This window comes from Humulus lupulus, chromosome 1, assembly GCF_963169125.1.
Source record: "Humulus lupulus chromosome 1, drHumLupu1.1, whole genome shotgun sequence".
NCBI lineage: Eukaryota > Viridiplantae > Streptophyta > Magnoliopsida > Rosales > Cannabaceae > Humulus > Humulus lupulus.
Genome location: NC_084793.1, coordinates 220,197,981 through 220,270,069, shown reverse-complemented (window position 1 = coordinate 220,270,069; position 72,089 = coordinate 220,197,981). Strand labels below are relative to the sequence as shown.

General features: G+C 36.2%; 1 protein-coding gene and 1 long non-coding RNA gene across 6 annotated transcripts; both read right to left on the bottom strand.

The window, feature by feature from the left end:
* Positions 1 to 1,910: 1,910 nt before the first annotated feature.
* On the bottom strand, positions 1,911 to 9,861 carry LOC133803544 (uncharacterized). Of its 5 annotated transcripts, XR_009878033.1 has the most exons (8): positions 9,729 to 9,861; positions 7,834 to 7,881; positions 7,643 to 7,696; positions 7,142 to 7,456; positions 6,970 to 7,064; positions 6,703 to 6,809; positions 6,546 to 6,599; positions 1,911 to 2,141 (listed from the first exon to the last, which is right to left on the bottom strand). It is a non-coding gene; the product is annotated as an uncharacterized LOC133803544 (long non-coding RNA). The 5 variants fall into 5 exon arrangements; XR_009878011.1 differs by having other exon boundaries at positions 7,142 to 7,696; XR_009878044.1 differs by having other exon boundaries at positions 7,163 to 7,696.
* Positions 9,862 to 37,373: 27,512 nt separating this feature from the next.
* LOC133829681 (uncharacterized) lies at positions 37,374 to 38,205 on the bottom strand. The gene is made up of 2 exons (XM_062259445.1): positions 37,899 to 38,205; positions 37,374 to 37,816 (listed from the first exon to the last, which is right to left on the bottom strand). Exons 1-2 carry the CDS (start codon positions 38,203 to 38,205, stop codon positions 37,374 to 37,376), a joined length of 750 nt encoding a protein of 249 aa, XP_062115429.1.
* Between the last annotated feature and the right edge of the window lie 33,884 nt (positions 38,206 to 72,089).

Genomic DNA, 72,089 nt, shown 5'->3' with positions numbered 1-72,089 from the left:
CTTAATTCGTTGTAAAACTCAACTTTTGTCTTAAAAATTACATAAAATCATTCATGCCTAAAATCTCATTATGCTCTTATAATATGCATGATTCTAATATCACTAACATATTCACATGAATCCTTTTAAAAACCATTTGTTGCAATTCCATGAAAACCAACAAAACACTATCAATGAAATAACATATAGTAATTTATAAGCACCATATTCACATATGCCTTATATTAACCTAACATGTTTCTATCATTATTTTCATGCATCTTATAATTTAATCATTCAAAATATAACATGCATCTAACAAAATTTCATGATCAACATATCAAGATTACCACTTATTCTCTTACCCATATATCATAGGTCCTAAAACATGGATCAAATATATTGTAAATCACACAACATATCAAGAACACCCTTGGGTGTACCTAGGCCGAAATCACCATACAAGTATTCATAGATTATTACAATTTTTTTTATGCATAGCAAAATCAACATCACAACCCTTAAACACAAATCATACTCTCACAAAATCCAAATCCTATACATCAATCCTACCAAAATCAACCATTAGCACCATTAGCAAAACCTCATATACAACCCACCAAAAACAATATAAGGCTAAGGAAAAGACCATTACCTCTCTTGATTGTAAAAATCAAGAACACAAAAGATCAATACCCCAAACTCCACACCCTTGTTCAAGCCTAGGGTTTTTATGGGAAAGCCACCATGAGGAGGAGGAAGAACCCAAACACACACAAGAAAATAACACAAATCAAAATCATATTATCAAAAAAAGATTATGCAAAGAGAAAAACAAGAAGACATACTCTAGGGGGTTCCTCTTCACTTTCTCCTTCCTTCTTCCTTTCTTTCTTTCTTCCTCTCGCTCTCTCTCTCTAGGTCACGGCAGCCACACACACACACAAGAGCAATGGCTCTTCTCTCCTTTCATAGCCCCTTTATCACAAATCCCCCCATAAAGTCTCCCCAAAGACAATAAGGTAAGTTTCCATTTCTCTTTTATTTTTCTTAATTTCTCTTTATTTCAAAAAGATACAAAGGAATAAAATGTGATCATGCCTATCCCCAAATGATCATGGTCTTCAATTTTTGATTTTTACCATCTTAAGGAAAGTATTCCTTTCCCACTACGTCACACGCCCAACTCCTTGTTTCCCTCTTCTTTTCTTTTTTTTTTTATAAATAAATTACCCAAATAAATCTAAAATAAGGAAACATAAAATGTGTAGAAAATCTACACATGTGCACCATGCTACCATGCACTAGCACACACTAAATCACTAGGGTGCATTACTATCTATCATGCACCTTAGTGCATTCCACCATAGCTCACATAATTACCTCATTTGCCACACTTAAATAAAATGTAACACTAATAGTAAAATAACATGTTACACAATTATTCACTTATTAAATTAATTAACCAAAACATTTCTAACAATTAAATAAAATAACAAACAATCAAATAAAACAAATAAACAATTAAATAAAATAACAACACTTAAATAAAACAATTCATCACACTTAACATTTAAATCAAATAAAGCACAAAATTTTAAATAATCTAAAAAAAAAAATTTTGGTGCACTACAGTACTTTACATAACACTTTATCAGTGTTATGCAGATGTGTTGTTATACTGTCAACAACAACACACTTTTTGTGTTATTTTAATATATAGATAAGTGTTTAATTATGTTATTTATAGTCGATTATATAACACATTTCAATACTTATAAATTTGTGTTATACTACACTTTAGTATAACACTTTTTTTATGTTATACTACACTTTAGTATAACACGTGTTATATTAGCTTAGAGAAACATAATCTTTTTTTACTTACACAAAACTAGGAAAACAAATATGAAAGTTGAAGCCAAATAAGGTAACATAAATATATTTTTATTAATTACTCAAATGTAATTACAATATTTAGTCTACTAGTCTAGGCTTAAGAAATCATATTACAACATAATTTATGCCTAATTCAGATTCCTTTATCACTAAATACAAAATAAGAAATGTATACAAAAATTAGTGAAATACATTCTTCCATTCTAAAGGCCTCAACTACAAATGTTGTCAAGAATTGCTCCAAAGAAATCATCTCAATATACCTGCACATTGTAAAAAAAAGTCCTTTTATTATTAAGAACATAAGACTTAAGCTAGTTTCCACCTGTAAGCATATAAAGTTTAAATTTAATTTGTAATAACTCCAAAACTTGACAAAACAGCAGGGTATAGCAAGATGTACTACCATGCAAAACAACGACTGAAGCAACAAAACATGCAACTTAAAACAAGGCTTGTGAAATGTATCAAGATAACAAATATATCTATAAGAGCAACACAGACAAACATCAACATTTAGAAATGGTCAGAGAGAGAGAGAGAATGAAATAAAGGACCTATAACAACTGTTATGCTTGCAGTGATCACTACTAAGATACAAAAATGAATTAAAAAAAATCTGAAGCTTAAGAAGATGAGATTTTCAGATAACCAATACTAGACTAGTTAGAATCTCACATCCATTACTGGAGGAAGAAACCTAAATAATTAAATAATTAACAAGAAACTAAGATATACCATAAACAACATGACACAGGCATTATTTGAAGAAAAAATTGCTCATGAAACATTACCCATGGCTGGCTAAAGCATAAACAGGTTAAAAAGCAAGGCAAAAACATATATATTAGCATTGCTTCACTATACAAAAAGCATGGGATTTCCATAAACAATGAAAGTAAGAGATCTCAATTCCCAACTAGAAAATCAAAGCAGAAATATACCAACTAGAATGGGAAGCAAGGAGGATTTTTTTAAAGATGTTTAGGTAGGAACACAAGTCCTTGGAAACCTAGTAAGATATGAAAGTGTGTATGCATATGTATAGATAATTTTTATAAGATATGAAAGTTCATGAAGTAAATTGACAGGGAAATTTACACATAATCACACCAAGCCAACACACTTTTATCTTAACTATTTTAACAGACTTCAAATGTAACATTAAAAAAAAAACAGCAACTGCATCAGATGAGGTCTGGACTTAACAGAGCAGCAATCTGTACTACTAGGAAGGATGAAGCAATGTGTTAAAGAAAATACAAGTCATTCAGGAATTTAATCAAACAGATTCTATGCACACATTATCACATCAAGAGAAACAGAAAAAACTTCATAGATTATTATGCAAACATGTGTTTATGAAAAAACACACATAAATTTGTATAAAAATATGCAGTAAATTCAAAATAAATTTGGTTTCCTGTCTTCTGATGTTTCTGAGCCATGTATACTCTCACATGGGCTCCAAAGATAAAGCTTAGATATGTACATAAGTGGTAAGAGTGTTAAATGCAAACTAAAAATGGTGGTCTAGACTCTAGTATTGTGAATATGACACTTACTCTGAAACTCAAACCCAACTTGATGGGCTCCAAATACAAGAGCATGTGCAATATTCATATTTCTTAAATATATATACACATCTAAATCCCAGACCAAGCATATTCTATAACAACAGAAGAAAAAGAAATCCCAGACTAGATGCAATATTCATATATTTCATAAAATTATGCATAAAACAATATGAATCTACTTTCTCTAGTATAAGTATAGCTGGAATATCACAAAGATATCTTTCAAGAATAGTTGTAACGAATGACTCTGTACATGAATATTAATGCTTTCTTTAGTTTCTTCTTCTTTAGACTATAATTATCTAACTTTAAAATATTTCTATATCTTGGTTCCCATAGGTATCATGTCCAGCTAGTAGAGAGAAATGTTTGCTCTTCTAATGAGTTAGCCATTTACTTAAAGATTATCTAAGTTAATTCTGTTTGATCATCCATAAATAGTCTTGTACATTTTTGTGACAGTAGAGTATAAATGTTTTTTTGTTTTATTCAACCTTTTTCAATTTGTTTAATGAGAAAGGACAATAGTTATTATTACAGCTTCTGGATAGTTAAAAGCCTCATGATCTCTAGTACTAGTCAAGCACAAAATAATGACAGAGTAAAGAAATTTTTGAACTTTTCTATCCTAAAGTTTACAGTATATGAACTAGTTTAGTCCCTTCACTTTATCTTTTTTATTCTCTCTTTTCAATCTGAATATGATTCAAACCACTTGTAAAAAAATGTTCCGAACTAAAACTAGACAACAATCTTGGGTACAAATCGAAAAATTGAAATGAAAAGTGAAAAACTGAAGATTCCAACAGCCAGAATGTGACTCAAAACAAATTAACAAAACAAACTAATAGTAGTACGACCATAGTTAATAGAAATCACAAATATTAATAGCAATGTGAGAATGGTTAGAAATTAAGAAGTACACAAAAATGTGATCAAAGCAAAATGGGTAATGAAATCGATTATTTAAAGAATGTAACTTGATTGTCAGTAGTTTGAAGTGTTGCTATATACATACTATACTGTACTGTACTATTCTATACTATGTATCACTACATGTACACCATAATCAATAGATGAAAAGGCATGACAAATAAGAAGATATTCAAGCACCTTACTATTTCTGGGCTATGGAACATCAACAACTTCTTCTCCTATATTGATAAATAACAGAAACCCACTCTTATATTTGATTACACATATTCTTCTCTCCACAGCCCACCCCACACTCTTTGCCCAAAATAATTAAGCTCGTAATACAAGTTACTCTTCTTGTCCACAATACCCAAACATATAACACAGAAAAAGACCCAAAATTAGCCCACAACAAAAGATTCAATTTCAAGTACTCAACTACATGCCCAAAGTTTATTTGCTTAGTTTATATAAACTCACACAAAAAGCATATATATAATTCAAATATTCAGCAAATAAATTAACAAAAATAAGACAAAGAGTACTTATGATTAGCTTAATCCACTACAAGCACAAAGAGTACTTATAATATTATAGATGTTATGATAGTGTTGACCAAGACTTAAAAAGTTCCAACAAAATGAGGCAATGAAAATAACTAAATCTAAAAGCTTGTCTACATATGATACTGTATATTTACAAGCATTTTTTGTATGTGTGTGTAGTTTATTCAGTTTTTATGTTATATATAGAAATTTTGTTAGGCTAGTTGGCTCACTCTCTCAGCATTCTCTCTCTATGAATCAAGATGTATGTATATATCTATATGTATATATTTATGTTTTTTTGTTGTATTAGTTCTATTCTCTATTTTTTTGTATGAAAGGGGGAAGTTTTTGGCATTATTCTGTTGATGTTAAAGTGGTCAAGCATAATAACCAGATTGAGTTAAGTTACAGTTAATCCTAACCCGAATCAAACTAATTGTCAACCACTTACAGGTTTTACTGAAAATAGAAAGATATAAATTCAAATAACACAAAAAAAAATAGGGGATTGACCTTTTACTCACAACCTTAATCTGCTTCCCATTGATTTCTAAGGTTGAATCATCTACAACCTTAATGCTTCCTTTGAATAATCCATGAGTAGAGTCATATTTAAACATGTAGGCCTGGATAAAGAATAGAAAATATCATAACCATTTTCACATAATGGGATGACCTTAGAAGACAATGAAGAGTAACTGTTACTTAAGTTGAACTATTAGCAAAGGACATCAACTTAATAAAATACTCATTTCATTCAGATACATATAATTTCATGTAATATAAAGGTCATTCAAGGTAGCATCATAAGCCTATTAATGACCATGGTTCATCACTACAGCCACTACTCACCTTAGACCATAATCCAAAAAATGTGAGAAATTTTAAAGTGCCAAGTTAACAAGCTGCCATACTCTCAACTTGACATAAAAATAAGCTCACAAAAAATCACAATAAAATCCAAACTGCAAGCATTGCACACAACAAGCATAAGCATGATTCAAGTTAAATCTGAAAGAATAGAATCATTTTTTGATCAATAGATAATTGAGATAATTACATGCACCTAAATACTTGGTAACATTTATAGAGGGTTTAAGGTGATAATAATAATTTCAAAGCAATTAATGATCCGGATTTAAGACATCTCTCACATTTAATAGCAGTGAGAATATAAATTATTTAGTCAAAACTATGAAGAGAAGATAGCGTAAAAGTGAATTACAAGTCCAAGAGACTAGATGATTTCTTAAGAGAACAAACAATGAGCACCTCCATTCCTATGAGGTGTTTATCAAAATTAATAGTTACTGAAATAAAATGCAATTTCACATAACAGTTCCAGAAGCAATATGATACAACTCATTATTACAGGTAAGATCATTCTTTACCTCATTATAACTTTGTCGGTGAGCCAAGCAGTAACACTTCCAACAATATCTTCGATACTAATTATCCCTAAAAAAATGCAATAAGAAAACAAAACTCACATGTTATATTCTTAACCAATAAGCATAATGGTTGGTTGCTATGTAAAAAAAAATCAGCAGCATTACAGCTATTTTTCAATAAATCCTAAATTATCAAATTTGAAAAGTGAAAAGGTAAAAAAAAAAAAAAAGCTTACGTCTTCTGGCTTTGCTATATAATTCGAACTCAACTCACTAACATGGCAAAGTCCCTGAAAGAGAAGAATGAGAGAGCATTATCACTTCCCAAATTCACATCCCATCCATAGGAATTGAAGAGTAAATATATTGGCTAAAAAGAGGAACGAAATGTACCTCCCGTCCAGGTGCTATCTCTACAAAAGCTCCATAATTTGTTATTGACTTGATCTCACAGTTCTTGAGTGAGAGTTCAAAGGACAGAAACTCTAACCACTTAACAACTTCATAATCAACAAAGTCAAGAAGTCCACAAACAAAATCCTATTTTAGATAAACAAGATTTGTACAAACATTTAGGATGCTTCCCTGATCTACATCGTATAAAAACATAGAAAATAAACAATAATAAAAATAAATAAATCAAAGGACATAATCATATACCTATATATATCGCCTACACTTGGAACCATTGTCATATTACTTATAATTGCTCTAGCTTTTTCCAAGCTTAACAAATCCCTTGAGGTGATTTTCACCTGAAAATGCAATGAATTTGTTATAATTAGCTAGCAGTGATGAAAATGATATCCGGAATTAAAAAACAATTGCATACAAGGCTTTCTTCTGATCTTACAGTCCCGTCCTCTTCTGTGTCAATAGCATCTACTACTGTCTCTTCTATAATGCTCTTTACCTTCTTCCCACCACTACCAATGATTACATGTATATCTTCTCAGGTCTGACCTGTAGTCGAACAAGATCATGTAAACAAGAATCACAATACTGTTGCAAACCATCAATTCCAAGCATTGAAGCAATATATATATATTATATGGCTCCAAGCGTTAACAGGCCTTCATGACATGAATCAGGGGGGCATGCTTTGAAAGCGCTTTGGACGGAGGAGGTGAGCACTTCAACATTTCAGCTGCATTAATTCATGTAGACACACTCAATCATATAACAACAGGAAAAAAGAAAAAAAATGTTCAAATATTAAAGGCCCATACATGGAAATTTGGTGCAACAATATTAAAAATTGTAGTCAGAAATACTGCAAGAAGAAATTTGGGAAAATTTCATCACTATTTAGTATGCATCTTTGTAAAATTACCAAGGATATGCTTCCGACCATCCTTTGTTTGGTAGGGAAAGTAATTCCAGCCACCTAGAAAAATATGGTCAAGTGTTACTTCTTGTTATTACTACAGATGACCAATGTGAGAATACATCAAAATTGCATATTTTAGGCTTTTATGTTGAGAGAATTATTGGAATAGAACAATAGGATGAATATTGACTAACCTTAATGTCCATTTGAAAAGTAGTTACACCATCTTCATTTCCTGCGACCTGTAATCGTTGAATTATTTGTTACATTCCACTTGTAAAGTTTGGATCCTACTAACAGTCACATGCTTTATAAACTTATATTTATTAGAACATTTCTGTATTGATTTAAATTCATATTCCTCTTCTCTCTTCTCTCTTTTCCTCTTAGTTTTGACTTTATTATATTCTTTCTCTACCTGGAAAGGAAATTCTTTTCTTTTTGCATTTTAATATTGTTATTTTTTTGTCGTGGCTGTATAATCTTAATGACAACTTGGATACAGGGCTTTCTAATCTGAATTTTCAAGAAGAGGAGCTGAGATTTTCTGCCATGGAAGATTCCTCAAATGGGAAAGTGGAGGAGACACTTGAGGTAATACAATCTTCTCAAGATGAGTATAAAGAGGTTGTTGTTGGGGATGTGAAAAATGTGGAGATTCATGATGAAGATGATGATTACGAGCCTGCAAACAAGAGGGAAATTTCCATTTTTGAGCCCGAAGAGAAGAGACCTCAAGTGGAGGAAAGTTCTGAGAATAAAGATGATTTGAAACAAGTTGAGGAAGAAGAGGTGGCTGAGGAGAACGCTTTAACTTCTTTGGTTGAGGCTGAAGAGATTCCTCAAGTATTGGAAGATTTGGTGTCAAAGATTGAGGCTGTGACTTCTATTGTTTCAGGGGGGGAGTGAAGAGCCTGAATTGCCTTTATCAGATCAGAAGAATGAGACTAATAATGATAATAGTTCAGCCATGGCAGAACAAGTTATTGATGACCTCATTACTATATGTACCAAACACTGTACATAACAATAGACTTCGAAAAAGGCTGCAAAAGAACCCAAACACTCAACACAGTTGAATATGTATTGTACAGAATATTGATGACTAATTTTACTACTATATTAAACATGAGACATATTAACTCCACAAATTAATCAAATCATGAAAGAATATGATTATGTATATATATATATATATTATTGGATCCTTTTCTAACTGTATTATAAGGAACAATATAGTGTCCCATGTATTATATATTAGGATATATGTTTATATTTATATATTAAAGATTTGATATATAGAAAAACTATAACCTACATATCATGAAAGATTTGATGTATAAAGATATTCAGTGACTGAAATTACAACTAAAGTGCAGAAAACATGACCACTTCATTGGTGTGATAATCCTGTTTTCCACTCAAGATAGCTCATAAGAACCAAGCAGAGAATTGGTATATATATATATATATTTATTCCAACAATTGAAAAAGTAGGAGACTTATGCACCAAATATTATTAAGCCAAATATTTGTATACATACTAGAACCTTGTAAGTGTGCTCATATGGCCAATATCCAAGTTCAATTGAAAGGTCAGCCGCCAAGTCCATTCAACATAGCTCAATTTCCATACAAAAAGTTGATTAAAAAAAGCTATAATAATAACTCATTTTACTCATATATCTCACTGAAGCATTCCATCAAACATTTATTATGCATAGGTTTAGCAAAGCTTATTTTTATATAACAAGACCAATTTAAGCAGTCAAACTAAACAAAATTTACAAATAAATTGACACAAACATCAAATAACACAAATGCACTCTATACATACAAGTTTAGCCTACATACAAACATTCATTTATATTCCAAAACACACCATATTTAAACATAGAAATAAAGATCATTATTATCATGGTTGCAATAATAAAATTAACAAAGAGAACATTAATGATGAATCATTGATCAGTCATGAAAAAACAGAAAGAGAAATTGAAAGAAAAATGGTACTTAAAGTGAGGATTAGGGTTATAGTTGTAGAAATAGATGAGTGAAGATGGATAAATAAAGATGAATAAGTACATACCCATGCCGATGAGAGCTTGAAATTGAGATAGTGATTGCCAGAAATTGAGGAGCAATGGGAGAAATGTGAGAGAGAGATGGAGATGTCAAGAAATGGGAGAGAGAGACTAAACGTAAGATTCTCTTTTCATACTAAAAGTTTTCTCTTACTCTTTCTCTTTTCTCTTCTTCTTTCTCAACAACCCTAAATAACCAAATACCTTCTGGCTTTATGTGCCTCTTGGAAACTGGCACAAGCCACCGCTACTAGTCCTCAAACCAGTCCTCATCCCCCATCATCAAGTCCCGTAACCTCAAAACCCCTTCCGGGGACCCAAAAGAGTCCAGCTTGGCTTGCTCTGTGGGTAACCGGAACCGACAAATGGGCCAGGAGTTATGGTGAGTGAGCCAGGGCAGAATGCAGTCGGGATGGTAAAGATGCTTAAAGGAAGATTTCAAGCGGGGAGAGGCACAGATGGGTGTGAAGAAGAAAACGGGAGAGTTATAGGCGGGCTAGGAAAAAAGGGGAAAAAAATATAACAAGTTATAGGCGGGCACCAAAATAAATTAGCGCCATTTTTTTATTTTACCACATATATGTATATAATAATACTTTTTCAGGAGTATTATATTCTTGTGTTATGCTAAGGGATATTTGGTGTAGTGTCTCTAAATCCAAGGTAGCAAGGTCGGCTTGTAACTGCGGCGAAATTTCTTTCACTGTCATCACATAAGCACCTGGTTGTCGACTCAATGCATCTACCACCTTGTTTGCTTTTCCCGGGTGGTACAGAATGTCGCAGTCATAGTTGTTAAATAGTTCCAACCATCGACATTGTCTCATATTCAATTCCTTCTGAGTGAAGAAATACTTCAGGCTTTTGTGATCAATGTAGATGTCGCAGTGTATCCCGTATAGGTAGTGCCTCCATATTTTTAGAGCAAAAACCACTGCTGCAAGCTCCAGGTCATGAGTGGGATAGTTCTTCTTGTAATTCTTTAGCTGTCGAGAAGCATAAGAAATTACTTTTCTGTGCTGCATCAGCACTGCTCCCAACCCTCGGCCTGAGGCGTCGCTATAAATAGTATATCCCTCTGTGCCATTAGGGAATGTCAGCACTAGGGCAGTCGTCAATCTTGTTTTCAGCTCCTGAAAACTATTCTCACACTTGTTAGTCCATTCATATTTGATGTTTTTGCGAGTAAGGGCAGTCATTGGTGCGGCTATTTTGGAAAATCCTTCCACAAATCGCTGATAGTATCCAGCTAACCCAAGAAAACTTCTAACCTCATGCGCATTTTTCGGAGGTTTCCACTGCTTAACAGCTTCTATTTTGGTGGGATCTACTGAAATTCTGTCTCTTGACACTATGTGCCCTAGAAAACTTACTTTCTCTAGCCAGAATTCACACTTAGATAACTTAGCGTAAAGCTTTTCGTCACACAGCACTGGAGGACCAGTTCCAGATGTGTTGCATGCTCTTCCTAGCTTTTTGAGTATATTAGAATATCATCAATGAACACGACGACAAACTTATCCAAATACTCGCGAAATACTCGATTCATGAGATCCATGAATGCTGCAGGCGCATTGGTTAGTCCAAAGGACATCACTAAGAACTCGTAGTGACCGTAGCGCGTTCTGAAGGTCTTCTTTGGTATATCCGTCTCCTTAACCTTGAGCTGATGATAGCCTGATCGCAGGTCTATTTTGGAAAATACTGACGCTCCTTGTAGTTGATCGAAAAGATCGTCGATCCTCGGTAATGGATATCGGTTCTTGATCGTCACTTTGTTCAACTCCCGATAGTCAATGCACATTCTCATCGTACCGTCTTTCTTCTTAATGAATAAGATCGGGGCTCCCCACGGAGAATGGCTTGGCCTTATGAACTTCTTGTCCAGTAACTCTTGCAGTTGTGACTACAACTCCTTGAGTTCAGCTGGTGCCATTCTGTAAGGAGTCTTTGAGATCGGCGCAGTTCCCGGAATCAACTCTATTTCAAACACAATCTCTCGGTCTGGTGGAATCCCTAGGAGATCTTCAGGAAATACATCAGAAACCTTGCACACAACCGGTACGTCCGATGGTTGTTGACTCGTTTCTTTATCCTTATCCACTATGTTTGCTAGAAAACCGATGCACCCATCACTCAACATTTTTCTCGCCTTCGTTGCAGAAATCATGGGACACTTCTTTTCTCTTGACGTACCCTTGAACTCGAATGGTTCTTCTCCTGCTGGGGTGAAGACCACTTTTCTGCGCTTGCAATTGATAGCAGCTCCATATTTGGTTAACCAATCCATCCCAAATATGACATTGTATTCATGTAGGTCCAAGACTAACAGATCTACCATCAGCTCATGATTTTCAACCCAAACTGGTACGGCTCTAACCCATGTCCGCACCAGCATATCCTCTCCCGAAGGCAAGGATACCCCACAAATAACAAGCATAGGCTCGGGACTTCTATTTAATTTTTCCACAAAGGATGCAGATACGAAAGAATGTGATGCACTAGTATCCATTAATGCATATGCTGAGGTTTGGGCGATAGAAATCTGACCTGACACCATATTAGATGGGCCAACTCCTTTGTCGCTCTGTGTAAGTGCATAAACTCGAGGCAGAGCTCCAATTTGTTTATGTTGGTCGTTTCCATTGCCCTTGGCTGGCATTCGACAATCCTTAGCAAAGTGCCATGGCTTTCCACAGTTAAAACAGACCCCGCACTCACCCCGATGGCGTCGGTTACACTTGTTGCACAATGGCCATTGTTCAAACTCATGTCTCGGTTGTTTGTTGTGACTAGCCATTGCCTGATTGGGAGTTCCCCCTTTTCTTTTGTTATTTCCCCCAAAAATCGGTCTTGTGCCTCTTGGATTGTTTGTTCACCCCGAGTTCTGGCCGAACCTCGAGTTGAACCTTCCCCTTGGGCCATTCTGATTGGCCTGAAACTGTCCGGGGTTGTTGGGAGTGTACCTCCTGTCTTCGTTCTTCTGTGGATCTGGCTTGTCTGACACGGCCCAAGACTCTTGGCGAAGAGCCCGTTCCACAGCTTCAGCATACGTCTCTAGGCCAGTTCTACTAGTGTTTACACACCTGGCAATGTCTCTGCGTAGGCCCTTCATAAAACTCCAGGTCTTATTCTCTTCAGTGCTCACCTGGTTCTTCGCAAACCTAGACAGTTGGTCAAATTTTCGAACGTAGTCCTACACGCTCGATGTTGCCTGCTTCAAATTATTGAACTCATTCACTTTGTGCTCAATCACTGCCTTACTAAAGTACTTGCCATTGAACAAGGTCAAGAACTCTAGCCATTCCATCTCGGCAACGTTATGCCCTTTCTTGGCTACGTCCCACCAGATGCGTGCATCTTTTCTCAGCATATAGGTCACACAGACTAACCTTCTCTCTCTTCGTAGTTCCAATGAAGTCGAAGATTCTTTCCAAAATACTAATCCATTCCTGCCATTGAAGGGTCACTGCTCCCCTCGAATATAGATGGATTTTGGTTGCCGAACCTTTCTGGTATAGGTTTTGCTCGGGCAGCTCTTGGTGCTTCTACTGGCTGTACAGGTTGCTCAATGATAACCTGCGGGCCAAGGTTTTGTTCTTCATTGTTTGCAGGTGGTACTTCGTAGATCTGAGAATTGTTGGATGGCATTGGGAGTCGTCCCAAAAAGGTGTTAAATCTTTCAGCTTGGAGGGCATCAGCGTCCTCCTGTCTCTTTTGCCCTCTTTCTATTTGGGCTCCCTGCGTCTCCACTAGCCTTTGCAGATTGTTCATCTGCTCGGCTATCTCACGAACTCTATCAGCTTGGTTCAGAGTTCTAGCGGCAGGCGCGTTCTGAGCTCTATCAGCAGGTGCGGCCTGGCCTCGGCCAGCAACACCCCTTCCTCTTTGAGCTCTTGTCCTTGCCATTTGTTTGCTTTCAAAACAAAAGATCCTAAGTACATAAGGAAGAGAAGTTAATATTGACACAAATAGTTAATCAACCTAATTAAACACGCCAAGCATATCAAGCACAATAAGAAATCAACACTTTTTAACGAAAGTTAGCAACTTCATTTCATAACCTATACCATATACAACAACGTTTCAAGTTTGGGTCGGCCAGTCTAAGGGATTTACAAAATTAGCCCTAAAAAAAAATACTTGTATCCCTGCTAGACCCGTTACTAATTTCCTTAATCATATACAAGGTAGGTACATATTTCAAAAGTAGGTGGGTTTCTAACACCCATGCAGCTCCTAACACCTAGTCGGTGTCGCTGTCAGCGGCCATATCAAAACCATCCTCAGGATCCTCCTCGGGATCTTCCTCAGGATCCTCCTCGGGATCTTCCTCAGGATCTTCCTCAGGATCCACCTTGGAATCTTCTACGGGATCTTCCTCAGGGTCCTCCTCGGGATCTTCCTCATCTTGTTCCATCGGCTCCTCATAAGAAATTTCCCTGTCGTCGAGTTCGTCATTAGCCACTTCCTCCGCTGGCAGGTTCTCAGCTACCATGGGGTTTACTGCCGCTTGTCGTTGTGCTGCCTCTATCGCATGCGCACGGGCATTCTGCGCAGCAAAGAGCTCATGGAGGTCTATATGCCACCTTGACATCCTACCTCGAGGTCCAAAGGTCATCTCTATGGATGCCCTAAAGGTATTCCAGTATGGGGTGGCTGGCTTCATGTGCCTCTCCTGGTACCACAGAAAAGCTGAGCCTCTGAGGTATAAACTTGCCAATCCTACCCTGAACCTATAGGGGGTACCGATGTTCTCAAAAATGGTGTCCAACGAGTAAGTCCATGCCCAGACTTCGTTGGAATGGACCTCTCCGTTGAACACAGCACGCGCTATGCTGGTGAAGGCACGGTAAATTTGGACTCTCTGCCACTTGTCATACACCATAGGGGGGTCGATTACAATGGGATCCATCGCTTCTGGTTCGCCAGCCATTTTCTTACTAACCTACAATTTATAAAATTTAGGTAAATAAAAAGAAAACAACACAATAAAGGATGAAATAGTACTTACAGTGAGTGCCGGTTTATCATTGCGACATGTACATGTGGGTTGTCTACAAAACCGGCTCAACTCGAGCTCTGATACCAACTGTAATGACCTGGATTTTCAAGACTCGATAATGCGAAAATATAAATGTTTTCATTTAACAAAATGTCTCAAAAACCCATAAATTTTTTTTTTAAAAATTCGTATGGCCATACTTAACATTTAGTTACAAACATGTTTTATAAAGAGTAGAGTGAGCCTAGTTTAGGAAAATTACACAACATTTCCAAAAATAAAACGACTTCCCAAAAGGTCGATCCACATGTACATTTGCAAGGAAGACTCCAGCGCTCACTGCTCTACCTTGCCCTTGCTCTTACCTACAACATGAAACAGCTAGGTAAGCAAGAACGCTTAGTAAGATCAACTTTCAAACAAAGCATGTAGAGAATTAGGGTTCCGGACCCTACAAAATAAATTTCAAGAACACTAAAGCGTCCTCGCAAACTTATGGTCATGCCTGATAACCAATGATAAATTAATTCATAACTAGATAAAATCCTGCACTCAGAAAATCCAAGAACAAGCAGATATATTATATCACAACTATATCTTATCAACAATTATATCCCTGCACTCAGAAAATCCCAGAGCAAGCAGATATATTATATCACAATATAATTCGAGACCAAGGCTCTACAATTTCCATCAATTCAGGTGTAACGCGCCCTCCAACATAATTGCTAATCTGTAAAAGAGAATCGAGTCTCCACACTAAGATCTAGCCAATAAATATCCTCAACAATGGTAACTATCGTATTACCTAGGGCATCGCTACTTATCCAAGAGTGTAATCCAATTTACTCGGTTTTACGGAGACTTCTATGTTAATCAGTGGTGCTGGTGAGCAGTTGCCCCTAGGGTGTTCAGCCTCACTCAATCTTAGCAACCCCTAGTATCTCTAGGCACTCTCACTGAATGGCCAATATTCACGGCTGCTATCCGGGAATAACTTATCAGAGCACTTTCTCGGATTCTAACCGTCCAATGATTAAGTAAGCATGAGGGCCCCTAGGTCCCATTTATTTTGGTGCCCCTAGGTTTAACCAGCTTATCCTCATCTCATGGCCACTCATCGCGGTAATGAACCGGACTTAAATAAAATCAAGCAGTGTGACGGGGATCAGCCGTCTAGGGTATGACGGACATCTACCGTTCATATTTTCTAACTCATCACCCACTAGACTAACATCTCTAAGCAACTTCCTACGACAAGGTATATATGTGCATGTATCCCTATACTAACATACAATACAATAATTGTTTCATGTTGCAGCCATACAATATAAGTTGACTTACTTGGAGTCCTTAGCGCTCAACAGGTTTTCACCCTCCAGCGTTCAGTCCAGTTACGCTTAGGCAATACTGTAGTTATCCATACAGTATACTCGGATTAATTATGGCACTCATAATTCATTATTATTATTTTGGGCAGTTTGGTCATTTTAATAAAAGTCATTTGTAAGGATTTATAATCCTTATTTGGTTTTAAACCTATTAAGGAAAGTCATACAAAATATTCGAGACTAAACCCTAAGTCTCGGGGAGACCTATCCTAAGGTCTCGATACCTAGGCTCGGGTATCACAATGGTATTTTCCCACAATCCGCTAAAAATCTTATTCTTTCAAGATATCGCTATTAACCCGCACTTTCGACTAGTCGGTTAAAATATGTAAGATTTTAGCCGGTATTATATCCAAAAAATACTAATAAATTCCTTAATTATTTTTAAAGAAAATAAACTCGTAAATTTTCCTTTTATTTTTCTTAAGGTTTTAATATCTAAAAACCGTTTTAAGAAAATTGCCTAATTTGTCTTAATTACGAAAACCGTTAAAAATTTCCCATCTTGACTAATTAATTTTCCAAAATCAAGTAATCAATTTTACTTACTAGAAAAATAATTCATGATTATTATTTTCTCAAAATATAAGGTTTTAAACCCTCTTTTAATTTATTAACTATTAATAAATTAAATCTCTTATTTTTAAAAAGAATAAAAACTCTTTAATAAAAATAATTCATTTAAACTCAAAGGGGTAATTTTAGTGAAAATATGTTTTCAAGACTTACCAATTTATATCTTGAAATAAGCAAAATTTTACTTTTTACCTTATGTTCCAAAATCTCATTTTTACAATAAGTGTGAAAAGCCTATTTTTCACATTTTTAACTACATACTTCGTTAGTTCATAACTTGAAATTTACTTATCCAATTGTTACCAAAATTTCCCAATTCCATTTTTGTTATGCCATTTAGGTCTTTGTAAAATCTTAGGTCAAACCAGCATTTTTGATTGGTGAAATCATTTTCCAACAATGAGGTAAAAATGACCTTATTTTTTCCAAACTTTGACAGTTAATAACTTTCAAACCGTTCAATATTTTCTTACCAAATTTTACAGTGGAATACTAGGTTACGCCAACAATATGTCCAAAAATTTTAGAAAAACCTGGGTTCATTTACCCTATACAGTGGCTTTCCAACCTTTGTTCCGAAAATAAGAATACGAAAAAATAGTTTTTTACCTAAACTTTTTAATAGCATAACTTACTCATTTATAAACATTTTTTTGTGTTTCAAAAGCTCAATTTTATGTACTCAATCTCAACAACATCACAGTACAATTTAATTTTACAAAACCAATATACAGTGGCTGCTTGACCCCTTGGAAGTCACAGCTCAAAACATGTTTTGTTTTAGGGTATCCTACAAAACCCTTGGGGGTTTTGGTTCCCATTTTCAAAAATCAATACACAAGCATCATAAAAATTATTAAACAACTACCATAACCTTATTACATCACCAACAAGAAACTTTAAGCATTAAATATACAAAAGAATTCTTAAAACTAAAAACCCTACAACAAAATCATCAAAAGTAAACTTTTTACCTTTTTGGTGTTCTTGCTTAAGGTTTGGACCTTCCTATTAGCTTTGACTCCTTCAAAACCTTTCAAAAACCCTAACCAACTTCCCCCAAAAACATAGTTAATTAGCTATTTGAAACTCTATGCTTACAACTTTACAAAAGTCTAGATTAATGAAACTTTACCTTAGGGAAAACCCTTCCTAGACCAAGACTTAGCCACCAAGTTTCCTTGGTGTTCTTGAGGTTGAATATTGAGAGACAACTTGAGAGAGTTTAAAAAAAAAGAAGATTGTGAGAGAGTGAAAGTGAGTGGTCGGTTCTTAGGGGGAGGTTAGAAGAGTTTATACTACTCTAATTTATCCTAAAAACACTCAAGTGTTTTACCCACTTGCTTTTATCCCAAACCTGTAAATAAATGGGATTTATACTCAATTAGTTAATAAATGGGATTTCCAAACATCACATGGCCGGCCACCCATTGTTATATATGTGATCATTTCATTTTTTTTATAAAGGTTAATAATTATTTCCTAAGAAGAACAGTCCAAACTGACTTTCTATACCTTTTTTCACTCTTTTTAAGTTTTAAAAACAAAACTTAACACTAAATAATTAAATTAAATGTCTCTCACATTTGATTTAATTAATCACATAATAAAATTTAACCTAAGGTCTATTCATGGAATAAAATTCCCCACTTCGGTAAAATTAGGCATTTAACACAAAATGCCCTAAAATTTCCATTTTCTTTTAGGTTTATTATTTTTGACCAAACTTTAAATTTTATGAATGTATTTTATGCCCAAAATATAATTGCCAAAATTTTTCATTTTATTTTCCGAGATTTTTATCCGATCAGGGTTTTTGTGTCGGTCCAGGACCGAAAGTCTTATCTTGACTTTTAAAATCACAAAATTCATATTTTGGCTAGCAATAACTCATTGAATACTTCCAAAACAAATATAATATTATTTAAAATAATATTCTTAACCCAGGGGAAAAAATCTCGACCCGAGTTGTTTAAAGGTACCCGAAAACGGAGGACGTTACACGTTTTACTGCCAACTGAAATGTACTTCCCCTGCCACCTTCGCCGGTTGACAACACTGCAAAAATTGCCAGGCTATAACAACATGTTGAGGAGTTACTGCAGCAACAGCGATAGCAGGCTCAACCTTAGCCTCCGCCTCCACCGCAACCACAGCCCCAGCAAATGGCTTCAGCACCCCAACAAGTTGGTCCTTATAGGGGATGGCCAATGGCAAACTACGTGCCATACCCAGCTCAACATGTGGAGCCTATCTATGAGTGGTTTCGTAAGCAACATGCTCCGAACTTTGAAGGGACAATATACCCCTTCGAGGCGGAAGAATTGCTCAGAAATGTGGAGTCGATCCTGATACACATGAACCTCGGTAACGCAGACCGCATATCCTGCATTTCGTCTCTTAAAGAAAGATGCTAGAATATGGTGGGATTTAGTTCAGCAGACTCACGATGTCGCCACCATGACTTGGACCAGATTTGTGGTGCTGTTCCATAAAAAGTACTATAATCCGGCAGTCATCGCTTCAAGAGTTGAGGAGTTCGCTAGTCTGAAGCAGGGCAACTTGACGGTAGTAGAATATGCTCGGAAGTTCGACAGATTAGCCAAGTTTGCACCAGAGTTGGTTCCAACTGACTTTCTGAGGGTGACCAAGTTCTTTAGAGGACTTCGACCAAAGATTGAATTAGGGGTTAAGCTAGCCAACCCAGGAAATACTACTTGTGCTGATATTATAGAAACGACAATAGAAGTAGAAAGGCTTCAGGGGAACGTTAGTAAAGAAGAGGCCAGTAAGCCTATGCCTAAACATCAGAGTTAGCCTCAGAATGGTCGAAACAACAACAAAAACAATCAGTCCAGCAACAATAGTAATGGTCAGAAGAGACAGCATCCTAACAATAAGTAGTTTGATAACGATAAAAGAGCACGAACAAACAATGGAGGTAATAGGTCGGGTTATGTAGAATACCTGCAATATGCTAAATGCCAAAAGAAACATCCTAGTGAGTGTCGCGCAAACACCAAGGGATGCTGCAACTGTGGTCAGGAAGGACACCGGAAGAGGGACTGTCCCCAGCTCTAGCCAGAGGGGAAAAAGGAAGACAAGATGGTTCCTGCCAGGGTATTTGCCTTAACCCAAGGAGAAGCTGACACTAGCAATAAAGTAGTTAATGGTCAGGTTTCTATCCTCCATAATATATGTTTTGTATTATTTGATTTGGGAGCCACTCATTCGTATATCTCGTTAGAAATGATAGAGAAATTAGACAAACCTTGTGAAAAATTTAGAACTAGGTTTGTAACCGAGTTGCCTTCGGGCGAAGTAGTCCTATCATCACGGATAGTGCGAGGCGTACCGATCAAGATAGAGGACGTAGAACTAGAAGGAGACCTGATAGAACTGGAGATTAAAGACTTCGACATGATACTTGGAATGGATTGGCTAGCAAGGTATGGCACAACCATCGACTGCAAACATAAACAAGTGATGTTCGAAACTCCTGACGGTCAGAGACTATGCTTTATGGGAAAGGCTTCAGGTCTATGCACACCACTTATTTCGTCACTTAAAGCTTAGAGGATGATAGAAAAAGGATGTCAAGCATTTTTAGCTAACGTCACGGATGTGGTCAAGGAAACACTGCTAAAGGTTGGAGACGTTCATATTGTAAAGGAATTTCTAGAAGTATTTCCTGACGACTTACCAGGGTTGCGCCGACTCAGAAAATTGACTTCATAATCGAATTAGTACCGGGCACCGAGCCTTTCTCCAAGGCACCATATCGGATGGCACCTACCGAACTCAAGGAGTTAAAGATGCAGCTACAAGAACTCTTAGACTTGGGATTCATTAGACCGAGCCATTCGCCATGGGGAGCACCGGTTCTATTTGTGAGGAAGAAGGACGGGAGTATGTGCATGTGCATAGATTACCGCGAGCTGAATAAGGTGACGATTAAGAACAAGTATCCACTACCCCGGATTGATGACTTGTTTGATCAATTCCAAGGAGCGACCATGTTCTCAAAGATTGATTTACAGTCTGGGTTTCATTAGCTTAAGGTACGGGAAGAAGACATTCCTAAGACAGCTTTTAGAACTCGTTATGGGCATTACGAGTTTCTAGTCATGTCTTTGGGGTCTTACCAACGCTCCAGCCGCATTTATGGACCTAATGAATAGGGTCTTTAAGGACTACTTAGATAAATTTGTCGTGGTATTCATTGACGATATCTTTGTGTACTCAAAGGATAAAGTCGAACATGAGGAACATTTAAGATTGATCTTGTTACGACTAAAGGAACATAAAATTTACGCCAAGTTCAAGAAGTGGGAATTTTGGCTTTCACAGGTAGCATTTCTCGGTCACATAGTATCCAAGGACGGAATTTCTGTAGACCCCTCTAAAGTGGAAGTTGTGAAGGATTGGCCAAGACCAAAGAATGCATCTGAAGTAAGAAGTTTTCTGGGACTAGCAGACTATTATTGGAGGTTCGTAGAAGGCTTTTCTAAGATAGCCACTCCACTCACCAACCTGACTCGGAAGCAGCAGAGGTTCAACTGGAATGACAAGTGTGAAGAGAGTTTCCAGTTGCTAAAGGATAAGCTATGCTCAGCACCAGTACTTTGTGTACCGACACCCAATGACAAGTTTTGTAGTCTACTGTGATGCATCGAAGCAAGGTTTGGGTTGTGTGCTGATGAAGAATGACAAGGTGATAGCCTATGCCTCAAGGAAGCTAAAGGAATATGAGCAACACAGGATATGGAGTTAGCAGTAGTGGTCTTTGCGTTGAAAATCTGGCATCACTATCTTCATGGAGAACGGTGTGAGATTTATACGGACAACAAAAGCTTAAAGTATTTCTTCACATAAAAGGAGCTCAACATGAGGCAGCGCAGGTGGTTAGAACTAGTGAAGGATTATGACTGTGAAATCTTATACCACCCGGGAAAGGCAAACGTAGTTACTAATGCGCTAAGTAGGAAGAATTATGGAAGTCTAGCATTATTAGCAGGAATAGAAAAGCCACTACAGCAGGAGCTGATCAATGCTGGAATAGAAGTAGTCATTGGTAAATTGGCTAACTTGTCTATCCAGTCAAGTCTGTTAGAAGAAATACGAATTGGGCAAGGGCATGATGACACGTTACTAGCACATATGATGCAGTTAGAGAAGGGAAGGCCACATATTTCTCAATATTAAGTCAAGGTTTATTGTATATAAGGATCGGGTATGCATGCCGAATGATCAAGGGATTAAGATGAAGATTCTAGAAGAAGCGCACAGCACCCCATACTCAGTTCACCCAGGGTCGACCAAGATGACTCACAATCTTAAAGCACTGTATTGGTGGCCAGGAATGAAGAAGGATATAGCAGAGTATGTGTCTAAATGCTTAATATGCCAGCAAGTAAAAGAAGAGCATCAACGGCCTGCAGGCTTATTACAACCACTTAGCATTCCATAATGGAAATGGGACGACATAGCAATGGATTTCGTGACGGGTTTGCCACAAATGAATAAGCAGCACGACTCAGCTTGGGTAGTAGTAGATAGGCTAACCAAGTCAGTCATTTTCTGCCTGTCAAGACGCCCTATACAGCAGAACAATACGCATACATTTATGTTCAAGAAATAGTAAGACTACATGGAATCCCTAAGACAATATTGTCCGATAGAGGATCAGTATTTACATCGAGATTTTGGGGAAGTTTGCAGCATGCCATGGGTACCAAGTTAAGTCTTAGTACAACATTTCGTCCACAGACCGATGGTCAGTCCGAGCGTACCATACAAAGTTTAGAAGATATGTTGCGTACTTGTGTACTTGATTTCGGAGGATCATGGAGTAAGTACTTGCCACTGATAGAATTCTCCTACAACAATAGCCATCAGCCAACGATCAGGATGGCACCTTACGAGCTACTTTATGGAAGGAGATGTCGATCGCCGATACATTGGGATGAAGTAGGAGAAAGACAACTACTTGGACCCGAAGCTGTTAGAGAGGCTTAGGATGTAGTTGCGCTAATTAGAAAGCGTATGCTTGCTACTCAGAGTCATCAGAAAAGTTATGAGGATCCCAAGCGGCGTGATGTGGAATTCAAAGTCGGAGATCAAGTCTTCTTAAGGATATCTCCTATGAAAGGTGTGAAGTGGCTCGGGAAGAAAAGCAAGCTTAGTCCCAGGTTTATAGGTCTTTTTGAGATATTGGACAAAGTGGGAGCAGTTGCATATAGATTAGCCTTACTGCCAGCATTAGCCGATAGTCACAATGTGTTCCACATCTCGATGTTGCATAGATATGTGTCAGATCCATCTCACGTCCTCAAGTATGAGACGATAGCACTCCAGAAAGACTTGAGTTACGAGGAACAGCCAGTTAGCATCCTAGGTAGAGGGATGAAGGAATTACGGTCTAAGAGTATTCCGATAGTCAAAGTCCTATGGAGAAATAGTTCTGAACGAGAGGCAACGTGGGAGTTGGAAGAGGACATGCAAGCTCAGTATCCAGAATTGTTTGGTAAGTAAATTTTGGGGACGAAATTCTTTGTAGTAGGGGAGAATTGTAGAGTCCTAGAATGTTTACTTAGTTAGCTAGTTAGTGGAAGTTGTAGTATTTTAGATTTCGTGGATTTTGGTTCAAATCAAGACATAGTTGGAAACTCCTAGCAATAGTTGTGGATTTTATAAATTTAACCTATAGTTTAAGAATATTAATTATAACATAAGGTTTGATTAATATTGCTGGTCATAATATGATATTTATTATAACCTAAGGTTTAGATAGAGCCAATAGGATTATGACACTTGTCATAAGCATGATTATTAAGGAATTAAGTATTTTAATGATAAAATAAGGAAATATAAGCTTTAGTATTCACCAGAAACTGTTAGGGTCATAGTTGACTCAGTCAAAGTAGTTATCCCATTCAAATTATGCTAAAAAAAGGCAATTACGTGTTTAAAATATTCACGTATGCCGATATATCGTTGCTGGGAGCCGATATATCACCTGACGAAGGATACGAAAAACACGTTGACGTTGCATGAACGGACGAATGAGGACTCGGAATTAGGGAAGAACTGATATATCGCCACATAGGGGCGATATATCGCCCTTAGCAACATTTGTTTTTGTTTTTAATTTTAAAAACAAGCCTTAACTACTTAAACCTACCTCTGCACGTTTTGACCGAGTCTTCAGCCTCTGATTGACGAAAATTCAATTCCTTTTCATTTTGAAATCATTATTTTATTCAAATCAAAATGGGGTTAGTTTCATTCCTTACCTATATAAATAGGACTTAGTACCCAGCCCTTCCACTCACTCTTCAAGCTGTGATCAGAGACTCCAAGGTGCTAGTAATTCCATAGAGTGATAAACACTTGGGTTGGGAAAAAGCTTTGCCATTCTTAAGCTTTATAAAATACTTAGGAAGGGAGGATTAGTGTATTTCGGTATTGAAGTTAGACCAATCCTTAAGGTCAACTAAGGTATTTCTATTCTCTAAGTCTAATTCTTTAAACTACTTTAGTTTTGCTTTAGTTCCTTTTATTCAGATCCTAACTTTTGATATTGGTTTTTGACTAGGCTTATGAAACTTAAGGATCTTTCTTGGTAAGTTCCTTTTGAAGGTTTAGTTCCCACATTTATTCTTTACTCTTTTGAAATTCTCACCATTCTTATTGTTGGTTTTAGGAGTGTTCCAAGTCCCACATTTGTTCTCAAAAATCCCGGTTTCGGTAAGGAAAATAGGATAGATCTTGTATGTTTGTATGATATGTTATGTTATATGTTATGTCATCTTATGTTGTATGTAAACATTATGTATAGTATGTTTATAGACCTTGGGAATATGACTTGTCTAGCTAGCAAGCCCCAATAATTTATGGGCATATGACTTGCTTAGCTAGCAAGCCCCAGAAATCTATTGGGCATATGACTTGCCTAGTTAACAAGCCCCAAGTAGTATAATGGCCATTATAGTATTATATGACATATGTTTATAGTATATGTGGTTATGATATAATTTATGTATATGTTTTATGTTGTTAGTAGGTTTCCTTGTTGGGCATTAGGCTCACTCCTTTACTTTTAGTTTGATGCAGGAAAATAGATGCAAAGGCGGAAGGATTCTTGGAAGCTTGGCACGTGTGTTGAGGTGAATGGAGTGGATGGGCTGCGTGTCGATGTGAGGACGACGTTATTTTCTTTAGTCTCTTAAAATTACGTTTTTATGTATTTTCCGCATTTAGCTTTGTAAACAATTTCATTTAAAGTTATGTTTTATTTTAAAACAATGAGATCATTTATGTATTACAAATATTCTATTAAAGTTTTCAATAAAGTTATGAATTTTTCTCATGTATGTTCTCTTCAAAAGTAGTAGTTATGTCTAGTACGTTTAATGATCTAAGTCTTAGAAATAGTTGGGTCATTACACTTTTCTCCATACAGATAATGCCTCAAAATCTTTAGAGTGAAAATCACCGCCGCTAATTCCAAGTCATGGGCTGACTACCGCTGCTTGTACTCCTTTAGTTGTCTTGAGGCATATGCGACCACTTTTCCATCTTGAACCAAAACGCATCCAAGTCCCTGCTTCGACGTGTCACAATATACTACAAACTTGTCCTTATCATTTGGGACGCATAGAACTGGAGTTGATATGAGCTTGTCCTTTAATTTTTGAAAGCTTTCTTCACACTTCTCCACCCATGTGAACTTCTGCTGCTTACTTGTTATATTTGTTAAGGGTGTATCTATTTTGGAGAATCCTTCAACAAATCGTCTATAATATCCTGCCAAGCCCAAAATACTCCTCACCTGAGTGGCACTCTTGGGTTTGGGCCAGTCCTTCACTTCTTCTATCTTGATTGGATCTACTTCTACGACATTTTTAGACACAATGTGTCCTAGAAATGCCACATTCTCTAGTCATAATTTTCATTTCTTAAACTTAGCGTATATTTGATGATTTTTGAGTCATTCCAACGTCATTTGCAGGTGCTCTTCATGTTTGACTTTCGTCTTTGAGTAGATCAATATGCCGTCTATGAACACCACAATGAACTTATCCAAGTAGTCCTTAAATACTCGGTTCATAAGGTCCATGAACATGGCTGGTGCGTTCGTTAAGAAATAAGACATTCCTAAAAACTCGTAGTGTCCATATCTGGTCCAAAAAACCGTCTATGGGATATCTTCTTCTCGTACTCTTGGCTGGTGATACATTGACCAAAAATCTATCTTCGAGAACAACGTAGATCCTTGTAGTTGATCAAAAAGATTGTCTATTTTGGGCAAAGGGTATTTGTTTTTTTTATCATCACTTTATTTAGTTCTCGATTGTCGATGCACATCCTCATGCTTCAAACCTTCTTCTTGACAAAAAACACTGGTGCACCCCAAGGCAAATAGCATGGTCGGATGAAGCATTTGTCTAATAGCTCCTGCAATTGTATCTTTAACTCCTTTAGCTCAGTAGGCGCCATTCTATAGGGAGCTTTCAAGATTGGTGTCGCTTCTGGTGCTAATTCTATTTCGAACTCGATTTCCCTACTCGAAGGTAATCCGGTAGATCTTCTGAAAACACCTCGGGAAATTCGCATACAATATGTATGTCTTTTGGTTCGAGATGCGTCTCTCATGACTTATCCACCACGTTAGCTAGAAATTTTAGGCAACTACTACTAATTAACTATTGAGCATTGAGAGCTGAGACTATCGGTATACGAGTTTGAGAAATTTCTCCTTTGTAGGTGAACTGTTCTCCTCCTTCTATTTAAAAGTTGATTGTCTTACCCTTACAGTCTATCATTGCCCCAAGTTTTTCTAACCAGTCCATGCCTAATATTACATCATAATCCTTAAGTTCTAACTCGATCAAATCTACTGGTAACTCTCTTCTTTCGATTCTAACTACAACGCTACACACCCATCTACTAGATAACATTCTTTCCCCCGAGGGTAGTTCCATAACAAACTTATCTCTAAAATGTTTGCATGGTTTATGTAAGCTATCAATCATATACATAGAGACAAAGGAATTTGTAGCACTTGAATCAAATAAAACATTGAATGGTTTTCCAGAGAAAGTGATCTGATTTGATACCACTATATTGCTAGTTTCGTCCTCATCTTTTGTAAGAGGAAAAACTCTGGCTGGTACTATCCAATCATATTTCTTTTGGTCCCTCAATTTTGCACAATACTTCTTGAGATGACTCTCTTTTCCACAATTGAAGCATCCCTTGGTCTTATTTCGACATGCTCCTGAATGCTTTCTCTTACAAATTTGGCATTGGGGATATTCTACGTAAGGCCTTTTATTTATGTTGCCTTTTGACGTAGTTTTTCCTTCCTTGTCAGCCTTCTGGTTTTGACCACCATCATGTTTCCTCTTGTGGTCGTTTTGTTCATTGTTGTTCTTTTTAGCGTCCCTCTTGGCCATGCTTTCTTTCCAAATTCTATCCTCTGACTATTCGGCATCCAAGGCTATTTCCAATGTTTCTGCATATGTGGTTACTCCCCGAACTAGCTTCACGTCTTGGGCTATCATTGGCTTCAGTCCCTTTACGAATCTTTGAACTCTTAGCATGTCAGTGGTTACCGTGTCTGCTGCGAACTTGGCTAATCAATCGAATTTTCTGGCGTACTTTGTCACAATCGAATTCCCTTGAGTAAGCGTAATGAATTCGTCCACCCTTGTGGCTAGAATTGTAGGACTATAGTACTTTTTGTTGAACACTTGGACAAACTCGTCCCATATCACGACGTTCACATCTCGGGTCTGCTTCACTATATCCCACCAGATGCATGCGTCTTTCTTGATTAAACTCAAGGGGCACGAGACTCGATCCTCATTCCCCAATCGCATATGTTCTATGATAGATTCTACCGATTGAAGCCATTCTTCTGCTTCTATTGGGTCTGATCCACCATCGATGTTCAGTGGTTGTTGCTTCCTAAAGCGTTCATATACTGTCTCGCAGTGAGGCTCTGCCAACTGTAATAATTGTGCTAGAGGAATGACTGGTTGTGCCACTTGTTGTTGTTGTCCTTGGTTTATTTGGAATTCTTCTTCTCTCATCCTTAGCTCCGCCCTAAGATGGGCATTATCTATTTCCAACTTTTCTCGAGTGATAGCAGCTGTCAGTTCTTCTGCTACATTAGGTGCTTCTGGCACTCCCGGGGCTGCTTGCATGTTTGGAAATTCTTCATATATGGGGGTGGCAACTATTCCTCTTCCTCGGCCTCTTCCCCTTCCTCAGCCTCTTCCCTGTCTTTCTTGGCCAATTAGCCTTTTGGATCTTCTTGGTTCTTGCTCCATATTTCTTTCTATTTCCCCAAAAGAGAAAATTGTAAAAGCTAACACAAACAAAACAAGCAAAGGTTATAACTTAGCCTATTTCACTACTATCGATTAGGTCCATCTATCTACTAAAAACTACCGTATTAAAATTAAGTCCAACTTGGGTAAATGGGCCTTAACAATTGAATCTTCCATGGAGGATGATTGGGTTCTGATATGTCGTACCCGCTACTAAGGCCCCTAACTTCCACTTGAACCGAAAAGACAGGAATTTGAACCCTTAATTTATTAATTGTTATTCATTTTAATTAGGTCCAATCTAATAATGCAAAGCAAATGGGCCTTTACAAATGGGCTAACCCATAAGAGAGAAATTTAAACTTTACACTTTCAATTGAATCCAAAATTCTTAACATTTACTAAACAATGAAAATAAAAGAAAATAACATGTTTTATTAAAATAAGAAATTATTTATAAATTAGTGAAAAATTGCCTAAAATAAAACTTAACGATGTGTTTTTATATTCATCTAATCTTCCTCATTGGATCCTTCTTCTAGCATGTCCTGAGTGAATTCCTCATAATCCTCTTGGGTGTAGATAAGTCTTGAAGTGAAAGGAACATGACTAAGAGAGCCTTCCCTAAGATTGTCTGCTAACTGATGAACTTTTTCTCCTATTTCTCCATCTGGTAATATAACATCATCGAATATTCTAAAATTTTGTGCAAACCTATCCGTAAATATGTCATATTTATCTTCAATAGGTACATCATGTTCAAATAAAACTTTGTTCCATGCTATCTTTAAACTCGGTTCTGCTAATGGTAATTTGGTTGAGTGCATGAGAACTATGAACTTCTCATGTAATTTTAATAGGGTTATATGACTACAAATAACCTTTTCTATCTCCATGTGAATTCTGTTAATTCTAAGAAACACTTTTTCAAACTCATTCTCACCATCGGGGTCGGGTATTCTTCTTATCGCCTTAAATTTTCTAACAACACTTGGGTCCATTGAGCTAAATTATGAAAATAACATAAAAGAAACATTACAAAGATATTTCGAAAATTAGTATACTTGCTTAGTAGCGAGTTGGTCCTTTGTAGCTGTCGTGTGTATTTCGTGAGAATGTTCAGGACCAATTTAGCTGTGGCTCTGATACCACTTGTAATGCCCTAATTTCTCATATTATTTTCAAGAACACAACGTTGGATCATAAACATAAATATTGTTCCTTTATTTAAGAAAGTCATAATAAGCAAAGGGATCCCATGTCTTTACAAAAATAAAATAATGTTTTTAACAAAATGAACCGAGTAACATTTGAATAAAAGAAAATGCTTTGCAAATAAAATCATAGGCCCGTTGATCATTCCTCGACTATATGGTCCCCATGAATACATCACTAAGCTTTTAGGTCTCACTCGCCATCAGCCTTTCTATTCTCAATTGTCTGCACAACAACATCATAAGGAGTGAGCTTCTAAGCCCAGTAAGGAAAATACAAACAAAAGCCATATAACAAGTAATCATAATAGACATCATAAATCATACAAAAGTTCATAACAACGCTAACTTATACTAATCATACAAGATCATAATATATTATAGGTCATAACATAGATCATAATCATAGGTCATAATTACAGGTCATAATAAGTCATTATAACAAGACAAGTATAAGAAAAAGATAAGTGCTTATATATGGGTGGCAATTAAGCCCCAGAAATAGTCTGTCATACCATTTTGGCAACCAAGCCTACCATACATCAACTTAGGTCTGTCATACATTTCTAAACACTTTAGGTTCAGCCACAATTATATATGACATAAAATATTTAAGATTAGAGACTTGTAATAAAACTAAACTTCCAAAATCTCTAAACTTTATAAAATCATACCTTCACCTTAAAACTAAAAGATCAAAATCTCGAGCCTTCACAATATTGCCTATCTCCAACAATGATATTACAAGCTTAAATACTTAGGGTATTTTTGGCTATATAATGTTTTTGAGAAGCTTTTTAATTTGATTATATATAGGCTATAATGGCTAGAGTGTTTGAGGTTGTTTAAGAAAATAGAAGAAGAAAGAAATCTCGAGAACTATAAAGGTTATAGTGATTTCGGCTATGGTGTGTTTATGGTGCAAGAAGATGAGAGCTTTTTTAGAGAGTGATTTTCGAAAATGAAGAGCACTTGAAGGCTTAGATTTGTGTGAAAAATGAATGGTGAAAGGCTCTATTTATATGTAATGACCCAACTACTCTAGACTTTGGACCATTAACGATAACTATACATAGACATTAATCATTAATAAAACTTACAAGGGAAATAAATATTACTTCATTAAAAACATGTAAAAACCAAATGTTAAAGTATATAAAACTTTAAGTAGGATATGGGATCCCATTGTTTTAAAAGAAAAACATAACATATTTGATTACATAGTAAAATGCGGAAAAATACATATAAACCATAAGTAAAGAAACTTCATCCTCGAATCGAACTCTCGGCCCTTCGATTCCATTCCGCCTCAATACACATGCCCAAACTACCAAGAACCTTTCCTGCCACCAAAGCTATTTTCCTGCACATATAAACATAAAAGGAGTGAGCCTAATCCCCAGCAAGGAAAATCTAACACATAAACCATATACATAAAATTCATAATGTAACATAAAACATATCATAAACATATGTCACATACATACTATAATGGCCATTATTACTTGGGGTCCCATAAACAAACAAGTCATATGCCCATTAGATTTGTGGGGCTTGCTAGCTAAGCAAGTCATATGCCCATAAATTTATTGGGGCTTGTTAGTTATACAGGTCATATGCCCAAGTCTACAAACAAACATAACATCACATAAATCATAGGTTAGTCATAACACATATATTATAAGATAACATATAACATAACATATAGAATCCTATCCTATTTTTCCTTACCAAAAATACCGGGATATGAGAACAGAGTTGGGACTTTGGAACACTCCTAAAAACCATAAATGAAAGGGGAGTATACTAAAGAGAATGAGATGAAAAAGAATGGACGAACTATACCATCAAGAATATACTTACCAAAAACCTTATGTTCAAGAACTTAGATTTCCTATCCAAGAATAAAGAATAAGGTTAGGATGTTGAGTAGAAACTATAAGAACTTAAAGAAAAATAATACCAAATGAACTAGAGTGTGGAATACCTTGAATGCTTCTATAGCCAATCTAAACCTTGAACCGAAATGTGCTATAAACCTTACTTCCCCAAGTGTTTGGTAAGCTTATAATGATCAAGCTTATAATTCCCAACCCAAGTGTTTACACTCTCACAATAACCTAGCAACTTGCAGCCTCTGAATTTAGCTTGATGAATGAATAAATGGCTGGGTACTAGGTCCTATTTATAGAGTTCAAGAATGAAAAGATCTTCATTTAACTTGAATAAAAATAATGGCTTTTTAAGTGAAAAATATTTGAATTATCGTTCAGCAGAGGCTGAAGACTCGTTCAGAAAGATGCTAGACTTATCAAGAGGTTAAAGATTTAAAATGAGAACGTTTTCAAAAACTTTGAAAATGCACTGAAGGGGCCGATATATCGCCCCCTGTAGGCGATATATCGCCTAGGCTAGCATGTCCGAGGCTCGTCGAGGTGCTCGTACGAAGTTACATGTTTTTCGTATCCCTGTACTGCGATATATCGCCCCCTATAGCTGTGATATATCGGCATACGCTGAATATTTAAACACAAAATTACACAATTTTAGCTTAATTTGAATTGAGGAAACAGCCTTGACTAAGTCCTCTAACGTTTTCAAAGCTGCTGACAGACCCTAGGATATTCAAATATTACTCTTAATAAACTTATTCCTCAAAAATACTTAATTATCATTAAGCATACACATGACAAGTGTTACTTTCTTATTGGGTCTATCTAAACCTTATAATATAATGAATATTACCATCAATATCAGTCATATTAATCAAACCTTAGGTTAAAATTATTATTCTTAAACTATAGGTTAAACTTAGAAAATCTACAAGTGTTACTATAAGTGTCCAAATAAATCCCGGTCTGAACCAAAGTCCACAATCATAAAAATACTACTACTATTACTATTATACTACTATCTAACTAGCTAAGTAAAGTTCTTGGACTCTACATTATAGGCTCACCAATTCAAAATGCTACAAATCCTCATTTGATACCACCTACACTCTTATGAAACAAAATGTAGTCAAAGTCTCCATTGGTTTCCTTCTTAGTCTCCCACACATACACCTAAGCTTTTTCATATTCAAACTAGTTAAAAATGCTCCAACAAGCTTCAACTATCACCTATATTCTGTATATAGTTGTTGACTCCACAACTTGATTTTCTAGTCTCCATTTAACTAGCTTTGGTTGACTCGTAGTCACTTAATTCAAAATAGTCCAACCTTGCCTAATCTTATGCTTCCCACTCCATCTAGTGTACTCTTCAAGACTTTTTTTTTTTTTCAAAATAACTATAATACTTAATAAATAAATTCACATAAATTCTACCTAATAGGGAAATTCGACCATATACTTATATTTAGATAATTGATATTAAATTTAATGTCACATGTATACTTCTTAGACCACCAAATAATATGTGCATTATCCTTTAATAAAACTATATTCTAATTTAATAAAAAAAACTTAAAACTATATACTGAAATAAACACCCCATAAATTACTAGCTATAATAATTATAATTTATCTAAATTATAAGTATTTCTAAATCATAAGATCATACCTTAAAATAAATAATTTAAACTTAAATATTTACACCACTCAAACTAAACATAAACTATAATAAAAACTAACATATAGTCATATTTAAGGAGAAAATAATAACCTTGGTTATTACATATGTATTTTTCGGTAAATTTTGTGTTACATTTGATTTGATTATCATGTTTTTAGTTTTAATATTTTATTATTTGCAGGACTGCATAAATTTTGCAAGCAAGGCCACTATTGAAGAAAGAGAACATGATAATAAAAGGAGCATAGAGGGCAAGCAACCCACACACGTTTCTAAAATTTTAGACAAAAAAAAAAACCTTTTACACAAAAGGGTTTGCACAAATTCATAAGTGATTTATCAACTAGCGAGATCGTTCTTAGATGTCCAGAATGCATTCCTCCATCTCCATCTATTATAAAAAGCGTCCCACAAGTATAAAGTTTAAATATGATTATTCTTGTGTAAACTTTTATTACTTTTTTATTTTAATTATAGTTGCTGATTTTTTTCATATGTAGGTTGTCAATGAACAATACTATAAAAGGCAAGAAAAAATTTCAAAGAACATGATAGGAACAGAAGAACAAAAAAAAGAAAAAGAAGTTAAACAAATGGAAAGTGATCGTGATGATTCAAATGCAAACATGGCTTCCCCACCATATATGACAACACTTGTTGAACCAAGTCAATTGCTTTATTCTTCAGTGAACTCTACAAAGGTAAAGAATTATTTTCATTTCTTAGGTCAATTTTCATTGAGAGCGAATATGAAGGTATGCTTGATTCAGAAGTGACTTCATTCTTCTTGGAGTGGTACACTTATGGAATGAATAACAAAAGGTAAATAATTTACATTTGTTTTTTTTATATAATTATTTTCTTTATATCTTATTATTAATGTTTGTTGTTTTTGTAGGAATAGATTCTCTCCATATGCTGCATTTCATACCAAATTAAAATCAACTTTATTTTTGGGTGGAATAGAAATTGTGAATAAGAAGTGATTTTTTTATTTGTGTGATGATAAAGGTCTCATCAATAATGATGTAAGATTTTATATTCTCTAGCATTTAGTATTATGTTGTGCAACTTAAAATTGTTTACATTTTAATATTCTCATCTTATATTTGTATTTAATAATTTATGCTTTTTTGTCTATTTTCTTTTTGCAGCATATCGATATATCTTTTCACTATTTGCAAAAGAAGGCGTTGTCTCATACTTGTTATCCTTCATTTCGGAAGTGTACTACAACAAGTTGTATTTTTTACCACTACATGACCCTAATTAGTTGTGATGAAGCTCCTTTAAGAATGATGATTTCAGATAACAAAAATATGATCAACATAAAAGGATAAAGCATCAGTGTCCCCAAATGAAGACTATTATTGATTTCATTCTAGGAAAAATATTGAAATTTGGAAAGTCATAGCTTGAAGTTGATTTTTTTTTCATGTCATTTCTTATTCCACAAGGAAGGGGGATTTATTTAGATAACCAGTGCTTAGGTGTTTTACATAGAGATAAAATATTATCTATATCTATGACTCATTGAATAGTCCCAATAATGAAGATGTAGAAAGACATGCGAAGAAATATTGCAGAACTCTTCCTTTCATTTTGGATTATTTGGGCTTTCATGTAAAATGCAAACATTATGTTGCTGGATGTGAAGATTTTAGGTTCTCATGGGTTGAAACTCCTTTTAAAAAAAAACACGTGAGTTTGTTAAGATACAATTTCGTTGTATGCTGGCTATTTATTTTTTTCCCCAATTCATTGAAAGTTTTTTCAGTTGATTTTTGTATTATATATTGCATGTTTGTTTGTGGAATTTACGTCATAAATATGGTTGAGTTGCTAATGATGGAGATGTCTCCTTTAAAAATTTGGCCAAACAATGTTGTTGATATGAGAAAAAAGATGGCCATAGAACTTTGGGAACATGGTTACAAGAGAAATGACGATCATGAAACTCCACCAGAAAACTTGTGTCATGTGTGATTACAAGATCAAAATAGGAAACTCAATAGTTTTGTCTAAAGAACGTTTTTCTTTGAAACAATGTTAATGAAAACATTTTATTTTATTTGTTTGTCATGAATAGTTTAATCTTGTAAATGACAATAGATTTGAAGTTTTAAGCATTATTTTTTTCTACAGTCTTTAAATGCAAACCAAACCACATCTATTTTTAAATTGTAAACAAAAGAGCTTAAAATATAAACTATGGCTTAAACTACTAGACTTTAACTCTAAAGCAGAACCTTTTAAAATTTAAACCACAATGCTTAAAATTTAAACTACATGGCTTGAAATTTAAACTACTACGCTTAAAATTTAAACTACAAGACTTAAAATTTAATTCAAAATTCATTAAAACTTAAACTACGAGGCTAGAATTTTAAACCACCAATTTTAAATGTTAAACCATTAGGTTTAAAATTTTAATAACAAGCCTTAAATGGCTTAAACTTTATACCACTAGTTTTAAAATTTAAACCATTAAGATTAAAATTTAAACTACTAGACTTAAAATTTAAACCACAAGACTTTAATGTCTTAAAATATACCACAAGGTTCTAATGTGTTAAAATTTAAACCTCTAGGTTTAAAAGTTAATCCTCTAGCTTTAATATTTAAACTAATATGCTTGAAATTTAAAATTATAACACTTCAACTATATTGTTTAAAATTTAAATCACGTCTATTTAAAACTTAAAATACAAGGTTTGAAATTTAAACCACAAGTTTTAAATTTGAGACTACTAGCCTCAAAATTTAAACCTCAAGGCTTAAATGACTTAAAATGTTAACCATTATGCTTAAAATTTAAACTACTAGCCTTAGCACAAGGTTTTAATGTCTTAAATTTAAACTTCTAGATTTTACTATTTTAAAATTTAAACATCTAGGTTTAAAAGTTAGTCCACTAGCTTTAATATTTAAACCACTATCCTTAAAATTTTAAACTATAACACTTAAATTATAATATTTAAATTTTGAACCACGACTCTTTAAAACTTAAACTACAATGCTAGAAATTTAAACCACAACTTTTAAATTTTAAACTACAATCCTTAAAATTGATACCTCAATGCTTAAATGGCTTAAAATTTAAACCATTATGCTTAAAATTTAAACTACTAATCTTAAAAGTTAAACCACAAGGTTTTAATGTCTTAAGATTTAAATCTCTAGGTTTGAAAAAGTTAATCCATTAGCCTTAATATTTAAACCAGTATGCTTAAAATTGAAAACTATAATGTTTAAAATTTAAATTATGGCTCTTTAAAACTTAAACTACAAGGCTAGAAATTTAAAGCACAAGTTTTAAATTTTAAACTACTACCTTTAAAATTTAAACTACCAGCGCTTAAAATTTCATCCACAAGATTTAAAAGTTAAACCACTAGCCTTAATATTTAAACCCCTATGCTTAGAATTTAAACTAGAACAATTAACTTGTAACATCTAAAATATAAACCAAAACACATAAATATTTTAAACACAAGGCTTAAACTTTAAACAACTAGGTGTTAATCTCTTGACAACATCTAAAATCTAAACCGAAATTCTTAAAAGTTAAACCTTTATGCTTATAATTTAAACCACTAGCCTTAAAATTTAAACAACTAGACTTAAAATTTAAACCAGAATTATTTAGTGGTTAAAAATTTAAACCACAATATTTAATTGGCATAACATAAATTATGGATAAATATTTTCCTACGCACTGTGGCACATCTCTTTGAGATCCGCGGTACTCAAGTAAGGAGATTATGGTCATTGTGCCTATGCACTGCGGCGCTAAAGCAACATCAAGTTGCCCTAGTTCCTGTGCGTCGTGGCGGGGAGTAATGAGTGTCATGGGGCAACATTACACCATATTAGTGGTTTCAAAATATCATTTGTACCCGATTTGTAAATCTTCTTTTATTTTTATATTGCATTTTTCAATTTAATCTATGTAGTGTAACGTTTAAAATCATAAGTAACACTATCGAAATTTAAACCACAAGACTTAAAATTTAAACATTACTCTTTAAAATTTAAACAACAAATATTTAAAATTTAAACCATGTTTCTTTAAACTATAAAGTTAGACAATAAAGCATAACATTTAAAGTCTAAATGAAAACTTTTCAAAATTCAAACGACTACGCTTAAAACCTAAAGCACGTTTTTTTTAAATGATAAATGTAAAGTATAAATTTTTACTTTTAAAATCTAAACCATGATACTTTAAAATGTAATCTTGAAGGATTAAAATCTAAACCACTATTTTTAAAATATAAACAATGACTCTTCAAAATTTAGAGCACTTGTTTTAAAATTTCATGTATAGGCATCTAAATAGTTTGGTTAATAAATGTCATTCATTTATTAAGATGTAAATCACATATCATAAAATGTAAACTACTATTCATAAAGTGTAATTCATAATACTTAAAATGTAAACACGTGAAAGTCAAAATATTGAAATTTTTTTATAAAGCATTAAAGTTTTTACAATTTTTTAAAATGAAAAAATTAGTTGAAGTTTTATGTTCGCATATTTGATGTTTTATCCTTCTTTTAGAATTGGTGGGTTACTACAATTCTTTCTATTATGCCCCAATATTCCACAATTTCCACACTTCACTATTCGAGCACGCTTGGAAAATTTTCCTGTTGATGGAATTCTCTTTTTCTTACGACGTCCTAGTTTTACTTTGAATTTTGGAGCCATCATGTTATCTTTTTTAATTTCATCTAGGACACTCCAATCAAGTTTATCCAGAGCATGATTAATTGAACCTGCATATGTCCCTTTCAAACCAGAAATACTATACCAATTTGAGCAAAAATTATACTTCTCCACGTACTTGCTTTCAATTGTTGCGATAGCATGTGCACATCGAATTCCCTCTAGTTGAAATTTATTACATGTGCACATATTATGTTCAAAGTCAACAACAAACACTCGATCACCATATGTAACTTGAAATTTCATTGCATCAATTGCATCTTCCTGTGAAACAATTTAATTATTAAGCAATGGTTTTAAGAGCCAAACAATACATGAAAAAATGTAACTTCAATAGCGTACCTTCATTTTCCATATCAAATTTTAGCTCCATTTCATCATTTGTCCATTTTGTCACTTCAATAAATTGGTCGATTGCCACTTGTTTTCTTGTTGAAAACCATATTTGAAGCATCTCTCTCACAGCTTCTATTAATGAGGATATAAGCAATTCTCTCGCATGCACAATTGCTGCATTTGTAGACTTAACAATGTTACTTGTAAGAATGTTATACCTTTTCGTTGGAAAGAATGGTCGAGCCCATCTTTCTGGTTTTTCTTGCAAAAGATAAGTGATCATTTTAGAGTTAATTTTCTGCAACTCAGCCATGGCAGAATGATATTCTTGAGCTAAGTAAGCTCTTGAAGCAGTTTCGAATATGGCATGCACATGTAATCCCCTAATGTTTTTCCTTAGATTTTTCATCAAATAATAAAGACAAACTTCATGGTATAGACAATGATAGACTTGTTTCATTCTTGATGTTTTTGTGCCTATCAGATACTATGCACAAGTCTTCTCGATCTCCTATTACTTCTTTTAGTCTCCAAAAAACCATATCCATGCATTATTATTTTCTGAATCCCCAATTCCAAAGGCAAGCCGAAAAAATTGATTGTTTCTAAAAGAGAAGATAAATTGAGAGAAAATGGTTGTATCAAATATATTGCTCATAACTATTTACAATTACAAGGGAGAGCTTTATACTCAATGCAGGGTACAACCAGAGTAGGATAGTTTTAAAACTAGGTAATATTTAACTAAACAGAATTATGTACATTAATAAGTAATTAGTGAATACTACTTATCATCCCCTCGCAAACTCATAGTGTGAGGAAGCACTGTGAGTCTGGAACGTAACTAGAGAAAATAGGTTGCGGGTAGATCACTGTGAGTTTAGTTAAGCAATCAGATAACTAATCTTCAAGGGAAGTATACTAAACCACAAGTTGTTTTGAAGTAGCACGCTCACGTATAAATTGAAAATCAATCTCAACGTGTTTTGTGCGAGTGTGAAGAACTTGATTTGAAGTGCGATAAGTGGTACTAATGTTGTCACAAGGCATCAAGGGACTAGAAAGTTGATGCATACAGAGATCACAAAGAAGAAATTGAAGCCATGACAATTCAACGACACCATCTGCAAGAGTTCGAAACTCAGATTCTGTACTGGAGCAGGAGACAACTTTTTGCTTTAACGAGGACCATGAAACAAGGTTAGCACCCAAGAATACACAATAAGCACTGGTACTGCAATGATCATCGGGACATGAAGCCCAATCAACATCAATATAGCATAACAAATTGTAATCAGAAGGTTCGAGGGAAAGACCATGATGAGTTGTGCCTTTTAAGAAACGAAGAATTCGCTTAATGGGCTGCCAATGAATATCAGTAGGCAAATGCATATATTGACAGACACGATTAACAACGAAAGAGATATCAGGGCGAGTCATTGTGCAATATTGTAAGGCCCCAACTATACTGCGATATTGAGTGCCATCTGGGAGGAGAGTACCAGCTTTAGCAAATAAAACAGATGTCGTGGACATAGAGGTAGTGAATATTTTGGAGTCAAGCATTTTAGCCCGATGAAGAAGATCATATATATACTTATGCTAACTGAGATGAAGGCTAGATGAGGAGAGTGTGACCTAAATGCCCAGGAATATTTTTGCAGTTGACCCAAGTCTTTGATAGCAAATTGGTGACTAAGAGTCGTGAGAAGAGCAGCAATAAGAGAGGAGTTGCTGCCTATCAAAATGATGTCATTGACATACATGAGAACAACAAGAAATGCACCAGACTTGCACCAAGTGAACAGAGATGAATCATCAGTACAATTGACAAAACCCTAAGAGATAAGAAATGAGTTGAGATTGTTATACCAGGCACGAGGGGATTGTTTTAAGCCATAAAGCACTTTGTCCAAACAACATACATAGTCAGGGTACGCAGGGTCTTGAAACCCCTCGGGTTGAGACATAATTTTTTTTTTTACTGAGCTCACCATGAAGGAAAACATTTTGGACATTGAGTTGCCGAATAGACCAACCTTCAGAGATAGCCAAAGTTAAGACAGTGCGAACCATAGCTGGCTTGATAACCAGGCTAAAGGTCTCAAAATAGTAAAGGCCCTCAGTTTGATTATATCCCTTCGCCACAAGACATGCTTTATAACATTCTATTTTATCATCTGCAGTAAGTTTAACACAGAAAACCCATTTATATCCGGCGAATTTACCATGTGCAGGAGTAGGGACAAGATGCCAAGTCTTGTTGTGTTTAAGTGCATTACACTTAGTAAGCATGGCCTGCTGCCAGTGATCAAACTTAGCTGCCTATTTAAAAGTGATAAGTTCATAATAAGCATCAGTCAGTGTACTAATAAACAGTTTTGGTTTATGAACCCCAGCCTTGGCACGTGTGATCATAGGATGAACATTACAGGTTGGAACACTGGCTTTCTCACAGAGGTCAGGAGGCTCGGCCACAGGGGGACAGAAGGAGGGGAAGAAGAAGTAGAGGAAGGAGAAGAAGAAGGAGAGGGAGAAAAAGAAGACGAAGGAGAATCAGAGAGTGAGGAAGGAGAAGATGGGAACGAAGAATGAGGGGAAGACAGAGAGGAAGAAGGAGCAGAAGACAAGTGGCAAGGAGAAGGAAAAGAAGCAATGGCTGGAGAGAGAAGGTAAACAGATGGAGAGGAAGAGGGGAACACAGAAGAAGAAGAAAATGGGAAAGAATATTCGTTAAAGACAACATGGCGGGAGACATAAATTCTACCTGTGGGCTGATATAAACACTCCCTTGTGCTGAGAAACATAACCTAGGAAGACACATTCTTGAGAGCAAAACTAAAGTTTATATGTTATAAGGCTGAATATAGGGAAAGCATGAACACCCAAGTGAAATAGGGACTGGCACATCAAGAACAGGAGATGGGAGACAAGAAGAGACAATCCAACTTGAGACTGAGCAAGAAGAGACAATCCAACCTCTACAATATGTCGATTCTTACGCTCAACACGACCATTTTGTTCAGAGGTGTAATGACAAGAAAGCTGATGAACATTACTAAGGGAATCAAAATGACGTTTGAATGTGCAAAATTCACCACCCCAATCACTTTCTAGCTTTTAAATTTTAGTGTTAAATTTCCTTTCAACCATCTTTTGGAATTTTAAGAAAGTAGAGAAAACTTCACCCTTAGAATGCAAAAGATAAAACAAAGTAAAAAGGCTATATTTATCAATGAATATAACAAAATAACGAACACTTGTGATTGAATGGTCAGGGGCAGGACCCCATAAGTCACTATGAATTAGTTAAAAAGGAGTCGTGGTTCAAGATACAAATAAAGGAAATGGCAAGCAATGAGACTTGGCCAATTGACAAGCATTACAAAACTCAAAATGAAAAGTAGTATGTTTCGGAGAATTACAATCATAATTTTTTTTTGGAAATAACTAAAGAAGATGGATGACCGAGGTAGTTATGACAAAGTAAAAAATCACGGTCATGAGGGAGGTGAGCACAGTAAGAAGGAAAAGAAGCAGAGGAGGGCAGAGGAGAGGATGGACTAAGTTTGTAGAGACCACGGTCAATCACCCCCGTGAGAAGTATTCTCTTGGTGACCGGATCCTTGATAAAAAATATTGTGGAATAAAATTCAATGAGAGCATTGTTATCTTCACAAATCTTGGAAACACTAATGAGGTTATTTGTAAGAGCAAGAGTATGGTAGACATGATTGAGGGAGATAGGAACAAGTTTAGAAGGTAAAGTAACATGAGCGATGTGAGAAATTTGTAAAAACTTACCATCACCAACCTGCACCTGTTCAGATCCATGATAAAGAGTAGCATGATCCATAAACATGCACCTGGAGTGAAATGGTGGGTAGCCCCAGAGTCCATAAACCAATTCGTAGGAGAGGGAGGAGAAGAGACCTCAGAGCCAGAGAAACCAGAGAAAGGAACATGGGAATGTTGGAATGGATAAATTATAATATTAAAGTTATGAGGAGGTTGAGGAATGTAGGACAAATTAGTGTGATGGTAACATATATTGGCAGTGTGACCCAGTTTGCTAAAGATCTGGCAAGTGGGACGAGCAAGAGATTGTTTGTGAGGTTGAGTCAATGAGTGGGGATTGGAAAAAGGGTTATCAGAATAGGGAGGTCGAGAGCCAAGGAGAACAGAGGTAGAGGCAGAATGGGAAAAGACTGAGAAGAATATTGAGATGAGGTGAAGGGTTGGGTATATAGTGGAGGTTGGGAAGAAGAGTGGGAAAAGACCGATTATAGCACCCTTTTAATCGTCGAATGTATTGTTGTGTAGTATGTCATGCTTTCCAGATGGTTTGAAGCTTACCAAGAATTTCAGTAATCCAAGCCATGGAAGACGACAAGTAGATTTCTTCGAGGGCCTCCATGATCTTGCAAGCAGTTTTGAAGTTTACAACCTCTCCGAGCATGGATTCTGTTAGAGAATAGTAGAACCATGACATTATCAGCCGATTGTATCGGTTCCAATTGGTATAGGCTGGATCTACATTCATGAGTTGATCGGCAAGAAATTTGGTCAGACATGGATAAGTACTGTCCAAGTAATCATCAAGCCCGTGAGCCATAATCACATTCAGCAACTGATTTTTCCAAATGAGGTAGTTATTTTCATTAAGTTTAACAGAAAAAGTTTGATTCATAGAAGAGAAAGTGAGGGTGTTTTAAGTGTTTTGGGTTGGAGCAGCATCGGGCATTGCCAAGGTTAGATTTCTGGTTGAAGAAACTTGTGATAATTCTTGTTCTTGAACCATAGCTCTGATACCATGAAAGAGAAGATAAATTGAGAGAAAATGGTTGTATTGAATATATTGCTCAAAACTATTTACAATTATAGGGGAGAGCTTTATACTCAATGCACGGTACAACCAGAGTAGGACAGTTGTACAACTAGGTAATATTTAACTAAACAGGATTATGTACATTAATAAGTAATTAGTGAGTGCTACTTATTAGCTTCCATCTTTAACACAAGCTACATATAGTGTGCCTCCACATTTTGTCTATAAAAATGTACCATCTACCACTGTAACTAGTCTACAGTGTTTCCAGCCATCCAATGAAGCACCAAAAGCAAGAAAGATATATTTGAACCTATAAAATTAAAAAAAAAAAAAAGAGTTAATTTCTAGAAATGTAAGGTATGGATTGTGAAAAGTAAAGCACTGAATATAGGAATGCAAAGCATAAATATTATTCATACATGTTCTCCTCGTCTTTCTCTATTCTTGTGATAGTTCCTGGGTTGGCCAATTTTAGCATTTGCAAGTATGAAGGTAACAATGCATAACTTTCCTCATTTAAGCCTCTAACATCATCAACTCCAAGTTGTTTTGCTCTCCATGCATTATAGTATGTGTTGTACCCAAATTTTAGCCCGAGTTCATTCACTTAGCTCGAGTACAGCTGGCTAATAAATATACGGAGAAATAACCAAGGGAATAATATCTGCTTTATCCACGTAGAAAACTCTAGTTTCATGTGGACACGTGTGGTATTAGGCATCCTGGGTTTAACCCGAGCTACAGACACGAAGGTTGTGAAGCACGAGCTCATAATATTCAAACGACAATCAAAGTACGAGCTTGGAGGAGATATTTAGCTCATGGTAATTAAAATATATTGCACATCCGTGGATCCCCAAAGACTTGGGTTCTCTTATACGTTTATTTATGACCAGGCTGTCATATTTAATATCCCAGATATTAGGAGAACATTTACTATATGATCAAATCATATTCCATTATAAATGGGAAATATATGTATTAAATTTAATAAATATGTATATGAGTGATTGACTCATGCGGTTACCCAAACCTGTCTATGGAATTCCCTTATAAATATTGGGAATGTAGGATAGGGAAGGGGACCATTATTCTTTAATACTGAAACTCTGCCAAAATAGAGAGAAAAACAGCAATAATATAGACTCGTGGACTAGGTGGATTTTAACCACTGAACCACGTAAAAGATTTGTGTTCTTGTGAATTCATTTCATTTTTCATTACGGTTTATTACTAAGCACTAATCTATCTTTTTATTTCTTAATACATTGTTAGCGAAAAACTACGTCAACAGTATGTTACACCTACCCCATAATCATCTCACATGTCTCGTATTATTTGCCTTGGTCGGTAGGTTGAACTTGGGTCACGAAACTTCTCTTTGAAGTAATTACTAATGACTTTTGCACTCTCTTGTCTATTCTCGAATTTTCTATGATTTAAGGAGCATGTGTGTTATTTATAGTACTTGATAACTCTAAAGTAGTCTAAAAGTTTTGTGCTTGTCGCACGTATATACCACCCACAATTATCATCTACGCATTTTGCCCAAAATGCCTTTAAACATGATTTTTCAATCCTATACTAAAAGTGTTTCTTGATGGCGATTTTCGCAAGTGTAGATTTTAGATCAATCTTGTTCTTGAAAACATAATTGACTCTTATGTCTTCAATATCCATATTTGGCAACACATGTAGAGGTGATTGAGCTTCTTGCCCATCTTCTGTAATTTTATGAGATTCCTGTGATGATGTTCTTTTAATCTTACTAGTGATTGCAGTAATCATATTTGTTTTTCTCATAGTCAAAGTGTGATTTGTTGCATTGCTTGCTGAAGCAGTTGGAATGCTAGCTTATCTTGGCAAAGAAAAGGATGGTTTCTCTGTTGTACTTCAATGATGAGAGGACAATTTTTCAACTCTTCCATAGTCTTGTTCAAGTTTAAATAGACTTGTAAATTGTCATTGCTTTCTATCTTCATTCCTCTATTTGTATCCATTTTTGTATCAAAATATATATTTTTTGAAATAAACTTTTGATTCAAACTGCGCTCTTTCTACTAATTCCAAGTACTTAATATCTTTTTCTACCATAAAAAATTTGACTTCATGATCAACATATTTGTTGTTTCCATTCATCTTCCATTAAAAACTACAAACAAGATTATTTTGTCCATTTCCTTCCATAAAATATAACACAATTTGATTATTACTACTTTATTCATTTAAATCATACATTTGCCTTTCATAAATTTTATTACAAAAATTTAATTTACTAAAATAACTCTTTAGCTTTAATTGTATAAAATAATAATCTCACTTATTATTTATTAACAATTAGAAGAATGTGACAAAATTTTGTATTTACTTATATAATAATTAATTTGGCATGATTAATTTATTTCACAAAAATCCTTTTTATCTTGGCAAATAAAATAAATAATAAGACGTGACATATTTTAACCTTTGTTAAAAATAAGACCATTTAGGTCACAAAATTTTCTATTAATTCATTATTATCTAAAATTTGGAAAAATGGCTCATTATACTCACATTTTATTAATTAAATTCTTTATTCATTTAAGTAAAATAAGTTTCCTTCATTATTTTTTCAATAAAAAGTGCATATATATATTTTTAAAAGAAATACATTTTCAACTCTTCCATAGTCTTGTTCAAGTTTAAATAGACTTGTAAATTGTCATTGCTTTCTATCTTCATTCCTCTGCTTGTATCCATTTTTGTATCAAAATATATATATTTGTTGAAATCAACTTTTTATTCAAACTGCGCTCTTTCTACTAATTCCAAGTACTTAATATCTTTTTCTACCATAAAAAATTTGACTTCATGATCAACATATTTGTTATTTCCATTCCATCTTCCATTAAAAACTACAAACAAGATTATTTTGTCCATTTCCTTCCATAAAATATAACACAATTTGATTATTACTACTTTATTCATTTAAATCATACATTTTCCTTTCATTAATTTTATTACAAAAATTTAATTTACTAAAATAACTCTTTAGCTTTAATTGTATAAAATAATAATCTCACTTATTATTTATTAACAATTAGAAGAATGTGACAAAATTTTGTATTTACTTATATAATAATTAATTTGGCATGATTAATTCATTTCACAAAAGTCCTTTTTATCTTGGAAAATAAAATAAATAATAAGACGTGACATATTTTAACCTTTGTTAAAAATAAGACCATCTAGGTCACAAAATTTTCTATTAATTCATTATTATCTAAAATTTGGAAAAATGGCTCATTATACTCACATTTTATTAATTAAATTCTTTATTCATTTAAGTAAAATAATTTTCCTTAATTATTTTTTCAATAAAAAGTGCATATATATATTTTTAAAAGAAATACATTTTTAAAGTATGAAAAAATCATATTTATCACATATAAATATTAAGGCATAAATTTTTAAGACATATATTTGATATCCTATAAATAAAAGAGATTTCCCATGAATCTAAATAAAAAAATCAGCAAGCATGTCATCACATAATATTTTTAAAAATATACCCATTATTCTTTTAACGATTTCCACAAGTTAACCTAACATGTTTCAATGCTTGAACCAAATTTAAGAACACATTTTAAAACATGTAAGACTAACACAATTCACAACAAGCCTAACTCACAATGCATGATCATGGTCAATTCTACACAACCTCATAACATGGCATATCTCAAAATAAAAATATGCTCATAACTCAATGTTTAAGAGTAAATCATGAAACCAAAGACACCACTCACAACTTCCTTAAAATACCCTAGGCTGAAACCCCTTAACATGTTTTTAACACTCAAAATGCATCCTTATAACAAGATATCACCATTTATCTAGAACATCCGTAAGCCAAAATAACTCATAGTTCTTAAAAGATTTTGGAACCCTACAATACACAACATTACAATATAAGCAACATTAAACTCATTATAATTTATTAATATATCAATGGAAATTCTATCATGCTTGTAACATCACAACAAACTCTAATCAAGAAAACATGTTAATCATAAATCAAAAGAAATCAAAATGGACTATAAAGATCAATAATATTGACTCATGGACTAGGCAGATTTTAACTGCTGAACCACGTAAAAGCTCTTGTGTTCTTCTATCTTTTTGAAATATTGTTTAGTGCTCTTCAAAATTAAGTTGACGAAAAACAACGTCAACAGTTTGGTGCTTTCGTTGAGAGCATTAAGTAAATCCTCGTATTGTTTAATCAGAAACCTCCTGCATAGCATCAATGGCCGCCATGAACAATTCAGGAACTGGTGGACGACCATTGCTCCAATTTCCCGAGGAACGAACTCCTCATGCTAAGAACTACCCGCGAAGGCCTGGGAAGCAACCCATGATGGACCACAGGCCTGATGAGGGGAATGCATCATCTGAATCCATGGGGGCACCTACTCCAACCCCTAGGCCCGAAGATGACCTCTATTATAATCTTAAGAGGTACATGCCCATTGTGGAACTAGAGAATCACCAACTACGCCTATAGTTGGCCAGAGCCACACGGCGTAATGAAGAATTGGCAAGGCAGGCCGCCAAGGCCCAGGCACCTACTCGAAGGGCCAGAGGGCATCCCCACAGGAGTACGGCTGCCAGAATGGCCAAACAACAGGTCCAACAGACCCAGCCAAGGCCCAGGGAAAACATCGGCAACGATCGCCCTGGGAGGAACACTCAAACTACTGTTGGTAATCATATGGTGAGTGTAACTGCGGGAATGGGGAATAATTGAGCTCCCTCGGTAGCTCGGAACACTAACCCCGACCCCTCAGGAATAACCCAGAGCCAGTCCGTGCTAATTCTGGACCTTCTAAGCCCAACAATGGAAGGTCCCAACCCTTGCCTATAAGGCATCCTCCAATAAGCCACCCATCTCTGGCTTGAGAGGCACCCCCAACTACCTCTTAATAGGAACCAGGCAGGGGAGCGAGCACCCCAAAGACCTTCTCGGAGTGGCAGCTGAGACAGGAACCGTAGAGCTTGACACAGACACAGTGGCGAGCGAGAGGCAACCTGAGGACATAGGGCATCCTAGATAGCAGGAAGTCACATATCGAGGTCACAAAAAACTGAAGCGAGGGGGCCAGTGGAAGTCCACCTCGCAACCATCGAGCCTCTCAACCAGAAAGAAATGTTAGTTTCATGAGTGGAAGTTTGGACCTTAGTAGGTCGATGAGTGTATATAATACCGAACCCAGGAATACTATGAATTATGAGAATAATCATGTTCTTCAAGATTATCTGAATCAAAACGGGGGCAGGCTAACCCCTCGAACCCTGATTTGCGACTACATCTAAACAGCCGAAAAGATCCCATGCATCCAGTTTATGCGAACCAGTATAACCATGTACTGGGGAAATGAGCTGGAATTTTCACAAACAATAACCAGCTACCCCTAGCACAAGCTCAACCACTGGTGGACTTAGTCCAGGAAAGAATTAACCAGCCCAAAAGAGCATTCAGACTCCTTCAGGATAAAAGGAATAAGGACAAGACCGAAATGGATTCAAGATACCTCATGTAGCTCTTTTTCACAGGAACTCAGACCCGTACAACCATCTAAGCACGTTTAACACAATCATGTGTGCCAGCAACATTGGTTACGAGCTCAGATGCATGTTATTTCCAACAACTCTGACGAGACAAGCAAAAAATTGGTTAGACAAGTTCTGAAGGCATTCGATCTCATCTTGGGAACAATTAGCAAACGATTTTAAGAAACAATTCAAGGCCATGGTAGGCGTAAGGCCCGAAGCCTCGCCCTTGAAAAATGTCAGATTGTAGCGGGAAGAGTCGTTAAAGAGTTACCTGGAAAGGTTTAACATTGAGGTGGCACGACCCCGTAATGTCGATGACAGTGGTCACCTTATGGCATTACAAGATGGAATATTTCCAGGAAGTCCCCTCTTGGATGATATACAAAGGAAACTCATAAGAACAATAACCAAGTTCAACAAAAGGGCTCAGAGATTCGTCAATGTAGACGAGGCGAGGTCAACATTACAACTGACCCCTCAGGCTGTTATAACTACAATGACGATGTAGAGTCCAAAGAACTTTACTTAGCTAAGTTAGATAGTAGTATAATAGAAATAATAGTATTATCTTTATAACTATGGATTATTGGTTCAGACAGGGATTTATTTGGACACTCATAGTAACACTTGTAGATTTTCTAAGTTTAACCTATAGTCTAGGAATATTAATTTTAACCTAAGGTTTGATTAATATGACTGATATTGAGGATAATATTTATTATACTATAAGGTTTAGATAAGACCCAATAAGATAATAGCACATGTCATGTATAGGTTTAATAATGATTAAGTATTTTGAGGAATAAATTTATTAAGGTTAAAATTTGAATACCCTAGAGTCAGTCAGCAGCTTTGAAAACGTTAGAGGGCTTAGTCAAGGCTGTTTACTCAATTCAAATTAAGCTAAAAATGTGTAATTTCGTGTTTAAATATTCAGCGTATGTCGGTATATCGCAGCTATAGGGGGCGATATATCGTAGTACGAAGATACAAAAAACACAAAACGTTGAACGATTGCCTCGGGAATAATGGCCCAGGCGATATATCGCCTACAGGGGGCGATATATCGCCTCCTTTAGTGTGTTTTCGAAAGTTTTCAAAAACGTTCTCATTCAAATCCTTAACCTCTTGATAAGTCCAACATCTTTCTGAATGAGTCTTCAGCCTCTGCTGAACGATAATTCAAATGATTTTCATTTAAAAAGCCATTATTTTTATTCAAGTTAAATGAAGATCTTTTCATTCCTAAACTCTATAAATAGGACCTAGTACCCAGCCATTTATTCATTTATTAAGCTAAGTTCAGAGGCTGCAAATTGTTAGGTTAGTGTGAGAGTGTAAACACTTGGGTTGGGAATTATAAGCTTGATCACTATAAGCTTACCAAACACTTGGGAAGTAAGGTTCTATTCACATTTTGGTTCAAGGTTTAGATTGGTCATAGAAGTACTCAAGGTATCCCAAACTCTAGTCCATTTATGTATTATTTTCTTTAAAGTTCTCATAGTCTTCTACTCAGTATTCTAACCTTATTCCTATTCTTGGTTAGGAAATCTAAGTTCTTGAGCACAAGGTTTTTGGTAAGTATATTTTGATAGTATAGTTCCTTCATCACTTTCATCCCTTTTCTTCAATATACTCACCCTATTATAAATGGTTTTTAGGAGTGTTCCAAGGTCCCAAATGAGTTCTCATATCCCGATTTTTTTGGTAAGGAAAATAGGATAGGATTTATGTGTTATATGATTTTATATGTTATCTTATGAATATGTGTTATGAAAAATGCTATGTTAAGTATGCTTGTAGACTTGGGCATATGACCTATACAACTAACAAGCCCCAAATAGATTATGGGCATATGACTTGCTTAGCTAGCAAGCCCCACTAATCTAATGGGCATATGACTTGTTTAGTTTATGGGACCCCAAGTAATAATGGCCATTATAGTATGTATGTGACATAAGTGTTATGATATGTTTTATGTTTCTTTATGAAATTTATGTATATGGTCTATGTGTTAGATTTTTCCTTGCTAGGCATTAGGCTCACTCCTTTTATGTTTATATGTGCAAGAAAATAGCTTTAGTGGCGGGAAAGGTTCTTGGTAGTTTTGGGCATGTGTGTTGAGGCGGAATGGATTCAAAGAGCCGAGAGTTTTGATTCGAGGATGAAGTCTTTATTTATAGTTTATGTGTATTTTTTCGCACTTATTTATGTAATCTCTTTTAATTACAAGTATGAAATGTTTTGATTTTAAAACAATGGGATCCCATATCCTAACTTAAATTTTATGTAAGTTTAACATTTCCTTTTTACAAGTTTTAATAAAGTTATGATCTTTTCACTTGTAAGTATTATTAAGGATTAGTGTCTATGTATAGTTTTCGTTAATGGTCCAAAGTCTAGAGTAGTTGGGTCATTACAGTTGGTATCAGAGAAACAGTTCCTTCGCATGAAGTTCTCCTCGATACACACACTCAAAGCTCCGAATCTGACCGCCAAGTAAGTATTTAAAGTTACTTTGCTTATGTGTATAGCTAACGATTTTTAGCATTTATATTTTCAGTTAAGTATGAACGGAGCATTAACTTATGAGGATATCCGAGCCATTAAGGCTTTAAAGAGAATAAGAGAACCAAGAAACACCATAGGAACACTAGAAAGAATCACTCGGAGATTGCTTTTGTTCCACCGAGAGATAGGTCACCTCCAAGAGTCTAAGCAAATCATGATGAGAGCAACTGAGCAGTATGTTTTAATAATTAGACTATTTAGAGATTTCCATCCCGTAATTGAAGCCTTAGAGGAAATATGGGAAACAATGGATGATGAGGATGAACTAACAGCAACAATGCGATATTACTTTCTTCTAATTAGGTTCACTTCAAAATCCGATTTCAGTTTACCAATGAGCAAAAACATAGGATTTTCACAAACCTTCCTAGAGGACATTTTGATGCACATGACAATGAGGATTATGAAGAACTGGATGATGATATGTTAGATGAAGGGTCGAATGTAGAAGATCCTGATTTTTAGAATAGTAGTTTTTCATTGTTTGTTTTATTTATTTCTTTGTTTTATGGTTGTAATAAGTGAAAAACTTTTTTTTCCAAATGAATATCATGTTATTTCATTATCATGTATGAGTTTGATTTTTTTTTTTTAATTTTCGCAATCATAATAAATAATAAGTAAAATAAATAATGACCAAGTTCGGTGAGGGTGGATACAAATCAATGAACCAAGTTTCTATATTGAGAGTTAGGGGGCCATAGTAGTGGGAACGATTTTACTGATCCCAGCCCTCCCTCAATATGGTTAACTTTGGAACAAAGATGAGTTTCGAGCCTGAGAATTAAGTCATATAGGATAATTAGAAACAGACTTAGAAAATAAAGACGGCTTGTTTTTCTAAGTATAGAAACCCACTCTAAATAATAAATAAAGACTTATATAATTTTTCATAAGAATTCATAATAAATAGGTCTGAGATATGTTTGTTTTAGAATAAGTTTTTGCCTTAGAGCCTATTAGGTAAAGTTCTAACATGTTTCTTTCAACTGTTAGAACTCTGCTACAATGTCGCTCCGAAGATCTGCACGCACCAACGAAAATGCTTCCAACGCTGTTCCAGCGAACAATGACGCCCCTCCAGTTCGCAGAAGGGGAGTGCGTGCTACTGCTAGCCGCAACGCGCCGGCACCACCAGCTGACAACATTGCGGAGATCGCCAGACTGCGACAACAAGTCGAGGAACTTCTGCAGCAGCAACGCCAACAGGCTCAGCCTTAGCCTCAGACTCAGACTCAGCCTTCGCCTCAGCCGCAACCACAGCCACAGTAAATGGCCTCAGCACCCTAACAATTTGGACCATATAGGGGATGGCCAGTGGCAAATTACGCGCCATATCCAGTACAGCACATGGAGCCAGTGTATGAGAGGTTCAGCAAAAAGCACGCTCCAAACTTTTAAGGGACTACAGACCCCTTTGAGGCAGAAGAGTGGCTAAGGAATGTGGAGCCAATTCTGATGCACATGAATCTCAGTAATGCGGACTGCATATCCTGCGTCTCGTCATTACTCAAGAAGGATGCCAGGATATGGTGGGACTTGGTCCAGAAATCGCATGATGTTGCCACCATGACATGGACTCAATTTGTGGAGCTGTTCCACAAGAAGTACTACAATTTGGTTGTACTCGCTTCAAGAGTTGAGGAGTTTGCCAACTTGAAGCAAGGAAATTTATCGGTGTCAGAGTATGCTCGCCAGTTCGATCGCTTAGCTAAGTTCGCATCTAAGATGGTTCTAACCGATTTTCTGAGGTTGAACAAATTTGTTAGAGGACTTCGACCAAAGATCGAGATGGGGGTTAAGTTAGCAAACCCGGGGAATACTACGTATGCCGACGTTCTTGAAACGGCAATAGAAGAAAAAAGGTTGCAGGCTAATGTAAGTAAAGAGGAAGCCAGTAAGCCTGAACCTAGACAGCATAATCAACCTCAGATCAGTCGGAACAATAACCATAATGGCAACAATCAGTCCGGCAACAATGGTAACAACCAGAAAAGACGGCATCCGGATAACAAGCAATTCGACAGCGATAAGAGGGCACGGACGAATAATGGGGGAAATAGGCCGGGTTACGTGGAATACCCAGCATGTGCTAAGTGTCAGAAGAAACATCCTGGAGAATGCCGTGCAAACACCAAGGAATGTTTTAACTGTGGTCAGGAAGGACACCAGAAGAGAGATTTTCCTCAGCGCAAGTTAGAAGGAAAGAAGGACGACAAGATGGTTCCTGCTAGGGTTTTTCCCTTAACCCAAGGAGAGGCTGATGCTAGCAATAAGGTGGTCACAGGTCAGGTTTCTATCCTCAATAACTTATGCTATGTATTATTTGATTCGGGATCCACTCATTCGTATATCTCGTTAGGAATGATAGAAAAACTAGACAAACCTTGTGAAAGATTTAGAACTAGGTTTGTAACTGATTTTCCTTCGGGCAAAGTAGTTCTATCATCACGGATAGTACGAGGCGTACCGATCAAGATTGAGGACATAGAACTAGAAGGAGACCTGATAGAACTAGTGATCAAGGACTTCAACGTAATACTAGCCATGGACTGGCTAGCACGGCATGGCGCAACCATCGACTGTAAAGGCAAGAAGGTGATGTTCGAGACCACCGACGGCCAAAGACTATGCTTCATGGGACAAGCTTCAGGATTACGCACCCCATTAGTATCATCTCTCAACGCTCAGAGAATGATGGAGAAAGTATGTCAAGCGTTCTTAGCCAGCATCACAAATGTGGAAAGGGAGACACCACTTAAGATTGGAGATGTCCGGGTTATAAGAGAATTTCCAGAGGTATTTCTCGATGACTTGCCAGGATTGCCACCAACTCGGGAAATAGACTTCACGATAGAATTAGTACCGGGCACCGAGCCTATCTCTAAGGCACCATACTGGATGGCACCTACGGAACTCAAGGAGTTAAAGACGCAGCTACAAGAACTGCTAGACTTGGGTTTTATTAGGCCAAGCCATTCGCCATGGGGAGCTCCGGTGCTATTCGTGAAGAAGAAGGACGGAAGTATGCGGATGTGTATAGACTATCGTGAGCTGAACAAGGTAACGATTAAGAACAAATACCCACTACCTCGGATCGACGACTTGTTTGATCAACTCTGAGGCACGACTGTATTTTCAAAGATTGATTTACGATCCGGGTATCACCAGCTAAAGGTAAAGGGAGAAGATATTCCTAAGACAGCCTTTAGGACTCGTTATGGACATTACGAGTTCTTGGTTATGTCCTTTGGTCTTACCAACGCACCAGCCGCGTTTATGGACTTGATGAATAGGGTCTTCAAAGACTATTTAGATAAATTCATCGTTGTGTTCATCGACGACATTTTAGTATACTCAAAGGATGAAGTAGAGCACGAGGAACATTTGAGGTTGATCTTGACACGATTGAAGGAGCATCAACTCTACGCCAAGTTCAAGAAATGCGAGTTTTGGCTTTCGCAAGTGGCGTTCCTCGGGCACATTATATCAAAAGATGGAATTGCAGTAGACCCATCAAAGGTAGAAGTTGTGAAGGATTGGCCCAGACCAAAGAACGCATCTGAAGTAAGAAGCTTTCTAGGGTTAGCAGGTTATTATAGGAAGTTTGTAGAGGGCTTTTCAAAGATAGCCACTCCACTCACCAACCTAACCCGGAAATAACATTGATTTAACTGGAATAATAAGTGTGAAGAAAGCTTCCAGTTGCTTAAGGATAAGCTTTGCTCAGCACCAGTACTCAGTGTACCGACACCCAACGATAAGTTCGTTGTCTACTGCGATGCATCGAAGCAAGGATTGGGTTGCGTGCTGATGCAAAATGACAAGGTGATAGCCTACGCCTCACGACAGTTGAAGGAGTATGAGCAGCGCTATCCAACTCACGATATGGAGTTGGCAGCGGTGGTCTTTCCATTAAAAATCTGGCGCCATTATCTTTACGGAGAACGGTGCGAGATTTATACAGACCATAAGAGTTTAAAGTACTTCTTTACTCAGAGGAGCTCAACATGAGGCAGCACAGGTGGTTGGAGTTAGTAAAGGATTACGACTGTGAAATCCTATACCACCCGGGGAAGGCGAACGTAGTTGCTGATGCACTTAGTAGGAAAAGTTATGGAAATTTAGCCGCTTTAGCCGGAATAGAAAAGCCGCTACAGCAGGAGCTGATCAGTGCCGGAATAGAAGTAGTTGTAGGCATAGAGGCCAATCCTGACAAGATTAAGGCTTTAATCGATATGCCCTCACCTCGAAAACATAAAAATGTCCAGATCCTAACTAGACAAATGGCGGCCTTAAGTAGGTTCATCTCAAAATCTACAAATTGGTGTCTTCCATTCTTTAATCTTTTAAGAGGGGGTAAGAAATTTGAGAGGTCTGATGAGTGTGAACTCGCATTTCAAAACCTTAAGAAACACATTGCTTAGCCACCAATTCTGTCCAAACCAATCACAGGGGGAGTTTTGTACTTATATATTGCCACAACCGAGCATGCCATATGTGCAGTACTTATTGGGGAGGATAAGAAAGTGCAAAAACATGTTTACTACTACTTGGGGTAGATTCGGGATATCCATTAAAGGAAAAGCTAGCTTTGTGCCTGTTGCATGCATCTCGAAAGCTTCGACCCTATTTCCAAGTGCATCCTATACATGTATTAACTGATCAACCATTAAGGAAAGTAATTATCCAAGGCGGAGGCCTCCAGAAGATTATTAACATGGGTTGTCGAACTCAGGAAGTTCGAGATCACCTATCATCCAAGAACCACAATCAAAGGGCAAGCATTAGCCAATTTTATAATTGAAAGTATGGGGATCACCAACGAGGAAGTCATAACCCTAGCCTATGCACTATGGAGACTTTATGTCGATGGGTCCTCCAATGAGAATGGGTCGGGGGCAGGAATCATTTTGATCACTTCGATGGGAAATCGTTTTCACTCAGCCTTACAATTTGGCTTTGAAGTGTCAAATAACGAGGCTGAGTACGAAGCGCTATTAGCAAGACTCCGAATAGCCACCGAGCTCAAGGCGAAGGCCATTCACTGCTATAGTGACTCCCAGTTAGTTGTTAACTAGGTTGTAGGTGAGTATCAAGCCTGTGGCATTAAAATGGTAGCCTATTTGGAGAAGGCTAACGCGACGTTTGGGGAATTTGAGTTCTATGCTATTGAACAAGTTCCACGGGAGCAAAATTCAAATGCGAACGCATTGACTATGCTCGCCACGACCAAAGAGGTTGACACACTCAACGTGGTTCCAGTCGAGTTCCTACTAGTCCCGAGTATAACGAAGCCCAAGGAAAAGATGTCAACATGATTGACTCACAACCCACCTGGATGACCCCGATAATTGACTACCTCAAAACCGGAAGTCTCCTAGAAGACTGGAATGAGGCTAGAAAACTTATGTACAAAATACCAAGATACATCATCTTGGAAGGAAAGTTGTACACAAGAGGGTATTCCATGCCACTACTTAGGTGTGTAACTCCACCTGAAGCAAGGAAAATTTTAGAAGAAATCCACGAAGGGTTTTACGGAGACCACACTGGGGGCATAGTCTGTCAAAAAAGGTGATTAGGCAAGGATACTTCTGGCCTACAATTAAAGCAGACTCATTCGAATACGTTAATCATTGTGACAAGTGTCAACCATTTGCTTCAATATCGCGAGCTCCACCCACTGAGCTCACCATGATGAGCTCCCCGTGGCCATTTGCGGTATGGGGGATCGACCTCATAGGCTCCTTGCTGACCAGAAAAGGAGGGGTAAAATACGTTGTAGACGTTGTTGATTATTTTACAAACTGGACCAAAGCTGAGCCCTTAGCTACTATCACCTTGAAAAAGTCCTAGATTTCGTAGTAAAGAATATAATCTGTAGATACGGGATGCCCAGGAAGATCGTATCAGATAATAGGACCCAATTCGACAGCGACATGTTCACACTTCTGTGAAAATAATAGGATAATTAAAAGCTTCTCCTCTGTGGCCCATCCACAAGAAAATGGCCAGGTCGAAGCAGTAAAAAATACCCTAAAGAGTTCTATGAAGAAAAGGCTAGAAGAAGCAAAAGGAAGATGGCCAGAGGAACTACGACAAAGTCATGTGGGCATACAAAACGACAACAAGAACCTCAATAGGGCATACCCCTTTCTCCTTGGATTATGGATGCGAGGCCATGTTTCCAATTAAGGTCGAAATCCCAACTATAAGGCGCGACGCATACGACCAAACCTTGAACCAATCCTAGCTTGAAGAGAGTCTAGACCTGATTGAAGAAAGATGAGATGAAGTCTAACTAAGAAATGCTTCATATCAACATAGGGCTACAAGATATTTCAACAAAAAGGTCCGAGACAGGAAATTTGGATTGGGAGAGTTGGTGCTCAGGCGCGTGTTTCTAGCCACATGAGACCCATCTATTGGGGTGCTCGAGCCTAATTGGGAGGGACCGTACTAGATTGAGTACATCATTCGACCTGGAGTTTATAAACTAGCGAGGTTGAATGGAGGTTTGGTTGTTAGGAAAATATGTATTTTGCCTCAATGGAAATAATAATAAATTACAATTCTATGCAATATATTACAAATAAATAATGATTGATTAAAAGGAGTTACAACTCTATAACTAAAAATTACAAATAAACAAAGAAAATGAAGAAGATGATGAAGAAGAAGAGAATAGTAAAATACAACTCTAAGCAACAGGTTACAAATAAAGTAAAGTGCTTGAAACAAAAGAAAAGAAAAGATTACAACTCTTGAACAAGAAATACAAGTAAATAGAGAAGAACAATATAAAGATGAAAAGCAATAGAATGAAAGAAAGGAACAAGAAACAAAAGATAGACAACTCTCACTCACACTACCAAAGTGAAGAGTGTTGGGGATCACCAACTTCAACAAGGTTTGAAATCTTTGTCCAAAACTTTTTTCCCCCCTAACTCAAGCACTAAGGGATCTCTCACAGATTATAGGAAATTCTTTCTGGAATTATCAAGCCTCAAGGTGTTTCTAGCCAAGTGCTCTAATGGATAGAAATGTTGTGTCTTACAAGTGAGCATTAGGCTCCTATTTATAGAGTTTTGAGACACCCATTGAATTTCAAATTCCACCAACCCCCATGGCTGTTACAAATGATTAATTGGGTGTTTTATGGAATTAAAATAAAGATTTGGGAGTTACTTGGCTATTGGAAACGTTCAAAATTGGATAAAAACCGAATTTGTATGAAGCTGTCAGCCACTAGGGCGCGCCGCGGCCCTTGGTCATTTTCAGCAACCAATTTTTTTAGTTTTTTCCAAAACGTTCCAATTTATTCCCACTTGATTTTGTAACTTCCATACACAATATGGGAGTTAAAATTACATCTCTATCAGCCATTTCTCATATGGATTTAAGAAATTCATCTCAATATTGTGTAACAACAAATCTACACAATAATGGGTGATATTTAGGAGTTGCAAATTTGTGATGAATTTGTAACACCAAATATGTTACATGTTTGGATATTTCACATATATCTAAATAATGTAACTCTCTATTAAATGTTACAATATGTGACACTCTATGTCACATTTATTTAATCTAAAACATTATATTATATTATAATATAATATTACATTATATTATAAAATAATATAACATTCCCCCACTAGATTAAATAGTCATCTATTGTAACACTTATTTAATCAATCAATGTATTAAAAAATATAACATATCCCCCACTTGATTAAATAAGAACTCTCTCTTATAGGAGTCATTGCATTGATGCATAAAGTAAAGTGTTTTTCAACTTGAACTTTACTATAGTGTAATTATCACAAAATTTGTCGAAAATTTGGTTGCACTAGGCATTGAACAATCTTTTCATGATGAAAAATCAGTGATAATACACACACCTTTGTGATGTTCACTTGAGACCTCTATGTCTCGCTTTGCATCGTTAATGGCCATGTGCACTTTCCATTCATGGACGTTCTTGAAAATACTCCCAATTCTCATGAGAGGCGACACCACCCCTAGGTCCATATAGGTAGAATTCTTACAGTATTTTGGTACCAAAAAATACTTGTCTTCACAAGACTGAATTCTATTAAAAAACCTTTCGGTTTTAACCCTCAACTTGGTAACTCACAAGTACACAACATCTCAGATGGGACTTGTTTGAGTACAACTAATATTCACTTGATTGACTTGTTATTACCTATTGAACCTAACACTAGTTGAATAACTAGTGTTAAGATAGGTTACCATCAATCGTGAATCTCTTTAGGGAGTTTAAGTCCCATCCCTCGAGATGATGCAGCCACTAAATCCCTCGTTAGTGGCTTAGTGAAAGGATCTGCCAGATTTTCACTTCTTCTCACATAGGATATTGATATGACTCCTCTTTGAATCAATTCTCTTACATATCCATGTCTTAGAGTAATGTGTCTAGACTTCTCATTATACACTATGTTGTATGCTCTAGCCAATGTCGCTTGGCTATCACAATGTATCGATATAGTAGATACATTCTCTTTGATTAGGGGAATCTCTATCAACAGATCCCTTAACCATTCGGCTTCTTTACCGATAGCAGCTAGAGCTATGAACTCTACTTCCATAGTGGAATGAGATATACAGGTTTGTTTCTTGGAACCCTAAGAAATTGCACCTCCACCTAGTGTAACTACCCAACCAGTTGTGGACAAGTTGTCCCCAAGATTGGATATCCAACTTGCATTTGTATATCCTTCTAATATCGTAGGAAATTTGGAGTAATGAAGGCTTAGTCCTTTGGTTTTCTTGAGATAACCTAGAACTCTTCCAATTGCCTTCCAGTGATCCACACTTGGATTACTTGTAAACCAACTAAGTTTACTTACCGCAAATGCTATATCAGGTCTAGTACATTGGGCAGCATACATTAGACTCCCTATAGCACTAGCGTACTCCAATTGAGCCACCGCTCTTCCTTCATTCTTCTCTAGTTTTACATTATGATCAAATGGAGTATTGGCATCTTTAACCTTGAGATGGTTAAATTTGTTCAATACTTTCTCAACATAGTGGGCTTGCCCTAACGCAAAACCCCCACTATGTTTCTTTACTTTGATACCGAGTATGGTATCAACTTCTTCAAGATCTTTCATCTTGAAGGTTGATGATAGAAACCTCTTCGTTTCTTCTATCCCTTTCATGCTATTACTTAGAATAAGCATGTCATCCACATATAAGCAAACAATGATCACATATCCCTTACAAGTTTTGGAATACAAACACTTGTCTCCATTGTTATGTCTAAACCCATTAGACATGATGGCTTGATCAAATTTCTCATGCCATTGCTTAGGAGCTTGTTTCAATCCATATAAGGATTTTACAAGTCTACAGACTTTATGTTCATATTTTGGTAGGACAAACCCTTCGGGTTGTTCTATATAGACATCCTCATTGACGTCACCATTAAGGAATTTCGTTTTGACATCCATTTGATGAACATACAAGTTGTGTATAGAAGCTAAAGCGAACAAAATTCTTATAGAAGTTGTTCTTGCAACAGGCGCATAGGTATCGAAATAATCGATACCCTCTTTTTGCCTAAACCCTTTAGCTACTAATCTAGCTTTAAAGGTTTGGATAGTGCCGTCAGTGTGGTATTTTCTCCTAAATACCCACTTACACCCAATTGTCTTAGACCCCGGTGGGAGGTCTACCAATTCCCAAGTGTTATTGGAAAGAATGGAATTCATCTCATCATTGATGGCTTCTTTCCAAATGCACTATCTCTCGATTGCATAGCTTCTCTATAAGTCTTAGGATCATCCTCAACGAGAAGTACAAATAGGAATTTTCCTAATGACTTCCTCTCCATTTCCTTCTACCATGTAGAATGAAATTTGTTGAGAATCTATCTTATCCACTACTAGACTTTTATGATTTTTAAGCCTTTGACTTCTTCTAGGTTCAAAGGGTTGCTTTACATCCTTTTGAGAATTCTCCTCTTGAGAATCAACTTTGGATGTAGAAGCTTGAGAATTGTTCTCATATAACAAATTCTCCTTTAGAGATGTTGAAGCTTGAGAATTGTTGTCACATAACATATTCTCAAAGAATTCAACTTCTCTAGATTCAATCACAATATTAGACTCTAAGTCTAATAGCCTATAAGCTTTACTATTGATGGCATAACCAACAAAAGCACACTTTATGGCTCTTGAACCTAACTTTGTTCTATTAGGTTCGGTTTTCTTGCAATATGCAAGACACCCCCACACTTTGAACTACCCTATGTTGGGTTTTCTTCCTTTCCATAACTCATATGGAGATATCTCATTTTTCTTCATCGGTATTCGATTAAGAATGTGACAAGCGGTTAAAAGCGCTTCACCCCATAAGTTGAAGTTTAACTTAGAAAACACCAACATAGAATTTATCATCTCTAGATAAGTCCTATTTTTCCTTTCGGCAACACCATTGTGTTGTGGTGTATAAGGTGCAGTGCACTCATGAATTATACCATTTTCTTCACAAAATGTATTGAATTCATTAGAGAAGTATTCTCCTCCTCTATCACTTCTTAGCACCTTAATCTTTTTATTTAGTTGATTTTCAACTTCTAATTTATACAATTTAAAAGCATCAAAAGTTTCATCTTTATTCTTTAAAAGAAACACATAGGTATATCTACTAAAATCATCTATAAAAGTAAGAAAATACATTTTACCACCTCTAGTTAAAACATCATTTAATTCACAAAGATCACTATGGATTAAATCTAGTAAATTAGATGATCTTTCTACACTAGGAAATGGTTTCTTAATCATTTTTGCCTTAACACATGTTTCACATTTACCATAGTTTTTAATATTGCATGCAATCATACCACATTTTACTACTCTTTTCATGGTTGAAAAACCTATATGCGATAGTCTAAGATGCCACAAAAATAAAGAATCATACTCAACAACATAGGCAAAATTAGCATTTTTATTGATAACATTGAAAGTTACATCATTGGTGCACAATTTAATCATACCCTCACAAGAGTACCCCTTTCCCAAAAATACATTTGATTTGGTAAGTATAAGTTTACCGAACTCAAAAACGAATTTAATGCCGGGCTTGCCAAGCAAATCATTACTTACCAAGTTTCTACTCATTTCGGGAACATAAAGTACATTCACTAATGTTACTTTCTTGCCAGAGGTGAAGTAGACTTCAATAGTACCTTGGATTTTCCCTCATTGCCCATTTGTATCTCATGGTTGCCCTTTGACTCTTCAAAGGTCTTGAACAATGATTTGTCATAGGTGACATGGACGGTGGCACATGTATCATACCACCACCCTTTCACCTTGCCTTGGACCGCATTCACCTCACTAAGGGTAGCAACTATATTTTCCTCTTGAGTTGCGTTCACCTTAGGTCATTGTTGGTCTTTTCTATGCCTACACTTTCTAGCATAGTGACCCTTTTTCCCACACACAAAGCAAGGGCCTTTCTCGCCCTTAAACTTGTTTTGGTTGGTTTTTTGACCCAAAGGTTTCTCATTACCCTTTTTCCCTTTGTTTTTGCGATGTTTTGGTTGTGACACCGCATTTGCTTTGGAAGTCTCTCCATTAGACCCCTCTACAAGTTTATCTCTACATATCGATTCCTCTTCGATTCGAATATGTTTTTTTATTTCCTCCAAAGAATAATCCTCATTTTTATGAAGGATTCTTTTCCTATAGCTCTTCCAAGTTTGTGGTAATTTAACCACTACAGCACCAACTTAAAAGGCCTCGGGAAGCTCAATTTTTAACACTTTCAATTTGTTAACAATTATTTGCAATTCATGAATTTGAGAAAGAATAGGTTTATCACCAAAAAATTTGAAATCGAAGTATTGAGATATCAAAATCTTTTTGGTACCTTCCTCTTCTGCCTTAAACTTTTTCTCAAGTGCATCCCATATCTCCTTGGCCGATTTGGTCTCAGTGTAGAGGTCATAGAGCCTATTGGATAGGGCATTAAGGATATGACCCCTACAAAGAAGGTTGTCCTCTTCTCTCTTCCTTCTTTTCTCCACCTCCTCGGGAGTGTCTTTGTCGGATGGCTCGACTAGAGCCCAGGATGACTCAAGGATGTAGGCGATTTTGAGAGTGGTTAAGAGAAACCTCACCTTGTCTTGCCACCTAGTAAAATTGGATCCATCAAACCTATCCAACCTCACTAGGTCTTGATTCATGATTTTGATAGTCTCCCCTTCCATTGAAACAAAAAAGGGATAAGATTTTGAATGTCAGGAAAATATGTATTTTGCCTCAATGGAAATAATAATAAATTACAACTCTATGCTATATATTACAAATAAATAATGATTGATTAAAAGGAGTTACAACTCTAAAACTAAAAATTACAAATAAACAAAGAAAATGAAGAAGATGATGAAGAAGAAGAGAATAGTAAAATACAACTCTAAGCAAAAGGTTACAAATAAAGTAAAGTGTTTGAAACAAAAGAAAAGAAAAGATTACAACTCTTGAACAAGAAATACAAGTAAATAGAGAAGAACAATATAAAGATGAAAAGCAATAGAATGAAAGAAAGGAACAAGAAACAAAAGATAGACAACTCTCACTCACACTACCAAAGTGAAGAGTGTTGGGGATCACCAACTTCAACAAGGTTTGAAACCTTTGTCCAAAAGTTTATTTCCCCCTAACTCAAGCACTAAGGGATCTCTCACAGATTATAGAAAATTCTTTCTGGAATTATCAAGCCTCAAGGTGTTTCTAGCCAAGTGCTCTAATGGATAGAAATGTTGTGTCTTACAAGTGAGCATTAGGCTCCTATTTATAGAGTTTTGAGACACCCTTTGAATTTAAAATTCCACCAACCCCCATGGCTGTTACCAATGATTAATTGGATGTTTTATGGAATTAAAATAGAGATTTGGGAGTTACTTGGCTATTGGAAACGTTCAAAATTTGATAAAAACCAAATTTGTATGAAACTATCAGCCACTAGGGCGCGCTGCGGCCCTTGGTCATTTTCAGCAACCAGTTTTTTTAGTTTTTTCCTAAACGTTCCAATTTATTCCCACTTGATTTTGTAACTTATATACACAATATGGGAGTTAAAATCACATCTCTATCAGCCATTTCTCATATGGCTTTAAGAAATTCATCTCAATATTGTGTAACAACAAATCTACACAATAATGGGTGATATTTAGGAGTTACAAATTTGTGATGAATTTGTAACACCAAATATGTTACATGTTTGGATATTTCACATATATCCAAATAACGTAACTCTCTATTATATGTTACAATATGTGACACTCTATGTCACATTTATTTAATCTAAAACATTATATTATAAAATAATATAATATGACATTATATTATAAAATAATATAACATTGGTCTCGCGAGCTTCGAATGGTGAACATCTATGACCTTATTATCAGTAATGTAGGAATGATGTTTATTCATTTTAACCAAGCTTGTATTTAATTTTTTCTTTTCATCAATAAGGCATTGAATTTTATTTAAATGTTGTATTTTTATTGTTATACATTTTTGCAAGCCCTCAAAATTCAATAACCTAAGATCACAATCATAGCATATTAAAGGGGCATAAGTGGTATACAATCATACCATGAGCTCGAAAAAACATAACATTAATAAAAATAAACTCTAATAGCAATGTATGGATTGTTAACCTAACATGAAGAAAACAATAACAATGTACAGAACATTAACCAAACATGAACTAAACAAGTTTGGAAACTACTAGCAAAACCTAATTGACACAATTAAAAGTTGGAATTCTAGATAAACCAACAAAAATCATAAGTCAAGAGAAAGGCTGGAAATTTTTGAAAATAAGTTTTAACCTCGCAACCTCGAGATCATGCTTAAGGAAGAGGAAAAGTTACTATGGAAAAAAAATATATAACTAGACTAACAAGGTTACACACCACTACGTGTTTTTTTAAATAGAAATACATTGTAAAAGTAAAATTCGACCCTGACAACAACGAAGTTGAATATGGGAATTTCAAGTAAACTATGCATGAATTCGTCAAAATTCAAGCTTAAACCCAACAAGTATTTGTCTAAATAAACAAGTACAACACTTAATCCACAATGTGTAAATACTTCGAGCACAAAATATTAGCGTGTGGAAAAAAAACATCAAAGGTAGACAATATGCGTAAATATTTTGAGCAAAGAATATAAGCATAGATAATAAAAACTACCATTAACTTATAAATGAGAAATATAACTAGATGTTTCAATTGTCTTTGCCGAAAGGGAATAAAAAAATGTAATTACAAAAATAATAAAGGACACAACCCTATTCAAAACAATTCAGTGTTAGTCAACTGAACCAGACTGGGCCTTCTCGCCTTTCTCATCCTCACCCCCGCCATCTAAGGTAGTGGTCGTGACCTCCTCCTCGGCCAACCGAGCCTTCCACTTGGAGATGAACTCCTCTCCCTTATCTTGGAGAAATGAAGTTTCCATCTCGGGGTTCAAAGACCACATCATATACATGGCCTGGTCTGTATCCTAATCCTTCATGGCCTTAAACTCTTCGAGCGTGCACTTTGTTGACCCACGATTTAGCCAACTGACACGGAGTCAAAATATGAATGATATAGACGAATGTATAGAGAATAACGTAATGACAAAAGTAAAGAAAACACAGTGATTTATAGTGGTTCGGCCCCAGGATCTGGAAATGACCTACGTCCACTTAGAATGATATTGATATGGAATCAAAAGTGTGATCAGAGAACTTGGGTTCAATGAGTTTCAACACTTCTAACAAACAACACAAGTTTACTAGGAGAAATTCTATAATCTCTATGATTCAGAAGCTCTCCCAAAAAAAAAAGGTCCATTCCCTTGAGCTATCTCTTGCTATTTATAAGCTCATGGAGGGTTACAAAATATTGTTACAGATATTATCCCCTGAATAATGGGATATCCAGAAGATTTCATGAGATAAATTTGGGATTCACAAAGATCTTCCCATAATTGTTGCCTTGCCTGCGGAACTACCGACCAGACTGGTCGTGGGTAAGACGGGCTTGTCCTGCTTCTGCTGTGCATCCTGGTCGATACTCTAGCAGACGCCTTCCAGGTATCAGCCACGTGTCAAGAGATTATCTGCCACGTCACAAATGCTAACTTATTGGATAACACACTTCTTCTCATCCTCGAGGATCTCGAAGGCAGAATTATTTTCCTCCTTCAGACGTCCAGTCTCAACCTTGAGAGCATTTTTCTCCACCTTCAGGCGATCGATCTCGGCCCTGGCAATGTCAAAATATGTCGTCTTGGTGTCGAGCTCCACCTTCAGGATGTTGACAATAGCCTCGGAGGAGTCAAGTTTGGCCTGGAGAACCTGAAGGGCATCCTCGGCTTGGGCTCGGGCCTCCTCAGCTTTGGTATGGGCTCCCTTGGCCTCCTTCAAATCATCCGCAACCTATATTCGTGCCTCATAAACCAAGGTTACGGTCGCCGCCATTATCGAGGAGAAAAGAGTGCTCTGGCGAAGGACACCAAGAAGGGTCTGAAACAAAAGGTCTTACAATAGTTAGAAAATAAACAAGAAACCAATAAAATAAAAGTCAAGAGAAATAGACTTACTGAAGACCCGAGCTCCATCGTTTGATCAACGAGGTGTGTGGGGTTTTCATCTCTCAAAAATCACCACACATTGGCATCAAGGTGGCTACAAGATTGGCCTACCCGAGACAATAGGTCCGAGCTCAGGTCAACTATTAGGGTCCCCGCCACGTTCTCCAGAGGATACTCCTGTATGTGGGATGATTCCACAAACTGACGGACCACGGTTGGAGCACCTGCAGGCTTGGGGGCTGAAGGAGGCATAACCTTTTTTCCTTTATCTCCAGCAGGGATCAGGCAAGGAGGAGGAGTAGACTTCTTCTCCTGAGAAGATGGCATGGCGGAGGCTCGATGGTGGCTGCCATTGAGGTTGCGGGAGTAGTGTCGCCGACCACATCCGTAGAGTCCGGAACTTGGGGCTTGGGCTCGTTGGAGACAGCCTTCGAGGGAGATGAGCCCTATACAATCTTCACCGACTTCGAAATGGCACCTTTCTTCGAGGTGGCGCTACCTTGCTTGGTACCTCAGGGCTTAGGAGGCTGCCCCAAGAGGTTTCCCAGATCTGCCTCCATGTAAACTAAAAAGAAGAAAGAATATCAATTAGACCGAGAAAGGAAAAGTCATACACATTTCTATAGTAAAATAGACTAAGTATCAAGAACCTAACTGGAGGACTTATCAGAGCTCAAAATCGGGGACCAAGAAATCCCCTTGTTTTCTGACGAGGCCACTAGAGTCCCCACCCTGAGGGTGGGGAACATCCTCGAAAGGTCCCTTTAATCGTTTGTGTCATATTGCATGGCTACCCCATCCCAAACCTCATTTAGACTATACATGGTCTGGTATTTCCCTAGCCAACTATCGAACCTATGGACTCTAAGGTCTACCCTTGACCATGCCAGGAAGTTATTCCTGGGGTTCTTAAAGAGAACCATTACATCGAGTTCATACTTAAGTAGAGAAGGAGACAACGTGGATGGGTCGAGCACAACCTTACCTCCTCCTAACGAGCTCGCTGAGGCCTCATCCTGTGCCTCATTTCCTGAGCTCGAGGGTTTGAAAGGGTGAGATCTGTGGGCACGAGAGCTCAGGCACGCGTTTGTAGGTCCATTTGAGATCCTGGAGAGGATTGGTCAGGTGGCTTACAGGTTGGCTTTGCCTCCGGCGTTGTCGGCCGTGCATAATGTATTTAATGTCTCAGCTCTTTGGACATATGTATCTGATGTGAGCCCTATTTTGAGTTATGAAGATCTGGAGCTTGAGCCAGATCTCTCATTTGAGGAGCAGCCAGTTCAGATACTCGACAGAAAAGACAAAGTCCTTAGGAATAAGACAATACATTTGGTTAAGGTATTGTGGAGGAACAGCAAGGTCGAGGAAGCGACCTGGGAGCTGGAGTCAGATATGCAGAGTCAGTATCTCGAGCTGTTCAGGTAAATTTCAAGGACGAAATTTCTGTAAGGAGGGGATTGTTGTAATGCCCCGAATTCTCTGATGTGGTTTAATGGCGGGATTAGTAGGCCGGGAGGGCCATACTTGCTTAATTATGCCATTAAATGATAATATGCATATTCATGTGAATTATATTATAATATGATGTTAAATGCATGCATGTGAGTCCACATTTTAATTACAAGGGTGTGATGATAATTTGGCCCGTTGAGGGCATAATTGTATAATTGTATGCATGTCAGTGATATGTTGTTAAGACCACATTATAATGTGGGTTTGTTCGAGCTATTCGGCATGAGACGACCATGGCATATTAATTAGCGGTCTAGTCATAACAGGTTTAAGTTTGGGGCTCGGGATGAGTCTCGGGGTGAATTTAATGATTAGAGCGTTACCGAGAGTTAAAGGGTAACAAGATATAAATTATTGGTGTTTGAGATTATTGAGAATAGCGGGAATTGGAGAACGTTAATTATGATTAACGAGATAGGTTGGAAAGGACAATTTTGCCCTTGGGAGACTTTAGAAACCCTTAATTGACCTAGGGTTATAATGGTCTTTTTACCCCTAGGATAGATATAAACCCTTTATGGTTATGAAACAGAGGGAAAACAGAGCAAGTTCTTGAAGCTTACCATACCTTCCTTCTCCTCCATTTCCTTTGTGATTTTTGAGCACTTGTTGAGGATTTAAGCTTGGGAAGTAGGCCTTGGGAGTTTGGGAGAGTGGTCTACCATTGAAGAGCATCACAACCTGAGTTTGAGGTAAGTTTCTAGCCACTAGTTCCCTGGTTTGCTCTGTTTTGGTTGTTAGTTTCAGCTTATGATTTTGTGGTGGATAGTTGGAATTGATGGAAGTTTTGGTTGGGGTTTAACTTGGGTTTTGATGAGGGAGTGTTATGGATCAAGTTTAGGGGTTTTATTGGATGTTTGAGTGGTGTTTGAGCTTGTTTTGAAAGGTTGGTTCTAAGGAAAATCGCAAGGGAGGAAAAAACCAGAGTTTTGGTTGAACTTTGGGTTAGGCCGCGGCATGGCTAGGGAGGGCCGCGGCTCTTGAGGGGTGCTGAAGGAGGCCGCCTCTGTTTGAGGGATAGGCCACGGCATGGCCAAGGAGGGTCGTGGCCCTTAGTGGAATTTTGGCCAAAAATGGGTTTTTGGCTTAAGGATTCTAGCCTTGGGCCTCGGGATCGATCCTACTACCCGGTTTAGTAGTATTCCATGTCTCGGAGGCTAGGTTTTGGTTTGGGAACACTTTGTTATTCATTTTATTGATGGAATCCCATAATTGGTTATGACCAGGTAACCGTTAAAGAACAAAAAGACAAGTCGTTCTCAAGGGTCGTTCTTATATTAATTCTCGCTCGAACCAGAGGTAAGAAAACTGCACCCCATATGTGACATGCATTGTTGTTCGTGAAGCATGTTGATTGTGTAAATGTGGACATGGATTGATTATTGAATGCTTAGCAAATCTTGCTCACTTGTGCATGGTATTTGCTCATTAGTCAGAATTGGCAAAGGTGTCAGTATCAACTGTGAAGCTGTGACTCATTAGTCAGGTTCGGCAGTGGTACTGGGCACTGGTCACACAGTGCTGACTCATAAGTCAGGACAGCCTTAGCGTGTTCAACGCAAGCCAATAAAGATTAGATCTAATCGATATCTGCATTGGATGACTCAAAGAGCATTAATGCCGGACCGACCTCAATTTCAATGAATACTATAAGCGCTTGTGTGACTTACCCATCAGTCACTCATCTATTAAGTTAGAGACTTACCCATCATTCTCTCATCTGTTTAAGGCTAGTGGCTTACCCAGCAGTCACTCTTCTGTTTAAATTAGTGATTTGCTTGTCAATCACTCAGTATGGTTTACTAGAACCTCAAGTGATATTCACTCATCTATTTAAGAGCTATAAGCTCTGTGTGATTATAATGATAATCATTTGATAATGTTTATATACAATATTGTGTTTTCTTGCTGGGCTTTGGCTCATGGGTGCTATGTGGTGCAGATAAAGGGAAAGAAAAGCTCACCCAGCCCTGAGTGGAGAGCTTAGGTGGTGATGTGTGTTGGAAATGTGCCTTGAAAGCATATGTAGTAGACATTGTTTTTATGAAATAAATAAATGAATTGAATTTGTTATGCATATATTTTATGGATTATATTATTCTATGATAATATTATGTAAATATCAGGAAAATTCCTAAGTTCATATATGTGATCTCAAACACGTATTGGTACGAGAGGATTGTGTTTGAGATAAATGAACTTGAATAGTTCCCAGTAAAATAAAGTTATGGAATCTTTAGATTAATTACTGCAAGTACGGTCCACTAGTATTATGAATACATGTGATCTAGATCCGGATCATTAGTGTGGTAGGACACTTTAGTGGAGGTGCTTTATATATTAGAGAATATATAGAACTGGACCAGATATGTTTATTAATACTTAGTTAAATACCGTTTCAAAGTATTAATCAAATATATCAACTGATGATCATATACAAATAGATCTTAATCTTGAAGTTACTATGAACTCCTATTTATGTTATATGAGTTCTTTGATTCACTTGTTAAGGTCTGTCAGAATGATCAGGCTAGAAACTTTTGTTTTAGGAACTCATTAATATAGATGGCTGGGGACATAGTATACAGATATGGAATCTATGCCTTCTCACAAGAGATTGAATGATGGTTCTCTTAAGGGTTGACTTTTGGGACTGAAAGATTATTGAGCTCAAATTCATAATTTAGTTATGAATTAACCTTCACTAGTAGAGTCAATGGTACTTAAGGAAACAAGAGATAATTAAAAGGGTAAGACGGTAATTTAATTCCCGATTAATTATGAACCATTATTAGAGGGTCAAGTTGTATGCAATGATTATATCAATGGACGCTTTATGATTATAAAGTACTCAGTAAATGAAATGTCTATAATTGTAAGAGTGCAGTCTCATATTTATAGTGGAATAATAATGAGATTAATAAATTAAGATTATTTAATTAAAGAGTTTAATTAATAATCTCAAATTTATTGGAGCTTGGAATTATAGGTCCATAGGTCCCCATAGCGGCTCTATCAACACTATTCAAGGTAAGAGATGATATGAAGGGAAAATAGTTTGAAGACATATTTAAGAAGAAATTTGTTCTTCAGGCCAAATATGCAATTATATGATAATAGTGATTAATTAATTAATTACAAATTAGTTGTAGTTAATAAAATTAATTAATATTTAATTATTGTATAATTTTCGAAATTATATTAGATAATTAAATTAATTTCAAATTTTAATTAATTATAATTTTCGAAATTATAATAAATTAAATATTTATTTTTGAAAATTTTGGATTTAATTAATTGGTAGTGTTATCCAAAAAACAGGCACGAATGACGTGGCAAGTGACTTCTGGACACGTGGCTGACACTTGGAGGAATTCTGCTAGGGTATCGACCAGAAGAGATATTACAAGCAAAAGGCAGTCGAAGCTTACCTGCGACCAGTATGGTCGCAGGTTCCGCGCATCTCATGATATTTTTATAAAGATCTTAGTCAATCCCGAAATTGACTCCCATGATTTCCTGAGTATCCTATTATTTAGGAAAGAATATCTGTAACAAATGAATGTAATCCCCCTTGAGCCTATAAATAGAAAAAGATAGCTCAAGGAAGGGACTTTTGCCTTCGAATTATTTGAGACTAGAGTGATTCTATTTGACATATTGTATTGTTCTTCAGAGGTTGGTGAAACTCATTGAACCCTGGTTCTTTGATCACTCCTTTGAATTCTATATCAATAACAATTCAAGTGGACGTAGGTTATTACCAGATTCTGGGGCCGAACCACTATAAACTCTTGTGTTCTTTATTATTTCGTCATCATATTCTTTCGAACGTGTTTGTCCACATCAAGCAAATTTGACTCCGTGTCAGTTGACCAAAATCAGAGTCAACAGGTAGAATTAATTAAATATCTTTATTTGAGTGGGAGAAAATAATCTGATAAGTTCAAATTGGATTTGAATTTAAAAGATTAATATTTATTCAAATAATTAATTATATTTGATAATTAATTAAAGAGATAATTAATTTGAATTCAAACTTGAATTAGTTAT

What these genes read in the sequence shown, in the direction of transcription:
- LOC133829681 (XM_062259445.1), bottom strand. Translation starts at nt 38,205, where the DNA reads ATGGCTGAGTTGCAGAAAATTAACTCTAAAATGATCACTTATCTTTTG. An exon ending in ATTTGATATGGAAAATGAAG is followed by an intron (nt 37,817 to 37,898) that starts GTACGCTATTGA and finishes TTTCACAGGAAG; the next exon opens with ATGCAATTGATGCAATGAAA.